Consider the following 60,919-nt stretch of genomic DNA (forward strand, 5'->3'; position numbering starts at 1 on the left):
TTGAGGAAATAGCACAGGTCAGGGAGTTAAGAAACATAGTAAGAAGAGGTGGACATTAATAAAAAGCTGCTGGAAGAGCTGGGTGCTGTAGTACTTCATTATCAGTTTCCCAGGGAGAAATAATTTGTGTGGCAGGTCAGAGTTGAAGGAGAAAGAGAAGGCAGCTGCCATCCCACGAGTATGCATGTGTCATTTCAATTTAAATTTAACATCATTGGGGGATATTAACTTATAACTTACATCGTGCTCTATACTAGTCAAAATACGTGAAGAAAATTAAAACAAAGTCTTTAGTTCTCCTCAAGAGAGACACTTTTTAGTGTTGTTTCCAGGTGATTTAGCTTTTAAATGAGTAAGGTTATAATTGGTAATTAAGTTGGCTGCATTTTGGGCACAGAAATGAAGATGAAAAGTGGACTTGCAGCTTCTGAGAGGAAAATAAGAGTAAGCATATGGGAAGTAAATGAGGCTAATATGACACAATTCACAGCTTCATTAACATCAGCATGCAAGTCAGCCAGGCTCCCCTTGATGTTAACACTGTACTTGCTGAACTGCATAATCAGGTGACAGGTTCTGTAACAAGTCTAAGGAAAAAAAAGAGGTAAATCATAGCTACTGCATGAGAAAATGCCTAAAAATGCAATAGTCACAAGTCTCACTCATTCTCTGAAATGTAAAGACAAGCCACAGTCACACTACTGAGATGTGGAAGAAGATTTGGAGCTCTCTAAAGCTTAGCTAACATATGAATCAGAGTTGTGTCTGCTAAAGTTATAAAGCAGCCTCAGATACCACTACTCCTTCTGTTTCATACAATAAAACATTCTAGTTTTCTTACTTTAGTCAAATTTTCTGTATTAGCTCACTGATTGAGAAGCCAGGTGACTGGCAGCAAGAAACAGGAAATTTCCATATATCCAAGTAGGACAGCATACAGAAGATTGATAAAGATAACAACTGAACAGCCTGCTACCCTTTGGGCCAAAATCCACTGAAATTAATAGGAGTCTTCCATTGAATTCATGAGGTATTTTGTGAGCGGGCTCTATGAGTACCTGGCAGCACCAAAATTTGGGATTCTCGCAATAGTCTAAATAGTTGACTGTGGTCTTCATTTTCTTTCAGCCATATCTTACTAGTTCTTCCAACTACGTTCTTATAATTTTGGTTCCTACTACCTCTATACATTCCTCTCCATATTTTGGCATTAATGTCCCTTGGGTGTCTTTCCCAACACGAGCAGTCAAGAATAGCCGTATTCTGGATCCCGCTGTATGCAAAACCTGTAGCAATTTAGAAGAAAATCACAGTCCTTTGGCCTCTCCTACACTCAGTAATAATTTGATTTTACTTACAAAACAGATTTCTAAATGTTAAAGCGAGAAAATCTCCAGGTCAACAATCTTTTTCCACTAGGTTTTCCATAGCTTGTATAAAAACATAACCTAAATAAATCAGGAAGAACAGTGAATGAGTGAACTAGATTTTTAAAAGAGATCTAACCAGAAATATTAAAACTTGTCAGAGCATCTGACAGATTTGTGAAATGTTAGGTCTGAATCCTGCATGTCTTTCGAATATAAACAACAGATAAATAAACCTGCTCCAAAAAGTAAGAGAAAATTTTCATTCAGATATTGTTTAGTCCTCAAGATTTCATCATTTGTCACCTTTCCATGTTAAATAGCAGTTCTATTTAGCACATCTGCTTACTAGTTTCCTTTGCCAAGAAACATCCTAAGGAATAAATTCCAGTTTCTCATAGTAAAGCTAGTTATATGACCAGCATATATCGTTCCACATTTTTTTCCGTCTGCCAATAAAATGATACTTTAAGGTTTTTTGCTTCTCTCCACCAAGTAGGTGGGAGAGATAGAGAGAAAGAATAGCAAAGAGAGATGGCAGGTAGAGAAAGGCAGACAGAGTAAAAAATAATGAAAATGTCTTCCCCCTGGACGTGTTTTTGTCTGCTTTTTGCAGCCAGTGTCCTTGGCTGGCACAAAATTGACTTTCAATTAGTAGATGTTGCATCACTGTGATGTAAGAGGTGGCCTTGTGGGTTGCAGATAAAGTTAACAAGTTAATAGCTGCTTTGCCAAAAGATATGTCTGGTCATTTTATGTTTCAAATTACATGCTGATCTGGGAGGTCACACACTGTTTTACTGAATAAGAGCCCGAGCTGCAAACTAGTTATCGTATAGCTTGCTCAAGTAGGTCAGCACTACTGTGCTGTTACTGTGGCACGTCTATCCTTTTGGTCGCTCTAGTCCATAGAGTATAGCTTTTGTTAACTGAAATATTTCTTTATGCGTGCCATACATTTACATTACATTACAGCCAGAAATCTCCTGTATTTCCACTTATGCTTAAGTCTTCTGATAGTCTTGACAACCAAGCATTTGCAAACTTTTATTCTTTTTTGAATATTAGTAACACAGAAACATGGAGAATTTTCACACTTCTGATTCATCCAACCAAAATGATTTGCCTTTTAAGCTGTTGCACAGAAGAAGGAAGAAGCATTCAAATTACATGGAAAATTAGCAATGATTTAGGATGATGATAAATATCTTTATCAGATCAGCCACATATGCGAGTCACTGATCACAATGTGCACAGTCTGAAATGCATTAAAAATTGGTTTGCTGTCCATTATGTGAGGTGACTGAATGCATTAGCCTGTTCAACTGATCTTTAACAGAGAAGGCATAAGTTTCCTATTCATGATATCAGGTGTTATTAGGACATCATGTATTTTGCAGATATGCTACTGCAAATATTCTGCTGCTGAGTGGACTCTTTTGGCTGCTTGTATACATGAACAGACTCCCCTGGCCTGAAGATTAAACAAATAAACCAAGAGTAGATGCTGAGGATGTCTAGGCTGAAGAGGATGTTGAACTAATAGTTACTGCAGGCATTGCCATACATAGACAGCTGTATATGTAGGTTTGTTTCTTTTTAATTAAGTCTCTAGCTGTTTTAACGCATTCTATATTATTTTAACATATTTCTAGATGACATCTAAGACACTTTGGGCCATGAGGATAATTTATTTTCCCAGGAATTCTGAAATGGGCAGAAAATTTAAAAAAATAATGATGATATAGTAGAATAAGTAGTACTAGGATGACAGCTAATGCCTGAGAAAAAATTCAGACCACTGTCTTAAAATGCAGAGACAGGGAGCTTTGTGGTGTGGCAGTTTTGTGAAGGAACTTGGAGTACATTATGTCCCTTCCCTGGCAATTGGTGAGATGGCCCTTGGAGAAACATGGCTGTCAGCTGGCTGCTGCCTGGCCAGGAAGACTAAAACAGAAAATCCCATCCTAGCATAGAGGCAGTCATGCTTACTTTATTTAAGGAGCTTTGCGGCTAATAGAAGCAGAGCTGTGTGGCAAACATTAAAGAGACAGCTTGGTGAAGCTGTGTCACAGCAGAAGTTTGATCAGTTTAAGAACAGTCTTTAGATGAAAGCTTTCCTCAGCATTAAAATGCTTACAACTCTGTTTAGACAACTAATGGCCTAGTTCTAGAAAACTTATCTTTGTTAATACATAAATATAATTTTTATATACATTAATATTATATGCTTTACACATTACACAATAATATACTTCACAGAAATATATTTCTATTTCCCCTACCATCAACATATAGCTATCAGACTACTATCAAGCTAATACCAATAATCAATAGAATTGGATCATGTAAACCTAATTCATCATTGTTCTGGACTCCGTGTGAGCATTGATATCAAAGAATGTAAACATTGCCAATTAAAATGGCACATTAGGTGCTCGTTCATTCTGCTGACATTGCCTTTGGCACAGGGTAATGAAAAACACCTCCCCAGTGTTGTTAAAGTTAAGTTTTGTAGGTTACCTACTATTTATTATTTTCTGTTAACATTTATAAGACAGCAAGTATGTTATGATGACTAGACAAGCAGCACCTGAATGCTATCCCTGTTAAAGTCACAGAGATTTTGTAGTTTAAGCCCTTTGCTGTGGTTTCATGTACAAGTGAGTGAAAATATCATAATTTTTGATACACTGAATCTACCCAACAATATCCAGAAGCTAAAAATAGGCATTATAGACTAGAAATAATTTGTACCTTGTTAACAGTGACAACAGTTAACCATTGGTCCATTTACTAAGTGATACTTCTCTACCGTTGGAATGGGTCCAGAGGAGGGCTACAAAGATGATCAGAGGGCTGGAGCACCTCTCATACAAGGACTGGCTGAGAGAGTTGGGCTTGCTGAGCCTGGAGAAGAGAAGGCTCCAAGGAGACCTTATAGTGACCTTCCAGTACCTGAAGGGGGCTACAAGAAAGCTAGGGAGGGACTTCTTACAAAGGCTTGGAGTGATACGATAAGGAGCAACGGCTATAAACAGGAGAGGGGCAGATATAGACTAGGCATAAGGAGGATCTTCTTCACAATGAAGGTGGTGAGACACTTACACAGGCTTCCCAGGGAAGCTGTGGATGCCCCATCCTTGGAAGTGTTCAAGGCCAGCTTGGATGGGCCCTTGGGCAGCCTGATCTAATGGGACATGTCCCTGCCCATGGCAGGGGGTTTGGAACGGGATGATCTTTAAGGTCCCTTCCAACTCAAACTATTCTATGGTTCTACAGTGATGTGAAAACAGCCATCTTAATAAAAACTGATGGTCATTCTAAAGTCCACTGCTCTAGCAACTAACCAATCCCTATGCTTGAGACTTTAGATTTCATTCCTCAGCCTGCACTATGTATGATAACAAGCTGGACTACGGCAAACATCTTTCTTAGCACTGAAGGTGTTACAGAGAATGGATCAGTGGGAGTGACCTATTGCTGATATTTCTCCAGTTATCTGGGTGTTTTTCTCCATATTCTGGATAGTTTGTGCCTTAATGCATTATCTTCCAAAATCACTTCATATACAAGAATATTAAGGTTGTTAATTGGTTAACTAGACACACGTTATTTGCTTTGTTTTTTTAAAAAAATTCTCTTCTAAAAAAATTGAGACAGATGTTATCTGGAAATCAATCAGTCCTAATGGGTGTGGTATCAGTGATGATAGCATGTGAGCAGTGCTATAGCTTCTAAGGATGACTAAGGCAACTGAGCACTAATTAAGACAAGCAAAAGTTATAGATCTGAAAAAATCTGGGTGCAAGACAGATGTGATCTTAGGCTTCCCACAGGCACAAAACAGATTAGAAGCAACAGTCTGAAGGCCAAGTAGCAAAAACTTGGAGCCAGTTTGGAATGAGCGAATTTACCTTACACTATGTTAAGGTAATATAAGCATATCTGTTTACTTTATATAAATAAAGATATTTTTATACTATTAAGGCAATATAAGGACACGTAAAGTACCTCAAGCTTTCCTCTGTCCTTAAGCTTAAGAGTTCACAACTGTAAGAACCTCCATGCAGAGGTTCCCAACTGCAGATGCCAAATTCTTCCTGACATGTGGTCATGGAACTTAGATAAATTATATCAGATTTCTGCCCCAATAGGTAATTCTTTTATCAATATTTTGCTGGAATAAAAATTTTTATTTTACTAAATAATACAGCCTTTATTTTACTCTTGATACACTGTTTTATTTTATTTTGTGATTTCATTTTAATTCTAATTTGATATAGTCTTCATTTGTTTACATTTCAAAGTATGGAAACTCATTCATTTGTGAAATCATATGTGTAATACACAATTGTTTATTTTCAGTATATTGCATAATTGTTAAGGGAAAAAAATAATCACCTGTTATCACGAGAGCCAGAAGTCTTCAGGGAAAGGTTCCAGAATACATTTGATTTGCTGGTTAATTCCTGGGGACCACAAAACCAGAGTGCCTCACCATGTGCTTGGGAATAAATATGGTGGTCTGTTCACAGAGCGTATCTGTAGTTATCCTCCTTAACCACTATTAATAAATTTTAGATTCGTCTCCAGTTTCAGCCATATTTGCAGAGACACGAAAGTCTCAACACTTTATTGCAAATTTAATGAAAGTGTACCCATAGGGTGGGGATTTCTTAAAAGCACCTAATAGAGGAAAAGAGTGCAGTATGAGAGTATGAAACACTTCTTAAGTACTAGAGACTTGCAAGAAGAGAGCTGTTTTGAATGCCCCAACCCTAAGACAATTTTCTATATGACTTTAGTCCTTCCTACACACCGGAGTTTACTCACAAGGTTCAAATATGTAGGAAATTTCATCAGTACCAGTGCTCACAGAACTCTGTGCTAATTCCATTTTCTGGGTATTTCCATATGAATGAAGTTTGGCATGCAGTTTGGCAGTAGAGATGGTAGTTAGCAGTCCATCTTTGGTCCAGTTTTAGAAGGAAGTAGCATATCCAAATATATCAAAAAAAGTACAATGCAAAAAAAAAAAATCAGAATGCTGTTTCAAGCATTAAGATATTTTAGGGTTAACAAAGAAAGAGACATAACGCTCATTAAATAGAACCAGCAGGCATCTGATTTGAAATGAGATTAGTTCCTCAATCCTGCTGTGCTGTTTCATGTACATGGATGGATTAACAAAACAGGTTGGGTATGAGCTTTTTCTTTTTTTCCCTCATTTCAGTTCAGGACCATCAGTCACTACTTTTTCCTGACTTTGCTGACTAAAACTTTTAATGACTCCATCAATGGAAACTAGGGCACTGTCAACAATGAGCCTAATACTAACTGACACTCTTCGGAGATTAAGGCTCAGCCTGTACGTACAGTGATGTGCCATTATAATTGTAATTAAGTAAAAAGACACAACTGAACACAGCCTTTGCTTCTCATTAAGTTTAATAGAGACAACATGTATACTGGGCAGCTGCATGGGGCATCACTTGCATTTTTCAAAGGCTGATAAATTGAATCAATAAAATAGGGACGGGGTTAGGAAACCTAACAACCAACTGGAGTTGAATCTGGTGAGGGATATACAGACGAGCTTCTACAGGTACATCAAGCAACAAAAAGAAGACCAAGCAAAATGTGTGCCCACTACTGAATAGGGCAGAGGATCTGATGATAAAAGACATGGAAAAGGCCACTGTATGTAATGACTTTGACTACCAGCAAAGACCAGCTTGCAGGAATCCCAGGCATGTGAGACTAGTGGCAAAGTCTGGAGCAAGAGAATCACTGGAGGAGAATCAGGGTAGGGAGCATATAAACAACCTGGACATACCCAAGGCCCTGTAACTTAATGGAATCTACCCATGACTACTGAGGGAGCTGGCCAATGCCACTGTGAGGCCACTCTCAGTCATCTTTGAAAGGCTGTGGCAATGAGGAGAGGTTTCTCAGGACTGCAAGAAAGTAAATGTCTCCTGACTTCAAGAAGGGCCAGAAGGAGTGCAAAGTGAATTACAGGTTGGTCAGACTCGCCTTGATCCCGAGAAAGGTAATGGGACAAATAATCCTGGAAATTATTTCCAAACACATGAAGGACAAGAAGATGACTAGGACCAGCAAGTATTTATAAAGGGAAAATCATACCTCACCAACCTGAGAGGCTTCTTCAATAAAAAAACGAGTTCAGTGGATGAGGAAAAAACAGTGATTTCTTTATCTTGACTTTAATAAGGCTTCCAACACTGCCTTTGATCACATCCTTAAAGAGAAACTGATGAAATATGGACTTGATAAAAGTATGTGAGATAGATTAGAAACTGGCTGAACTGTGCTCAAAAAGTTGTGATCAGCAGCATGAAGTTCATCTGGAAACCAGTCCCTAACGGCGTACCCCAGGGACTGATGCAGAGCCAGTACTGTTTAACACCTTCATTAGCCACCTGGATGATGGGACAGAGTGCATCTCCAGCCAGTTTGCAGTTCACACCAGACCCAGAGGTGTGGCTGAGAAACACGAGGGTTGTGTTGCCTTCCAGATGCTTCTCAACAGGCTGGCAAAATGGAGTGATGGGAATCTTATGAAGTTCAACAAAGAGAAGCACCTCAGGAGAAATAAACCCATGCACCAGGACAAGGTGGAAGCTGACTGTCTGGAAAGCAGCTTTGCAGAAAAAGAACGGAGGTTTCTGGTAGGCAAGAAGTGGAATATAATCCAGCAATATGCCTTTGCAGTAGAGAAGGCCAACAGCCTCCTGAGCTGGATTAGAAACTGTTGCCAGCAGGTCAAGTGAAGCAGTCCTCCCCCTCTGCTCAGTCCTGGTGAGACACACCTGGAGTGCTGCATCCAGTGCTCTTCAGTACAGGAGAGATATAGAGTCACTGGAGACAGACTGATGGACTGCCACAATGACTGAAGGCATCTGTCCTATGGAGACACTAAGGGAGCTGTGACTCTTCAGCCTCGAGCAGAGAAGGCTCAGAGGGATCTTATAAACCTCCTGTTAAAAAGCAGTGTCAGGACTGAAAAAAAAACAAAGCAACAGAGTGGACAGTAGCACGAAGATGCTGTTGTCCTTGCATTTGCTGCTACAGAAGACTGTAGTATGAAGACAGCATACTCAGTATTCTGATAACACAACTAATGCTATTTTTCCTTCAGGTAAGTATAGAGCATTTACTAAGATACTGAAACACACAATTACTTCAGGAGCCACACCCTAATCTCTATAGTAAATAGTGATTATACACCTTTGTGCTCTCTAAGATACATAACTATCTTGTTTGTATACTTTTCAGGTTGATATTGCAACATGTGGAAAGCCATTTAAGACCAGAAACATTTCCTAATGCTGTAGGTATGTATATAGGTTCCATAATGCTGCAAGGATGTTGTTATAATATATTACTACAAAAACTGCCCTTATCAACAATCATTGCTTTCTGGGCTACTCACTGGTCCTCACATTTGGGCAGCTAGTGGCACTCTGGCACTTTGAAAAATTTCTCAGGTAATATTACATACCAGTAAGCCAAAACTTTAATGGGAGTTTTACTCAAAAAAAAAAAAAAAAAAGAGAGACTACAGACTGCTTAAGATCACAGTTTGGCACCTCTAAGGTTTTCATAACAACAACATAACTATTTGTAAGAAAATGAAGACTAGGTTTTATAGGTTTGCAAAAATACAAGGTGTAGAACAACTGGATAAATGGTGAAAAGAATGGTGAAAAGAATGGTGAAAAGAATGAAGAGCACAGAGCACAATGACTGCATTTTATGTGTTCACCTCTGAGCAACAGCTCTAGGCAACAGCGCATAAGTCCTGGGTGAGATAGCAGTATAGAATTAATTCCTTTAAAGCTGGTAAGGAACTTCAAGCAAAGGAGAAGGTATTCTGCAAAAAGGCCAAAGGTGATTATGAGTGAGACATACTAATGAGACAGTGAAGGCTAGTATTACTGACAGAGACTACAGGAGGGCTGATGCTCAATTTGTTAAAAAAGCTGATTTAGTACAGAATTGATTATCAGAAACTTTGAAGAGGACAATAAGTTTGCCTTTGATGCTGACGAAACAGAAAGCCACAAGAGAGACATAGACATTATGTCAGCAAGGAAGATAATCCTCACAGTGCAATTCTGAATGAGCTTTTGGAGGACACAGTGGAAGTCACAGGCGTCAGAGAGAGAAGCTGATAATAGCTGAGGTGTGAAGTGACAGGGGAGCTGAGACAATCAACAAGGCTGAATCTTGTAATTGACACACAGGAAGAAACAAGATGCTACAGACATAGTCTTCATGTATAGATCTGGATGGACTGCAAGCACTATTCAAATTAAAGGTCTAAATGTCTGCAAGGGCAGCACAGCATTCACAGTCAAAAGAGGAAGAAAGAGATATTTTTGAGAGAAAAGCCAGGACTTGAATGTACTGTGCTGAGCTGCAGTAACTGCTCTCAAGGAGGTGGCAAAAAAGGTACTGATTTGGACTTGGTGTGGAAAGACAGGGCAGGAAGGAGATGAAGAACCATGAATCACCAGAGTAAGACGTGAGACAATGTCAAGTTCACCGGTAAGAGAATTAGAGAAAGGGCTCACAGCTGTCAGACTTTCAGGGGAAGTTTTACAGATCCTGATTAAAAGCTGATTAATAAGAGAAATAGCCAAGAATGAGAAGGCACATCAGACAAAACCCAAAAGCCAATATGAAGTCTTGATTTAAGAAACGGTGGAAATATTTACACTGACAGCTCATACTAAGAGGTCACAGAGGATTAAGGTGGAAGAGAGAGGCTGGGATTTGGACAGAAGGAAGGTGTGCTGTTTTTGGGACAGCACTTTCAGTGACTGGTGGACATCCACAAATTTGTAGATTGTTGTGACAATCAAAGAGAAAAATGAGGCAGTGCTAGAAACAGGGCTGTGGCACTAGACAACACATTCAGTTACCCTTGAAAGAAAAAACATAGAGCTTTAAGGAGCATTGTTGATCGTTAAAAGGGCAAGAGGCATTGTAAAAGATATTTAAATCCACAGTTGAAAAAGAAATGCATAAATATCATTTAAAAATAAAGTACTATTTTATCATTATAATTAATCAATGAGATCTTGTAAGGATTAGGAAATGTTGTCTGCATTTCTAAATAGAAAATCAAGATAAACTAGTTGCTAAGAAGTCTTTTACCAGCATATGAAGGCAGAGAAGTAACCCCTCTCCTCTGTCTCCCATTCATGACTTCTTTAAATACCCACATACCAATTCATCATGTCTCTGGTCCACTGTAGCCAACAAGCTGGTATAAGCTTTTGTTTATAAGACATGAATTGTTATTGCTCTGCCCTTGCGTGTTGTGACTCAGGAGTAATTTTAGGCTGGCTCAGCTTCCTGCATTTTGTGGCCTATAAGATAGACGCAGTGATTGACTTGTTTTTATAACCTCAGAAAATACAGGACAGGACTTTGCAAGGAATAATTTTTCACACTAGCCACATATTTCATTTCAGGGGCCAATCATGAAGCAAAATCTTAACAATTAATAACCTCTAATTTTCTAGCTGGTGTACTGAGATGACATCCACGAATTAGGCCAGTGGTATCATGGTTAGCTTTTAAAATTTCCTTAGAAGTGTCTCTTCATGTTCAGTGCTGAGTCTACCAACTGTCCAGAACAGGCCTACATCTTCTGTCACTGATTAAGGAACAAAATTGAATTTCCACAGGAGAACTAAGTTGAACAAAAACATGCAGTTCAGCAAGTACAAGAGGAAGAAGAAGAAGAAGATAAAAGTGATAAAGACTGGTAGTGTGCCATAGTATAGGAAGGAATGCTCTACAGAACAAGCAGTGGAGAATCTGGGTGGTTTCATATGGTACAACAGAATGTACATGGAGGAAAGAGACTGAGGAAAATGGTCATAAGAGGAAGAAGAGAAAAAACCAGAAAAGATAGAAGGAAGACTTAGGCTGTCTTTATCCATGTATTCACACAATTGGCTTCCATAGTCTCTACTAGTGCTTTACACTGCTTCTACTACCTTGACACAACCCCTCTTGTACCATAATAATGTCTGGGCAATCATGCAGTGAACTGGATAGGAATTTGACTGGCATTGGTAACTTTTCAGCACATAAAACAAAAATTAAAATAACAGGAGAAAAAAAGTGACAGCAGCAGGGAATACTTCACCTGGCACTGCTATCAAAAGTAGGATCATGGGATCATGGCCTGGACAAAAGATATAGCAAAGGGACAGTATAAATTAAGAGAAAGCAACAGCAACAGGCAAGACTGGTCATGTTACACCAAGTTTGACACAATTTCAAACTGCTGGAAAGTCACATTCCTATCCTTGAAAACCCTTACACTAGCAATAACATAGCTGAAGATATTTTAATGAGCTGATCAATGAATGGTTGGGGTTTTTTTTAGGTTTTTTTTTAAATTTTAGATTGCTTCACTGACTCTGTTGACCTTCAGGCAGCCATAAGAGCATCAGTTCCAACAAAAATGAAATGCCAGGGTGAAGGAAAGTGGAACTACCTCTTTTCAGTTAGAGTTTGTACCACATACTAAGGGGACTAGTTAACAACATTTAAAACAATATGTTATAGGAAAGGCTGCACACTAAATGAAGTCAAAAGAATACTGGAAAAATAAGAAGAGATAATAGATTATGAAATAGAGGAGTAAAGATGGGTGGTCGAGTAAAGTATTCGTATCTGTATTTGTTCAGTCTTCCTGGGGTCAATGATAAATTAGAGTAGGAAAGGTTAGAGAACACAGAAACAAGAGATTTGTAAAAGAAAGAGAGGAACAAGTAAAGGAAAGCAGGGGGAAAAAAACCAGCAGAATGCAAAAAAGTTTGGAGAAAACACATGTTTATTAGCTGTAGACAGAGAACTGCCTGAAGAACATGAAGATCTGCCAGAGTGCCTGGAAAAGCCCCAGTGACCTGATTCACAGAGGGGGGAAAAAATCCCTAAGCCCAGAGGAGAGCAGAGAAAAAACAGCTGAGAAGGAAGTGAAAGAAGCCGGGCTGATTTTGAAATGTTACATTTTAGGTGTTTTCAAGGGGACAAATGTACCTCATCTAGACTGTGAGCTTCAAATTCAACTTATTTAGAAACTTTTCTCCTTTACTGAGTCTCTTTTAATATACACACAGAAAACTAAACAGATACTTTCATTTGAGTAGTACCACTGCTATTCATTATCTCTGCTGGGGATTTGCTGCTGTATTTTCTATAGTTCCCAATCAATTCCACCTCTCCTAGGACTCTTGTTTTCAGTAAAAATGTCTTTTAGCTTTAGAACTTCTAAACCTTCACTCAGGAAGTTGAAATGAAGTATTCCTGTAAAACACTGTTACAGGCTTTCATTTATAATTTGTAGCTATTCAGACAGCACATCTGAATGAAGCTCAAGCCACTATTTTATGATACAGGGGCCAGAGTATTCATCTGTGCATCACCCATTTAGCTGCCTTCCCACCAGTCCTTGTTGGGCTGTAGCTTGAAGCAAAGTAGTAAATCGATTCAAGTTAGAATTAATTTTAAATCAGTGATCCGGTCCCTTGTGTCACTTCATGAACACTGAAACATAGTGGGAAAACAGTGTGGGAACACAACCAAACAGCTGGAGGAAGGTGAAGCAGTGAGAATAATTAAAAAGTGATCACTGCCAAAGCCTCCCTATAATAAAAATGCAATCTCAATAGGAGAAAAAAAATATAAAAACATGTAACAGCTTTGTTTGCTACTAAAATAATTTCCCAGTGCAAGCAAACTCTTAGCTAGAATAATGTGCACTGATGAACCAAGGGTTTTGGTGGGAAAGTATGAGTATGTATACATATAAACCATATCATGGGCAGTAATTAAGACTCTATAGACAGTCTTCACCTTGGCATTTCCTAGGGTTTTTTTCCAAAATATTAGTTTTCTTTCACTATTTTTAATGGAATCACCTCTATGTTTTAGAGCAACTTTTTATGAGAAAAGCAGCACAGTTACCAGGACCCATGCTGTCTCTCATGTGTCATCTATTAACAAGATTAATGATGTTTTCTGCTGGTTTTCACAGCTGCTGCTGCACTGTGGTCATGAACTGTTGAGACTCAAGAGATTCTGATCTACATTAGGTTCTGTAGGGGAAAATATTTGAATATTTTGAGATTTTATAATCCTCTACTATCATCTGTCCAGTCCCTTCCTTCTGTTTTTAAACCCTCTGCCCTGGGCTCATGTTGGTTTTTCTGCTTTGCAATGAAGTCCAGATGCTGCTTCTTTGCCCTTTTTCATGTATACCAAAAGAAGCAGATGACGAGGGGACAAGGAAATGCAACCCCCTCCGAGTCCGATCTCAGCCCAAGGAAGAAACAGTTTGAGGAAGATTTTGGGAAGCTCTGGAATGAAATAAGCTCTGTCACCCTCCAAAAAAATCAAACGTAAATCTACTCGCTGCTTAAAAGAAATGGACTCTACCACAGCATGGGATTTCTTTTTTTCTGGTTTTTTTTTTTTTTTTTTAATAAAATTGAAGAAAATGCCACAAGAAAATACAGTGAAATAAACAACAAAAGCTGCAGAGAGATGTGTTTTGATGGAGGAGATTCTGGAAGATTGCTTAGCTCTTTCATAAATAATCCTGCTTTGACATGTAGGAACATCTTGTACGTAAGTTCCGTCAGTTGTGGAAATTCTCAAGACAATACAATCTGCCAGCCATAGCTTCATCTACGAAGTGCAAGCACGAACCTGGCATGGTTTTACTTCCCATTCAGATCATACTCCCAGTACTTGGTATTTTCCATCATGTCAAATATGCACACTTGTGACTTCACAACTGTTTCTGTCCCAGGCACATTCTCCTTCCTCCCCCTTCCCCTCTTTTTCCTTCCTGCCACTTGAGCTTTTAATCTTGCAGTAACTTTTCTCTTTCCTTCCTCCATAAGCACACAAAGCAAAAAGTAACAACAGTCCCTGGAGGATAAAACGGTAAACATTGCTATTTCATTATATCTGGACATCATTAATAAGCTCCTTTTATACAGTGTACTCATTGTTAGACTGTGTTCTCATGCTGAGAAAGCATTATTGGGAATGGAGTGGTTTTAATACCCACGATTGGTTTACACTGGTGCTGGTACCGGGGGCACTGTGGGTTTGCAAAAAAAGTTTCAGAACTACTATATCTTTCATTTCTTTTTACAAAAAAAAAAAGAAACCTTTTCTGTTCGCAATTAACAGTGTGTTTTGTGATTGTTCCTCACAAAAATAAGTATTCCACGTAAGTATAATATGTCATATAATATAGACTTTCATATAAATACCTATTCTTCACAGTACAAATGAATTTTCTATGTTTTCACGTGCTTTTTTCCCCATGTTTTTTCCATTTTTCTGGGAACATTGTGGAAACTGAGCAATTTCTATTTCCTGGAAAGCTCAGGTTAAGAGTAATCCCCCCCGAGGTGTGAAAGGACACCAGTTACACCTCGGCAGGGATGGCAGCGAAACTCGACTGTTTCTCCCCTGCCACTCAGCAAACCCTGAAACAATTCAGCAGGGAGCCCTCAATTCCTACACGCAAATGGATTTTGCGCTTCTAACAAAACCTAATCAACAGGGATCCCAAGCGTGCTCTGCATTACACACCACCAGCTAATTCAATGCCAGTGCACGCTGTCTAACGCCAGCACAAGACCCCAAAGCAGGAACACCACGACGTCCACCCTCTCCGCTCCGCCCCCAGGTGCGGAGCCCGGCACGGGGTGCGTGGGTGGGGCTAGGGAATATGGGCGGGGCTGCGGTGTGGGCGGGGCTATGGGATGTGGGCAGGGCTGTGGTGGGGCTCTATGATGTGGGTGGGGCATTCCCCCTCCCAACCCTCCCCCCAGTTCCTCCACGCGGGGGCGGTGCGGCCCCCTCGGTCTGGGCGAGCCCAAGCAGCTCCGTGGAGAAGGGGGGGGATGCTCCTGTTCTTTGCGGCCGCACGGAGCAGCGGTGAGGCGGCAGCCGCCGTAGCACGCTCCGCCTCACCCCCCTTCACCGCACGGTTCTGAGCTGGCGCTGACCCGCCGAGGGGAACAGCGGAGCGCGCGGGTGTGTCTCGTGTGTGTGTGCATCCCCCGTCCAGCAGGAGCCGTGGTTCGGCCCGGAAGGGGCGGGCGGCGCCCAGCGCGCGGCTCCCGCGGCGGAGGTGGCGGACAATAGCGACGAGCGGAGTTGGGTGAGCGGCATGTGGCGGGGTGCGAGGGGGAGCCCCGGGGGATAGAGCCGGCGGGGACCGGGACAAGGGAGGAAGGGGAGTGAGGGCGGGGGGCTCGGTGCCAGCCGCCCCCGCGCTCCGAGGGGGGAACTTCGCCGGGAGCGGCGAGGTGTTGAGCCTCCATCCCCAGAGGCGTTTAGAAGTCTGGGAGATGAGGAGCTCGGGGATGTGGTTTAGCAGTGGGCAGTTGGACTGGATGGTCCCAAGGGTCTTCTCCGATCTGGGGATTCTGTGGCGCTCCCTCCCTCCCTCTCGGCCCTCGTTGTCGTGAAGGGCTGGGGACGGGGCTGAATTTAACTTGTCCCTTGTCGGTTTGTCCCTTATCGTCCTGCCCCCTCCCCCCAAGGCACTATGAACGAGGAGCAGTTTGTGAGCATCGACCTGGACGATGACAACGTCTGCAGCGTCTGCAAGCTGGGCACCGAGAAGGAAACGCTCTCCTTCTGCCACGTTTGTTTCGAGCTGAATATCGAAGGTAAACGCTTTGACACAAATCGCCCTCTGCAAACTTCGCTCGGAGGCTGCTTAGCTTAGAGCTGAACGCAAGCTGAGCTTATCTTGCTGCTCTCGTAGTGGCTTAGGTTTGTAAACGTGTATATTTAGAAAGTTTTGCTGGCCGAACCAGTTTATTGGGTTCCCAAGTAGCTCATTTCCAGGAAAAGTGGGTGCTGCGGGTGCCTGCTTCTTAGACAGAAAGATCACCCACCCCCACCCCGCCCTTTCAAGAGCTTCTGAAATGCCCTGGTGTTAATTTCACCTAATTAGACCACTGGTGTTGCAAGAGGGTTTTATTCTCTTTTATTCAGGGGATGTGGTCGACAGTTAGAGGGGTCTACATATAAAAATTAGTTAAATAGCATGTTTTAAAGTGTAGTAGGATTTTTTGGAAGCAGATTGATGTTTCACTTTCACTACAGATAATCAGAGGACTCTTTATTTTTTATTTCATGAGGTGGTAATACACGTAATATGATAAAACTGGCTTTGCGAATTATAAAGCAGGGATTCTGTCCATCTCTTAAAGATTAATCTTACAAGCATCATCTTTGGCCTTCAAAATTGTATTTTTAGAATTTCAAACCTTGTTTTGCTGAAGAATTTACTCATCTTTTTGCTCTTCTCCATGTATTAATCAAGTGTTGGGTGTGGATGAGCTATAGAAAAGTTACTTTCTTTTTGTTAAGTTAGATAAGGGGTTTTAAAGTATAAATATTTTTGCTTGATCTTGGGGGCAACGGGTAATTGGTAGTGTTATTTGCCAGTTTTACAGGTATGTGAGTACCTCGAGTTATTCTGTGTTGCTTTGGGGCAGTTGGATATGAAGATCATTACACTGTTATGTGACCAGTCCCATTTCTTGATGACAGTAAGATTTGCTGTCTCTCAGATACTTATTAAAGCACACTATAGGTCTTAAGATGAAGTCTCTCTGAGGGTAAAGTGCTATGAGATTAGAGCACTGCACCCAGTGATCTAGTTGCTTATTCAGAACCCTAGAAGCGTAAAACTGGCTGGAATGTGGGGGGCTGTAAAAAAGATAGCTATTCTGTACACTGTTTCTGTTGTTCATCTGACTTTAATGCCTATATAGATGACTAAATTCTGTTCTCGCCTTACAGATATCTGAAAAATGCATTAGCAAATTGGAATCGCTTTTAAATACTTAGTACTGTGTTCTGATTTAGAAAAAAAAAATTAAGGTCTTTGCTACTAGAGGCAATAAATTTTATTCTGAAAACAATTTTCATACTTTAGTAGTAATTTGCATGCAAAGCTCTTGTTTAGATGAGACATGCTTGTGTATTTGCACTTTTTGATAAAACTGAGAGCGACAGTGTAACCTAAGACAACCTGTCAGTCTGCTTGAGTTTTCTTACTGCTCTAAAATGATAGGCTTATAGTTCTCAATATGAAGTGGAGTCAAGATGTTTCTCTAGCCTTTAAAATGAGGAAAAAAGACCCCAAACGTATTAATGTAATGAGAATTAAGTAATTTGGTTACATTCAGAATCTAGTTTCGTTTAGGAAGTGTTGAAACAAAACTGCTGGGTGGTTTCTATGCTTTATTTGAGATAAGCTGTGGATTTGTCACTTAAAAATGATGCATTTTTGCTGGAACAGCTTTTTTTTTTTTTTTTTTCCCCTCCTTCTCTCCCCCCCCCCCGGGCCCCTGGAACTTTTAAGTAGACTTGATAATAGTAAAGACTTAATCTTCACAGCAGACTAATTTGAATAATCTTCTAAATTTTCAGCTAATTTTAAAAGGCTATTTGAACTGAATACTGATGAAAGTCACCTGAAATGGCATGAATCATTCTTAATTTTTTATTTTGCATAGGAAAAGAAAACTATTAATAACTTTAATCATTCTGACAGCAAAATATCTTGATTTCTGATATTCTGTCTTTTGTGTACCACTTTGAAAAGATGTACTGTTACTGCTTTTGTAGGAAGACAAGGCTTAAGAGCAGTAGAGGCTGTGTAAGTGACTTCATTGTAAAGAATCATTTTAAGACCCTTTTAGGTAAACCACTGTGTGAGCCAGCCCTTTACCATATCTATGGCCTTCCTTCTTTTGATGTGTCTATTGCATTCTTGTATTTTCCTGTGGCAAAGATTGTTTTATGTACATCTAAAAGAACAGTAATTTGGCAGCCCTGGGTAGGGAATGAAACGGATAATTCCCTAACTTAGAGAGTTATGCTAGATGTTTTCTTACAAACTTCCTGCTTATATTTTAATGAAGTTCTGATGCATTATAGCATAGGCATTTGCTGAACAGAATCAACTGTAAGTTGTATCAGGTCTGTAGATGTATTGTCTCACACTTATTTATAAATGTAATTATCACTAATAGTGCCTTTTTACTTAATAACACATTTAAACATCCAAGCAATTAAAACATCTCCATATATTTTTAAGTAATTCAGGAAGTGAAATAGGCTATTCTAAAAAGATACTCTTGCAACAGCTAGGACACTGCTTAAGGCTTGCTCATTTTTATTGTTGATATGCATGTGTAACTTCTCCCTCAGCCAAGAAGGAAATAGCTGCTCTTCAAGAACAGGCAGGCTGTTAGTCATGGCTCAGCATCTTGCAGGGTGTTAAAGTACTCCCACTGTTTGCAGCACCCTGTTAACTCCCATGTGTTAAGTGCTGTCTGACTTAAGGGAATGTGCAGTGTCTACTCCATCTTTCCTGAATATCCTGTCCTCATAAGGTGAGTCAAGATAGAAGGATGCATTGCAGATGCATGTGGAATGGCAAGTGGGGGACTTGGCAATGTTAGGTTTGCAGTTGGACTGAATGATCTGAAAGGTCTTTTCCAACCTGAATGATACTTTAAGTCTACTTATAAAATTCTGGAAGTAACTTTTACAATTTCCTTCTCTGAAAAGGTGTGATATTTTAGTGCTTTGCTCTGTTTAATTTTGTGCCAGTATCTGATTGGTTAAAGCTGCATATGAAAAATCCCTCAACTTGAAACTGATGTAGCCCCAGGTTTAGCCACCTGCACCCGCTCTGAAACTGACTTTCTTTAATGTCTATAAATAGAACACTACAGAAGTATAATTTACTTAGCTGCACTTAATTACATTATAGTTTAGTATTTGTGAATCTTTGTGTCTTCTGTCCTCTGAGTTCAACAGGTGTACAAGTTTGCCTGTGTGTAGATGGTAACGTTGATCATCTTGGTTAAGTAAGATGAGTAATTAGAAATGAGCAAATCAGAGGCCACCCCATCTGTAATATACTCGACAGACTTCTTCCTGGATCAGTATTGTGATATGTTTCAGCCTTAACCTTCCTGACACTGGGCTGTTTTTTTGTAACCTTTATTATGTTTGAACAACAGCTTTGTAATAATACTTTTTTTTTTGGGAGGGAAAAAAATCAAGTTATACTTTTAGTCCTTTATAAAGAAGGCTGCTCTACAGAAAGCTTAATCTATGGTCTGCCTTAGTTAATTAACTGCTGAGTTTCTGAATAAGAGAGTTAGTTACTGTGTCACAAAACCTTTATGGTTTTTGTCAGAAATCAGGTCTCAGGTCTCCATCATAATTGGTTTTGATAATGGATTTTTTTGTCTTTTAATGAAATAAAATGATAGCTTAACCTAAAATGTGATTATGCTTCTTGCTAAGTTCAGTTAATTCACAGAAACTACTGTTTTGAGTGCAGTTTGGAGTTCAGCTGTGGTGTCTGTCACAGAATTTATTCAGGAATGATGTATATGGATTATCGGATCTGTTCCTCTGAAATAGACTGAAAAAGTGATGGCAATGGGGAGAAAAGGAGAAAAGGGTGTGCAGAACAAACTGAAACCAAGATGCAGGTTTAAGCTTTGTTATATGTCATCAACCTTCTTAAAAGGGTAAGAGGGAGAGTAATGTTCTTAGAGTTTAGGTATGCTTATCTTCAGCCTAAACAGAGGTGTGAGGGAGAAGTGGTAGCCTAAACAGAGGTGTGAGGGAGAAGTGGTGTGTCTTGAAAGAGTAGTATTTTTGTCCCTGTTGCGTTTCTTTCAACCCGTTTTGAGGATTCACATGCAGGAAAGCTGAGTGGACTAAGCTACACAAATACTTTTATTGCAAAACTGGCTTTTGTGTCTTAAGGGTCTTTGTTGGGTTACAGTGCAACAGAATATTAACATGATTCTTCAACTTAAAAATCTGCAAAGTACTAACATATGTAATACTAAACTAACATTTCGAGAAACAAAACTGTTTCTGTGCAGTGGTTTTAAAGTTCTAGATGGGGTTTAGAATATCCTGGTGGTGTCAGTCTGCTGGCATTAGCTTTTGTTTGCTTTGTGCAGGGGAACTAAACATTAGAGATTGTTGTGTACTGTTTTGTTTTTTCTGAGTAGGTGTCACAGTAGTAATCTGTGGATTGAAACAGGAAATGTTTCAAATACATATGTAACTACACTGCGTAAGCCAGGATATCATGTGTTTGTTTGTTTGAGACAAACTTCTCCTTTTTTACTTTGTTATAATATGGGAAAATGATTAAATTAATTTTGGTAGCAAATACATAATACTAACAAATCTGCAGTTATAACTGGAGGGTGAGAGGAAGATGTATGAAGGCACAAAAATGTGTGTGAGTATGTATAATAGCTATCTATATGGGTATATACAACAAAACAAACCCGTCTGGCTGAGTATAGTGTCCCTACTAAGTGCTTTGAAACTCCAGTTGTAGGGTGTCCACTTAAGAATGCCATGCAGTGCAGACCTCACTATGCTCTGGTTCTCCCACTAGGAGGCTGTGACCATCTTGCCTTTGTTTCACAAAGCCGGCAGAGGCAGCTGGACAGCTGAGCAGTTGTGCTGCCTGTGGTGTTGTTTAGATATCTTCACATGGGAATGCATTGTTCAGTGCAGATGTGTCCTTCATTAATGCATGCTTTGTGATCCTCTGGACAATGCCTGTGCAAATCCCAGCTTCAGGAATTGACTACTTGAATGTGTTTGATCAAACATTAGATTTGTCTTTGACGGTTTCTCGATTGAAATCCTGGCATAATTTTGGTTTACCTTTATATTATTTATACAGATATATAGATAATTTATCTGTCTTAACCTTGGTTTGTGCTGGTCTGTCTTAATGCAGAATTATTTTAAAAGGTGTGAGTTTCCTGAAATTTAAGGTTTTGTAAAGGAGTCGAAATCATAAGAGAGGGGGGAAATCTGATTGTTAGATTATTTTTACTCACTCTTCCTTATCTGATGTTGCTAATTACTCTAACATCTTGGAGAATGATAGCTGTCAAGCAAACTGGCTTGCTTGTGTTTCTGTTTAGAGTTGAACAATGGCAGAATAGCAAATAACAGTCCACATGCCAGGTCTTGTAATATATTATAAAAGAGGAGATAGTGAAAGTACTTGTGTCAGTTCCCCCTATTTGTGTGCAGGTAGTCACACTTCCACGGTCCTTTAAAGTGCTGGTAGGCTTATAGTGTTTGAGGAAGTTTCAGCATCAGGTTGATGCATCCAGTCTCCAGATTGAGATAAAGATGCTATAAATAAATAAGTCTTATTGCATAGCTTCTTTTTTCCTGTTGAGGTCTGAAAAATCCTGTGTAATATCTGCATTCTGCATTCTTTGTGTTCATAAAAAAGAAAAACAAAACTGCTTCGGTTGATGTTTTTGTGGCAGGCACTCAAATTTCACTTTTGTCCTTGTTAGACCCTACAGAAGAGTATCTTGCTGAAATAAAATGGGTTGTAAGGTATAGCTGAAAAGATTGAAAACTGCTGTTTTAATTTCATCCTGTTCCAAAATATTACACACCTGAATTTTTTCAACTTTAATGAAATAATAACCAACACAATCTATTATTCTGGCAACAAAAGTTAAAAATTTTCATCATTGCCCTTTAGGCTAGACAGATGAGAATTTGTTTCAAGGTAGCGTTTGCAGTCCAGGGGTATGACTCATTTCTGCAAACTTGAAAGGACTTGTGGAATAGCTAGCAGCAGTTTCCAGTAAACGACTTAACTAAATTTGAGTCCAAACATAGTTGGAGATGTTATTCCTAATCTAAGCGTCATATAAGTACCACTGAGTAATAGTAGAGCTGTGTGGCTAGTTCTAAAAGGACATTTTCGAACTCTGTGTGTGTAGATGTGGGAGGTTCGTACATGCAAACAAGTAAATTGAGCAGTTAAGTTACTTACCTGGCATCATCCTGAATACAGAAATAGTGTCTCATGGCTTCCATTCTCTTCTAAGTCAGTTTAATTGATTTCTCTTATGTGGTATGAGACATCTTTACCATAGTAGTTCTCATAGTAAAGTTTTCATCAGAAATGTATTGTCTAATACAGTAGTAAACACTCTTCCTAGATAGTTTATGGGCAACATTAATTTTGAAAATGCATTTAAAGGGTCAATTGGATCTCAGTTCTGTCTTATATAGGAGGTCTTTGCTGTGTGCTAAAATAGAAATGAGCTAATAGAAGTGCAGTGGGAGATGATTTGTGTGCACACCTAACGTATGCAATGCACTGGCTTTATCATACAAAAGTAAGGAGAGAACTTTATGAACAAGATGATGTCTAGTCTTTACCAGGTGTCTCTTTCTGGAAGTTAATGAATTGCACTGGCATTTTCCTTCAAGGCAGTCTAATAAATCGTAAGATTTAACTCTCAAATGAAATTGCAAGCATACTCTTAAAAATAGCAGTTGGCTTTAAGTCATGTCAGGCAGATGTATTGAAGCTATATGTCTCTAACAATCCCATTTTTCAGTGTTGGCAGAATCGTGCAGCTGAAGAATATCATTTTTTCCCACTCGTCATTTAGATGTGTGGATGACTTGCTGTCTTAGGTCATCGTGGGTTGATTTTATTTAATGTGCTTTGAACAAGTCTTGGAATCTGTTTTTCTATCATACAAATACTCCCACTTTCACTAGTTTTGATGAGCACACTAATATGCAGCAACAGCTTAAAATAGTGGGTGCCTTCCAACTCAGGACATTCTGTGATGTCTTGTGAAGCATTTCCTGGTCTGTTGCTGATCTTAGCCTTTTACACTAGGTAAACCCAACTTGAACTCATCTGATCTTCATGTGGACACTAACAGTTGTTCAGGACCTGTTTCATGAGCTGGCTAAAATATCCCTGTTTCAAGAGCAGTACTGTGTGTCTGTGAGGTGGACAGCTGAGGAAAGCAGCACCTGGAACATGTGGTGAAAGCCGGGGCTCTTAAAGTAGGCAGCCACAGAATGGCACTTTTCTCAAGGGTTCTTGCTTACTTATAGGATTAAAGGAAAAAACGTAGGTGCCTATCGCAAATCTTTCTAGAGATAACTATTTAGAATGAGGTAAATTGTGCCTGAGAAGTGGTTCTTACCTGGCTCTGAAGGCAGTCTCCCCAACTAGCTAAAAGTAGAGGTGGAACTTTTCTAATTGTTCTTACTAAAACAGCTAATTTCACTACACAGATTTGTATTATGGAGTGTATCCACTCCCCTTTGACTGTCCTTAATAACCACATGTACTTCACACATTTATGGAAGCTATATGTACAGTAGACTGTAGGATGATACTGAGAAAGGAGCTTTTCTATACTTTTCCCTATGGTCAGGTACAGATCTGTCCCACAAGTATTTGTAAATTCTTTAAAGGAACTTTTAACATGGTTTTAATTAATGAATGTCATGGTAAAAACTTCTAGTTTATCGTTTATACGCCTAGAAGTAATCTGATTGATTTTAGTTCATTCAGTCTTAAATTCTAGGGGGGGTTGCCTCTTCAGCTGCTCAAGCTGCAGTTTGTTTACTACTGCAGAAACAATTAGTTTCCAGCATTGCATTATAAATTGCTAAGTAGAGAAATCTAGGCTTTCTTTAACATTATTTTCAACTGATGGATCTGAAAGATTAAGTAAGGTTTAAAAAAAAAAAAAAAAGAAAAACACACAAATGAAAAAAGAAGAAAACCACTGTAAAAGATAAGCATGCTAATGATCACCGATGGGTTTTTTAATGAAAAACATCTGTTTGTGAAGGGATGTGAAGTAGTTCTGGCATTGGAGAGAATTCCTTTTGAATTGAACTTGTTCATTATTGTAATCTCCAAATAAGACAATTATTCTAGCCAACTTTATATATAAATGTCAGCAAACATTTTGACTTAGTTATGTATCTCTTTCATGAAGAAGAGGTATACATAGTTCTCAAAGAATTGGCTGCAGAGGCAGAAATAAAGTCTTTGTAAGACTTCTTCCTTTCAAAAAAAACCAAACCAGAACAACAGAACTTTAATAGATGGAAACCAATTTACTTTCAGGTACACATGCTTTAAAATGGGGTAGGATTTATTGAGATGTGATTACACACCTGGTTATATGGTGAATATTCCCCCTGCTCTCTGCTGCTTTGCATTTATGAATAACTAAAAGTTACAAAGAGTTTTTACTACTTTATAAATTACCTGATTGCTAATCATACCTTTACAAAATTATTTTGCCGGAGCAGATTAGAACTTGTTATATTGAGAACTACCAGAATAGAGGAAGAGTTTTTCTGCCTTGTGTAGCTTTCAAATTGGAGTATTCAAAAACTTTATTTTCCCCCAAATTCTAGGCACTTAAATAAGCAGTCCTCTTCTTAGAGTTCAACATACAAAGATATTGCTGAGTAAAATGATAACCATTCATATTTCATCTAGGACACGTGAGGTGCCAGAATCGATCAAATAATGGATTGTAAATACTTACATTCTTTTATTATTTCACTTGAGATTTGGCATTATCTTGTGAATCTTGTTCACTTGAGGAATAATCTCTGGTGTGAGTTTGTTTCCTAGTAGCATTTGCTTTCTTAAGTTAGTTAGGTATAATCTTCTAGATGTTATTGTATTTTGGTGGATTTGTTTTTTCCTCACAGATGAAACTTTTTTCTACAGTGGGTTGTCGTGGGGTTTTTGCTGCTCTTTTAGGTTCCTTTTTCTCTGAAAAAAAATAAGTATGAAGGGTAGAATATACTCAGACATAGTCTGCAATCCTACTCTTAAAAGTAAGAAAAGGGGAAAATGTATGCATACTTACAAATGTGAGGAGAAAAAAAAGTTGATGCTTGTATGATTGCTGACTTCAAGAACCAACCGAAAAATAAAACGGTTGAGATGCATATTAGCAAGCAGGAATATTGAGACAGAACTGAAACCCGGTGAAAGTTACCGAAACTGATGGTTTATGTTGTACTGTACAGAAGTCTTACCATGCTTTATTCTTTTGTGTGCAGTGCTGAGTAAAGTAATGTGTCTTCTGAAACAGAATCATCTTTAAATAATCATTTGTTTGATCTGTGCCAGTTTACCAGCTGGTGGATTTTCTGCAGTTGTGATGATGTGAAAAATATGAAGTAATCTGATTAAAGTATTAAGTCTTACCAAAAAGAAATAGGTGCCTTTTCCATCTCATAAAGCTGATGTTGCCCACAACAGAAGGATTTGTGTCAAAGAAATGTGCTCTAACTTGCTGTACTACTAGTAAGTCAGTATTAGTTTGTGCTGGCACAGCAGCTGTTGTGAGTGCGTGCTAGGTTCTTGGGATGCAATTCCAGAAGGTTAGCAGCTGATGTTATCCACATCCTCTGTATAGAAAAGGGCTAATTGTCACCTTAGTACAAAAGAAAGATTGAGGGTTATTTTCGAGTTTTGGAATGGATTTTTTTTTTTTTTTGCATGTGTATGTTACAGTAGAAACCCAAACCTGTTATGTGAAAGCTGAAGCAATTCTGCACAAAACCAGTTTGGTTTTGTACATTTTCTGTTCTTTGCTATACTGAGGAGTAGATAGATGCTTTTTCCTTTTTTTTTTTTTTTTTTTTCAATGAGGTAAGAGGTGAGGGAAGGCTGTAAATTCAGGCAGGATGGGGAGGTGTTAAATTGTATAATGGAAGTGTTTTGTAATAACTTGTTCTGTGTTCAGAAATAGTGACATGGCTAAGACAACATATAACTATCAGAGCTCAGACTTGTGCAGTAACATTTTTTTTTTCCATAATAGTTGCTAATTTCAGGCATACTCAATATTACAGGGTTCTGATAAAATATTTTTCTTTGAGCAGCCTGTCTCTGTAGTGGGTAAGTTAACAATATTGAGAACTCTTTCAGAAGATAAATTTGGCAGAAGGAAAGACTTGAGTGACGTTGAGCTTCTTGCTTAGACATAAAAATCAGATGGGGCTTCATAAAGTCATGCTGCACTTGTTCTTTTTCTGTATGACTGAAATTGTGTGCTGTGTACTTTGTGTGGTCTCACGCCCTTGTTCTACTGGACAAGTAACATGTTAATTCTCATGGAAAAAATGAAGCAGAAATCCTCAAAGGAATTAAAATGAGACCAGAGTGTTTTATCATTTGTTGTGCAGATGTTTCTTTTGTGATTGCCCTGGAAGTAGTATTGTGTGTATGTAAGGAAACAGTCTGACCTGCTTCTTCAAATGTGCCAGGCAGAGTACCTAACTGCATGAGGCTATGCCTCCAGAACAGACACTGGAAATGTTAGTCTTGCAGGATTTGTTTTTTCTGTTCTTAATTGAAACTGTGCAGTAGTTCTTCCCATAGTTTTGGGGAAGGAGATGATGCAGGGGGGAGAATAAGTAGTACTAAAAATTTGGTGGGTATGTTTGGGGGTTTTTTGAGTTGTGAAGGGTGGTATTCTGAAACCAATGCAGACATCAGTGCCTATTAACAGCTGTTAACTAGAAACTGCAAAACCATGCTTGTCTGAAACTCACTGACTGTGCTTCCTGCAGTTCTCTTCCCTCTTCCTCACCGAATCTTCAAGTATTTGCCTTAGACATGATTACTCTGTCCTGTGATCAGAAGGCACTGGCTTCATTCATTCATCTTATGGTCAAATTGTTAGGTGGTTTCCTGAGTGTTATTGTATAGGAAAATGTGTGGAATTTGTTTTTCAGCCAATCTGATGACATCTTCTGTAAGTAAAAGAAAGTGGTGTTAGCATAAGCCGTGAAGCATGTTGAAGAATGACTTGAGTAAAGCAAATAATGCTAAACAAATTGGTCTGGTTTTGTAGGGTTTGCAACATTGTGAATAAATATGCCTTTAACTTCAATTGATGGTATTTGCTCTTCCTTGATAGCTTTAAAGATTTAAGGGTTTACATTATGCCACCTGAGTTAAGCAGCCTTGCTATATTTAAACTGTACCGATAAGTCATGAAAACAAATTACTTGTCTGTCCTTGTTTTCACTAGAAATATTTATTTTGGGTTTTTAAAGTCTCTGTGGAGATAGAGAGAGGGAAAATAGCCTTGCAAGTAGGCACTAGATCATGCAGAGCTTAAGGAAAGTTTGTCAATGTCTATTTGCTGGAAGAAATTGAAAGATATTTTGAGATGTAGAGTGAGAATCTTGATTCTGTATCCATGAAGACAGCATCTGTCTTTGTGCTTTGCTCAGAAACGTCCTGTTTAAAAAGTGCCTCTGATTAGGATGTTGGTTTTTTGTTCTAATACGTAGTTCGTGAACAGGAGGAGTATCTGTTTTCATGGCCTTGTCTTTCCCCCATGCTGCTAAGAACAAAATTAATTCCACTCCTGTGCTCTTTCATTTTGCATTCCTTTTGTCATTTTGCCCCATAAATTTTGTGTATGCTCTTATAAACTTGACCAGACCAGTAATGCTTTTGAGTTTCGATGTTGCCCGAAGAGTGGGAAATTGAAAAGTTGTAATGGCTACACTCTGTTTCGACTCCCCAACTTGAAATACTAGTTAACAGCAAGTGGGATAATCAAAATTAAAGTGCTTGGATTTGTTTTCAGTAGTCTCATGTTAAGAATTCTGCCTTCGTAGCTTGGTTTTGAGAGTAGTTTGGGATTTTGCAGGATTAATCATTTAAAAACAGCTTATTAATTGTTTGGGGTGGGGATCTTAAAAGAATTTAAGAGGATAAGTCAAGTATAACTGAGAACTGTGGTAACATGTAACTTTCTACTAATTGGTCATTAAAGTATCTTTTGTCAGATTCTATTAGCTGTTGCATTTCCTGTTTTTTCTTTTATTTTAATCAGTTTTATCTTCTTCCTTCTGTGCTAAAAGGTAAAATGGCTTCAGCTTGGTTCATGTCACCTAGTTTCAAAGATCAGATTACATTATCATATGTTGATTTAAATATTCTGACTTTAGTAAGCATTGAGCACTTTCAACCAGTGGTTCACAAATATATTGTGTTTTAATTGCAATGAGAAACTTGCTTGACAGAACTATTTTTCATTATTTGGGAACTTCCCAAGTAGCATATTGGATGTTGAGATAAATGTTGAACTATTTGAAGTTCTAGGCTTGGATTCTGAATCTACCACAGAGGTGAATCTGAAGAAAAATAAATATCTACTGAAGTTGCAGAAAGTCATTTTGTACTGGACTGCTATTAAGTTTCTGAAATAGGCATTTCTTATACCATCTGTGTTGACTCACCAAGTGTAGAACTTCACAGATTGTGTTCCTTTTTAACAAGTCAATCACTATCAATTACTTTGAGGTTTGAGTAAGCTACCTGCTGTAGCCATATGAATAGTTTTTGAAGGAGGACAAGCAAAGAGGAGAATAAACACCCGTCTCACATGGAATTAATTTTGGGACTGTTTAATGTTGGCAGATGTCTACAGTAATAGAACTTCTCTAGCTGGGCTAGAGGCTTGTACCAGTGCAAAATAATAAACTAAGACTGAAGTCTGAATTATGTTTGGATCGGATGACACAAGCCTGCCCACTGCAGTATTTCTTGAGCAGATGGCTCATAAGATTATCCATAGAAGATGGAAGCATGAATGGCTCTCTCGAGATGCTCTTCAGTATTTTTCTATAGAGCTTTCCAATATGTAGTTGAGATTATTTTACTTCTACAGCTTATACACTTCTTTATAGGTGTGATACAACATGTAGAGAGTTAGCAGTTTGCTTCATATGTGAAATCGTTCAAGAGGCACATGCATGTTATCTAGAAATCCTCCACTAGAGATTGTGTGCAAAATGCTTTGTATGCTAAGGGCTAAAGGCTGAGTGGAATTTTAAAACGTTTTAGAGTGCCTCGTATCTTGCTTTACTTCAGTGATTAGGCTGTTGGTAGTAATGCATCAGTTAATTTTTTTTTCTTGGTTGTTTGTCAGTAAAGATTTTGACAAGTAATATGAGTATACAGTAAGAGAACATTTCTTTTTTTCTATTGTGTCTTTACAGGAGTACCAAAGTCAGATCTTCTGCATACAAGATCTTTAAGGGGGCACAGAGACTGCTTTGAAAAATTCCACTTAATAGCAAATCAGGACTGTCCACGATCAAAGCTCTCTAAAAGTCCATATGCAGAAGTAAAAAATATCTTGAGTAGAAAAATTAACTGGATCATACAGTATGCACAAAACAAGGAGTTAGACTCTGATCCTGAAAACTCAAAACCATCCCAACACCAGCTTTTTAACTTCAGACATCAGACGGACAGAAAATTACTCCCTCAGTGTGACTCTCCAGTACCTAGATACTCTGCAAAGTGGATAGATGGGAATTCTGGAAGCATCTCGAGCTGTTCAGAAACTCTTTTGGAACAAAGAGAATCTGCTGATTTCAGACTTGGTGTGTTACAAGAAACAGGTGCTACCTTCTGCTGCAGCAGTGTTTTGTGGTCTGATCGCAACCAAGCCCAGAAAGCTGAAAAAGCTGAAGGTGATTCACTTAACAGTCTTCGTAGAAGGCAACATCAATACAGCAGGGAAGAACGTGAGTATATCTCTATTTACACGCAACCTGGCAAGCTGAGGACATTCTTTGAAATATCTCTTGACTGCTTAATCACAAAATGGAAGGGACATCCGAAGGCCTAGTCCAACCCCCCTGCTAAAGCAGGTTCACTTAGAAGAGGTTGCACAGGAGCATGTCCAGGCAGATTCTGAGTATCTTCAGAGAAGGAGGCTCTACAGCCTTGCTGGGCAGACTGTTGCAGTGCTCTGTCACCCTCACAGTAAAGAAGCTTTTCTTGATGTTTGGGTGGAACTTCCTGTGTTCCAATTGGTGCTCATTCCCCCTTGCCCTGTCACTGGGCACTACTGAAAAGAGTCTGGCTTCATCGTCCTGACACCAGCCCTATAGATATTTACAAGCCTGATAACATCCCCTCTCAGTCTTCTCTTCTCTGGGCTAAAAAGGACTAGGTCTCAGCCTTCTTCATAAGGGAGATGTTCCAGTACCCTAATCATCTCTGTAGCCCTCTGTTAGACTCTCTCCAGTAATTCCTTGTCTTTCTTTAGCTTGAGCTGAGAGCTGGACACACTACTTCCCAATGGGGCCTCACTAGTAGAGGGAGAGGGTAACCTCCCTGAGCCTGCTGGCCACACTCTTCATATATCACAGGATAGCATTTCCACAAGGTCACGTTGCTGACTCATGGTTAGCTTGTCACACAGGACTTCTCTGCAGAGCTACTTTCTAGTTGCTGAACCGCTAACATGTACCGGTGCAGGGGGTTATTCCTCCTGAAGTGCAGAACGCTACACTTGCCTCTGTTGAACTTCATTAGGTTCCTCTCCAGCCTGCCCAGGTTTCACGGAATGGCAGCACAGCCTTCTGATGTATCAGCCACTGCTCCCAGTTTTGTATCATCAGTACATTTACTGAGGATACAGTGTCCCTTCATCCAGGTCATTAATAAATATGTTGAACGAGATTGGACCTAGTTCTGACTGCTGGGGAACACTGCTAGTTACAGGCTTCCAACTAGACTCTGCGCTACTGGTGACAACTCTCTGGGCTCCATATAGTTCTCAATCCATTTCACTGCCCACTCTTTTAACCCCTTCTTCCTAAGCTTACCTGTGAGAATGCTACAGGAGACAGTGCCAAATGCCTTCCTGCAGCTGAGGTAGACACCATACGCTTCTCTTTCCTGATCTGCACATCCGGTCATGCCATCATAGAAGGCTATCAGATTGGTCAAGCATGATTTCCCCTTGGTGAACCTATTTTAACCACTCCTGAAAAATACATTTCCTCCACATGCTTGGAGATGATGTACAGAGTGAGCTGTTCCATCACATTTCCAGGGGCAGAGGTGAGGCTGACTGGTCTGTAGTTTCCTGGGTCCTCCTTGCCCTTTTTGAAGACTGGAGTGACACTGGCTTTCCTCCAGTCCTTAGGCACCATTTCTGTTCTTTATGACCTTTCAAAGATGATAGAGAGTGACTTGGCAATAACATCTCCCTCCACACTCTGATCTCTAATCCAGTCCTCCTTGACCTAGGGAGAGTCTTTCTCCAGACTTCCTCTCTTCCTTCCAGGGTCTGGGATTCTTGAGGGCTGGCCTTGGCAGTAAAGACTGAAGCAAAGAAGGTATTCAGTACTCTGCCTTCTCTGTGTCCTCTATCACCAGGGTCACCCACCTCATTCAACAATGGGCCCACATTTTCCCTAGTCTTCCTTTTGCTGCTAGTGTACTTGAAGAAGCCCTTCCTGTTGCTCTTGACATCCCTTGTGAGATTCCAAGTGAGCCATAGCCTTCATTATTGTATCCCTGTGTGCTTCTACAATGTTCCTATATTCCTCCCAAGTGACCAGTCCGTTTTTCTCTGTAAACTTCCTTTTTCCATTTGAATTTCTCCAGAAGCACCTTGCTCATCCACGCAGGCCTCCTGCCTCCTTTGCTTGATTTCATACTCTTGGGCATCTGCTGAGTTAGAGCTTGGAGGAAGTAGTGTTTTAATATTAACCAGCTCTCGTGAACCCTCCCTACCTTCTAGAGCCCTAACGCATGGTATTCATCCAGTGAGGTCTTTGAAGAAGCCAAAACTGGCTCTCCTGAAGTCCTGGGTTGTAATCGTACTTATTGTCCTGCTTCTACCCTGCAGGCTTCTAAACTCCATCTGGTGGTCATTGCAGCACACCTCTCCTCATTGGTTCCTCCACTACCTGTGTCAAAAGTTACCCTCTGTGCTTCACAGGAATCTCCTGGGCTGTGTCTCTCTAGGGCGGTTGAAGTCCCCCATGGAAACTAGGGCTTGTGATTGTGAGGCTACTTACAGCTGTCTGCAGAAGGCTTCATTAGCTCCCTCTTCCCCATCGGGAATACCCAAACAGTGTCACCCATATTAGCCAGCCCTTTAATTCTTGCCCATAAGCTCTTGACTTGTTCTTCATCCACCCCTAGGCAGAGCTCAATACATTCCAGTTGCTCCCTTACATAAAGAGCAACACCTCAACCTCACCTCACTGACCTGTCTGTCCTAAAAAGTACGTAGCCATCCCTGAGAGCATTCCAGCTGTGCGAGCTATCCCACCATGTCCCTGTAATTGAAATGAGATCATGGCCCTTCGACAGCAGTTCTTCCTGTTTATTCCCCATGCTGCATGTGTCTCCACAGAGCATTAATTCACAGCTTGAAAGGCAGTTTTTTAACAGTTTGGAATTACTTCAAAACCTGTGAAGAAAAAGGCCACGTGGCTAAACAAATAGTCTGGAAGGTTTTGTGGTTATGGAGGGTTGGTTTGGTGGGTGGGTGGGTGGTTGATTTTTATTTTTTTTTTTTTAATTTTCCTATTAGTTATACTCCAGTGTGACACAGGGCACGTCTGATTTATTAAAAAAAAAAAAAAAAAAAAGTTGATATGGTTGATTCCAGTGAGTTTATATGTCAGTCCTGGCAGTTGCACAGTCCTGCCTGTGGACATTACTAAGCTCCTGAAAACAACTGTCTTGCTGAACTTGTGCAGTGCCTTGAGTTATGTTTTATAGAAAGTTGCCCTCAGCAACAGGAAAAATTGTGAAGCAGAGCGAATTTGTGAAACAACATAAAATTAAGCATTCTTAATAGTAGCAAACTCCATCTTATAGACAAGGAAAGTAATTGGAGAGAATTTAAGGATTTCAAAAGACCTGAGAAAGAAGACAAAAAAGCTGGTAAAATACTTGGTGGAAAATTAAGTAATGAAAAAGAGGGTAATAATGGAATTCAGAATATGGGAAGAGTGTGTGAGAGAAAGAGGTACTGTAAAAAGTTGAAACCAGTTTCTTTAGACTCCTTTTGTTTTTAAGAAATTGACAAACCTGTCCTTAAAACATTCCATCATTTCACATTCTTTAGATTTTAGGCTGCTATATGACGCTTCAAATTGTATTTGTAGTGAAGTAGGAATCTTAAAGCCATAAATCAAAACAGATATGCTGTGCTGTTTGACCACCTGTCCTCTAGAGTCATAAATTGGGATTACATAAATCAGGGCAGCAGTTAACAGAGGAATTATGAAAGCTTGACCTGGTTTATGGAGTTATCTAACTGAAGTTAGTAACTTGGAATTTATCTCTCGATCTCTGATTGCAGGACAGAATAACATAAAGCTATTTTGAGCACGATAACAGTTTTTATTTTTGTCTGTTGCGACGGCATAATGCACTTTTGAGGCATTTTTGCTTTGTGTTATGTTTTTGTTTAATATTTTCGTAGTATTTAGCTTTAAAAGACATATATTTGGAGACTATGATTCCATAAAGTTTGCATTTTAGAGGAAAACTTAGTTGGACTTTCTCTGCTAAAATTAGGTACCTTCTTAATGCAGTACCTCCCCTGTAACAGCACAGGAATCTACAAAAAAACAACTACTGTTAATGTAACTGCAAATATCTTGGTCAATGTTTCTTAATGATGTATCTCAGCCGTGGATAGAATAATCTTTTAAATTCAGTGTTCTGTTTTTACTCTCTTTCACTTCTGTATCAGAATTACGTGACAGGACACAGTCCAGCCCTGACAGACACTCTCACACACACACAGGGTATAAAAATGAAACTAAGTTTTTGAGATTTTTGTAATGGTCAACTAGTAGATTAAATTCAATCAGAATTTTCGTGGAGCTTAGAAAGTTTTAACTAAAAGAATGATAAGATGCATGAAAGGAATTGTCAGTTTTATTGATAGTCAGAGGTAGGGAAGGAGCACTGCTGTACCTGGCATTTGAAGGAAAAAGGTGAATGTGTTTCATTTTTGAGTGGCTTTAGGCCTTGAGTAACAAGTACATAATCTTGGCTATTGCTAACTTCTTTAGTTTTGCAGTACTGACAGGAAGTTAATATCCCCCAACTGCAAGATGTGAATGAGAAAGGTTGAAATAAGCAGCTTAGGATAATTGAACAGCCATGTGGGTAGGTGGAAAAAAAAAAAAACGTCCTTTTCAGAACTTACACTTTAAATTTACAATATAGAAACTTCTTGCACTGTTGAAAGAAATCTGAACAAAAGCTGTGTTACTGCAGCATAGTTTTTTCTCAAGTATGCAGTGAGAGCTTTGTTAAGTCGAAACATTGTTTAAAAGCAATGTTAAAATTACAAGGTTTTAAAGTTTCTTTCAGTGCCCTGTACCTTCCTGTGGTGATCAGGATTGTCACTTTTCACCATGCTGCCTGGGGTATCTCAGTAGAAGGCATGGGTGGCACCAAGCCCAGCACTGCTGTGTTGAGGAGTTTCTAGGAAGCAGGCCCGTGCTCGCTACTTTGGATCCAGGGCTGAATAGAATACTTTCACAAGTCCCTCCTCTGAGGTTTTAATATGTATTTTCTATAAGGTTGATCAATGTATACATAACCTGAGATACAAAAGGACTTTTGGATGATGTAGAGGGTCTTTTAATTCTCACTAGGTACGTAGCAAAAAAAAAAAAGTTAGAAGTAAATCTACTTTTATTTGCAGGTCTTAGTATCAAACTAAGATTTTTCTTCATTGTTTGTCACTGAGGTACTCAGTGGAAACATTATTCTTATATGCATAAAGTGCAGGACTTCATAGCCGAAACAGGTTGCTGCATGCTGAAAATTCTGTTCAGAAGCAGTTACCTCTAGGCTCACAAGCATAGCAGGACCTACCTCAGGATTGTCTGTTTGCCCACCACTTAACAGAAGTACTTGCAGGGTTTGCACTGTGGAAACTGTGTTTTGCATCAGAGGAAGGTAAAGTATTTAAAGATGTCATGCAATTTACAAGCAGTTCTAATTCTGGATACATCTGTTTTGAGGGTCTGAGTTTCCAGCTTTTTGACGTTGAAGAAGGGGCTTTCCTGTGGAGTGGATTCTTTTCTGGCAACATAAAAGAATTTTCAAGCTTTCAACAAATGACTGATAAATAATGTTGCCTCTGACACGCTGCCATGCGTCTGTTGCTTATTAGGATGCAAATGACAATCTGAGAAAACAAAGTCTGCTTAGGTGTGCTTATGTGACTTTTGTATTAGTAATAACAGCTTCTCTTTTTACAGTGACTGTAATGACTCCTGGAGAGTTAAAGCAACTTAATGAAAAACTGTTGAAGCAAATCCAGGGTGAGAATTTATTAATACTCTCTGAGTTTTTTTTGCTTTGTAATGAAGAAAATCTTGAAAATCTTATTGGTTCTTTTTTAAAAAAAAAATAAAAAGAAATTGTGATGGCTTTATCAGCTAAGTTTTGAACCGAAATCTCTGTATATCATGTTTCCATGTAAAACAAGAAGCTTCTAGGCGCTTTTATTACATAAGCTGCTTAGGCATTGCAAGCTGGCACTTGAATATAATTTCTTCTGTAAGTTTGGTTTTGTCTGGAATAAACTTTATTTAGCATTATAGGCTGACTCATCTTGTCTCAGGTCACCCAAAACTGTAAATTCAACAACATTATCAGTTTAGAAGTGCATACACCAAGCTGTTCCACAACTAGAGAAGGTGGTGTTCTCCTGCATGAGCCCACTTTAATATCCATGCCTCTTGTAGTAATATTCAGCACTGCTTTTTAACTCCGTGAAAGTACAGGGACCAAGTGCATTAACCTGATAATGTTCTTGCAGATGTGTTTGAAGAGCTAACTCAACAAGTCCAAGAAAAGGACTCTTTGGCTTCAGAGCTCAACGTCCGTCATATTGCTATTGAGCAGCTGCTGAAGAACTACTCCAAACTGCCATGTCTACAGATGGGACGAACAGGGATGAGATCAAATGTCCCCATATAATGGGGATACAGCATCTATTCCCCATAGAGCTAATTTTCCCAAACAGCTTTGATAAACATTCAGTACAGCTGCAGAGATAGTTAGAAGCTTTTGAGGGGTCTTGGGCAGCTTTCTCTTTGCATTAATAATCCCTAAGAAGTCTTACTGTACTTCAGTTTTAACAAAAAAGGCAAATATTTTAGGTATTCATATCTACTGTAATAAAGTTTATTCATACTTGAGGGAATATCTTTTTTTTTTGCCCGTAACTAGCCATGAGCCATGAAATTAAATCTGTGGTTTATTGATAATAATTTTTTTTTCTAGCAAAGAATGACCTGAACCCTGTTACCTGCCTCCTTCATACAAAGGAAAATTAAGAATTGTGAGTTTTGATCAGATCTGATCATGTTACATGCGAGAGAGCTTTAAGGGGAGAACAGTATTAATGAAACTCATGTTTTCATATTTATTATAAGCAATATTTTATTATTGAAATTTTATACTAAATGAATATCACTATTTTAGGTACTTTTCCAGATCTCTTTATAAAATGTCTGAAATACTCTGTGTAATGTTTATGCCTTGTGTATGACTGTTTATCCTTTTTCAGGTCTGTATCTTTCATGATACAATTCAGAAGAAAAGTTTCCCAAAGAGATGAATTTCACATGTTAAATAAAAAAACATGGTGGTGCATCACTTATTTTTGTCAGCTTTATAACTAAAGAATTTGGTTCATCAGAGATGTATAAAAAAAAAAAGCACAGCACTTCTAAATTCAAAAAAAATCCATACTTTGGTTTTAATGCATAAAAGTTGTTTTATATGTGTGAAATTTTCAATGCTGAAAAATTACTTTGAAGCTAAATAAATTTGTAATACTACATTACTTTGTTTTGAGTTTTTTATGAAGTTGGATCACCATGTGATAAAGTGTTTTGATTTTGAAATGCAAATAGTAATGTTACATTATAAAAAAAGCAGAGGCTGTTCTGTTTAAAACCTTGCATCAATCTACTATACTGAGAAATCCTAGCTAATCTTTGCTAGAAAGACTATTTTGTAGAGCAGCATTTGTGTGACTGAAAGTTGCTGAGTTGCACTGAAAAAGACGGGTTGGGGGAGAAACTTTCCCCACGCTCGCTAAAATTGAAGTCTGTAGTTTCTGATTTTTATCACTTTATGTGAAAACAGGTGGTAATTTATATAGCTGAGCTGAAAGACTGACTAGCATGAAGAAAGGATTAGATTGGATTTTAAAATTGAACTGAGAAGTAAGCTGACGTTCAGACTAGATTTATTGATTGCTTTCCCTGTAGTGATATCTGGACTACATGGGGCAGGTTGGTTAATTTTATTATTTTTCCATAATGCATTTCTGGAAGGGCCCTGAAAGAGATTTGGAACAGCTTGAGAGGATGCATGAGTGGGGGCCTTGAACTTGTCTGTCTTTGAGTGTTTTGTGATTTAGTAGGGGGAGAAATCAGTACCATCGTTGGTTGCCTATGGAAGTGGGTCTATAACTAAACATGCATCAGCTAATCCTTAATTATAGTTGTCAGAAGATGAGTTAATCTCCGTGTGCAAGTCTACAAACCTTATTAATACAGTACTAAGAGAACTGTTAATGTAAGGTGGGAGGAGAAATTCTGTTGGTTCTCATATCTGTGAAAATGACCATCATACTTTATAGGTGAGACTGAATTTCCCAGGTGTCTGAGACTGATTAGGGTCTCAATTTCACTTCATTAGATTAAGAAGACAGTTTTGTTGTTTACTCTTGTGGGTACTAAAAGCATACCATCTGCAATTTAAGTCCTTCCTGCTACGTTTGTGTATTTTATTCTTGTTATATTAGGGTTTCGATCCAAACAAGGTCATAGGAGCTTTATTAGATTTAAGATGGATTATAATAGGAAGGGTAACTTTTGTGGCACATATGCTATGAAAGCATGAATTCTTCATTATCATTTGCCTTCAATACAGTTGTGAGCTAGGGAAAAAGGAAACTGTACACCTAGCGTATGTGCTTAAGAGAACATAACTATAGAGCTGTTTACTTCTTAAGTTTAAGATGTGTCGAGGATCAGCATGTACCCCAGCTGTCTAGCAGCTCTGATCTGGAGTTGCTGCTGCACATCTCTAGCCTAGAGGAGTTGAAGAAGATAGACGTGGCTGTTCTTGTGTACTTTGTTTTAAAAAACGTGTTATGAAGAAATGCTTATATGGTCACATGCATGAGATTTCCTCATTGCTTTCCTAATTTTCACCGATATATCTATCTGGTAGATATCTGGTAACAAATTGTTTCTTTATGTGAAATGCTGATCCTTCAGATAACGAGATGCTTGTATTTTGATTGACTATAGTGAACAAGCTTTGTACAAGATGGGGGAAAGACTTGCATTTGTGAAAGTGGTGTTTGAGGTTATGAACACTTATCAAATGAAATACAGTTTGAGACTGAACAGCCTAAAACATGTTTTCATTTGCATTATGAGCTATCACTTATTTAAAATGATAATAAGAACTGGCTAGAAAGTGGCATACTTGAACAGAAGGATCTTAATGAAAGGTTTCTGAAAACATATATAAATTGCTACAGGTCTGGGAGGGGTGGAGGTGCCATTACTAGCGATAGAGGGCAGAAACTGATTTTTATTTATTTTTTTTTAAAGGAACGATATTTCCAATAAAATTTTCACCTAAACTGAATCCTGAAACCTCTTGTTGCTTCAGTTGTATTTCAGTGCCTGGAAACTCCATTAGTGAGAATGAAGCTGGATCTAAGGCTTGATTAGACAGTAGTACAATTCAGAAGGAGGAGTCTTGCTTGATCAAAATGAGATCCATGAGTACGAAAGCATAGCACAAAATTAGATCCATTTAAGAGCTTAATCTATTATTTTCACGCAGATTCTTTCTCTTTACATGGGATCTCAAGTTTGGCAGGGTTATTCTGTTAGCTGTCCTCAATGATAATGCATGTGCTGGTTCCCATGCGAAAACTATTTCCAGAAAGTGGGTAGGGGACTTGGGGATTCCTGCTGCTTTTTAATTAATGGAACTCTAGGAACAGAATTATTATTTTTTTTTTAAATTGTTTTATGAGTAATATTTCTGCCGCATAATACTTCCTAGATAATGCAACTATTTATGTCAAAATTGAAAGTGCTAATTACATGTAGCAGATACATAATAGATTTCTAGGGCAGTTAATTTTTTTTTGCATTACAAGGTTTAGAGTGACTTATACATATTTAAATACTGAGATTTAATTTTGAGGAAAAAGTCATAAAGCGATCTGTTAATTTCTTTTTCAGGTTAACAGATTGTTTATGTTGTTCATTTTTCCCCCAGGATTTCTTTAAGTATGAATAAAATGTTTCTGGTTTTTACTGGATATAAAATTAGTGGTGTGTAACCAAAACAGCATGAAGGAAACTGTCTAAGCATTGAAGCTATTAAAGTCATGTGTTAAGAAAACTCACAGACCAACTGTGGTTCTAAAACATCTCAAAACATGATGTTTCTGGCTAAAAGAAGGAAGATTTAAATTCATAAAGACTGCAAGTAAATTTTTTTTAAGTCCTTTATTGTGTTGCATGAAGCAGCCCTCTGCTCACTTTTGGTTTGCAATGATTAAATGTGTTAACATTTCTTGGCTTTAAGTTTTTAAAACATAATATCATTAGGATGTTGTGTTAAGATGGTGTATTGGAATAAAGGGAGGTAGGAATGCCAGTGGCTGTAGGTTGATTAAATTCTGCAGTAGGGTGGAAAAAAATAAAGATGCTACTAAATTACTGTTGTTTTGTAGTGTGATAATAACACAAGTCAATGATGGATCCCACTGTGAAATGAAAGGCAGAACTTTATTGGGTTTTTCACCTCCATTCAGTTTGTATCCCATATAGTTCCCATTGCCATGGAGTCCTGAAACCTGCAGTAAATGCCTTGCAATCACTTGTGTATCTCCCATCTGCTTAAATGTTTAAAGGGCCATTTTCCTTAATTACTGAGAATAAATTAATTTTAAAAATTAATTTATTATTAATAAAAAAATTAAATTATTTATCTGTTAGCAAAAACAACACCAACAAAAAATCAGTTACCTCCTCAGTACTTGTAATACCCAAAGACTGCCTCTCTGCCTCTCCAACACTGAGCTTGTGCACTTGGTAACCTGCTGGTACCTTCCCTGCTCACCCACTCGCCATTTGGCTGCTGGCTTTGCCCAGGTCCTGGGCGCAGCTGCCAAAGCACCACTTGGGATTTTGGAAGCAGTGCTGCCATGTGAGACAGCACCATGAGAAAGAGGAGAGGTACAATTACAGGCTGAAGTCACAATGTTGACAGAGCGATTTACTGTTAGCTAAGGGTTCAAGAGTAAAGCATGAACTTGAAAAGATATAAAATCGAGAAGAAATGAAGGGTGTCAAGCCCGCAGCTGGCTGGCAGTCAGGTTAGCTGTGTTGACATGAGTCAATTTGGTGTGTGAGTACAGTTGAGCTGTTCCTGAGGTCTGTGGCTCTGTCCTTATGCACCCCCCCTCCCCAAACGGTGCCTGACTGCTCAGCAGCAGCTCCTCAGGCATCTTGCCGTGCTGGTGCTTAGCTGAGCAGCTCAGTATGTCCTCCTTATCTTGTGTATGTGTGTAAGAAACAATAGATACTTGCTTTGTGCTTTTTAAGTTGTATATGTTTTGCTTGCAGAGCCTCTGTGTGTGGCTGTGGGTGGCCAAAGAGAGTGACTCAAGCAGTAAATGATATCTATGCTTGTATGGCAAATACATTCTCTAGGTAGATGCACGTATGTTCTTGTATGCTGGCTGAACCTGGGAGAAGCAAACATTCTCGATGTTATCTATGTGTATGGATGCTACAGGTCAAGTGTGTCAGGGAGCAAAAAACCTGACTGCTCTGTAGAGGTCTTAGATTTGCAGTGAAGATGATTATTTATAGAGCTAAGAAATTTTTTTTGTGAACAAATGGAGGCAAAAGCATTCTAACTGAAATTTAAATGTACACCAGATATGCTGCTACTGATACATCCGAAAGAAAAGGAAAAAAAACCCTTAATGTTTCATTTGCCATAGTATACCTGTGTGCCCCTATCCTAGCAGAAAGAATAAAGAGGTGCATTGGGTTTCTATTTGTCATCTTTTGAAGTAATGCAGTTAAACTTTAACTTTTTATATTAGAAAGGACAAAAAAGGCAATACTCCTTCATGTATAGTCTTTGCCTAATGCAGGTTCTTGAGGATAGTTCAGGTCAGGTAACATGCTGCCTTTCAATTAACTGCAGTTGATCATAAGGTGAAAAAGGGCCTACTTGCCTACTGAAGAAACCGTTAAAAATTTGTTATTTTGGGGAAGATGCTACTTAACATTGATGAAAAATGTGTGTGATTCTGAACAATCACTTAATACCTAAAAGAAAAAGGGTTCTACGGTGCCTCTCTCCTATTCTCTCACTCTACCCCAGTAACTCGGGAATCTGTTAATTTTAATTAAACTTGGTAAAAAGCTAAAAATGTGATAGAAAGCTAAAAATCTCAATGAGATGGTGTGTCTTAAGGAGGTTCTATGAAGCTCTCCACAAGTGATACACTTACAAGGAAAGAAAGAAAGAAATTTGCAGGCTAGGGTTTCTATGAAACCCTATCATATCAACTATGTAGAATGGCAGAGAAACTGCCAAAGCTTCAGCAGAGGAAAAGCGACGTGTGCGTGTGTGTCTGGGAATGTTCCAACCACAGTGAAAGTTTTGCTGGGGACTTAGGAACGAGGAGACATCACGAGGCTGTGCGCAAAAGTGCTTAGGGACATGGTTTAAGGGAGTGTTAGGAATGGTTGGACTCTATGATCCGGTGGATCCTTTCCAACCTGGTGATTCTATGATTCTATAATAATATATATCTAAAATAAGAATTCGGCTAAGAATTTTTTCTATGTCATCTCCTATTTGAAAGTATCTAAACATTTTTTTTTGTGCTTTTCTGTGTATTTTGAATGTATGCAAATGTTTGCTATGTGGTCACTCAAGCACATAGCAGACTTCACTGACTTCTGGTAAGGATACACAACAGCTCTGTATATAGCATGTACGTATAAAGTATATATAACAGTGCATGTTACAAAGCATGAATCATTGTATCCCATAAATGAAGAAACATGGCTAAAGATTGTGTTTATTAACCAATGATAACCTTACTTCTTGGTTTTTAATAGCACCAGTTTGATACAGGTTCCTGAGCAGAATAGTTTCAGCAATTCCTCTTTAAAATATTTTTTTCTTCCTGATGTAGCAGAAAAAATAAGTACTCTGTAAAGTCAAATGCCAGCTTTAAATGATATCTTTAATCCGCCTAAAGAAAGATGAAATTATTGGAAAACAGCTTCATGGTTTTTGCATTTTCAATGATTTTTGTTAATCTGCTGAAGCTAAAAAATACTGTGGAAAGTCAGTTTTCAGGGGGTTGGTAGCAGTTTGTGGCTTCCAGTAAATAAATTAATTAGAATTCAAAATCCAAGGCAGCCAGACTTCAAAATGAGAAAATCATAGACTGCAAATTATTCTGTATAGAGCTGTGCACTGAAATAAACAATAAGGGACTTCTTTCCCAAGATGGTTTTAAAATGTGATCCTGAATAAATATCTGTGTAGGCTGCACATTTGATGAATAGTTGTGATCCTGTCTAACTAGATTGCAGTGCCACTGCTTTAAGTTCTTTGCATGGTTAATCTTGAATGAGGCTTTTGTACAGGTGACTTTAAGGATAAATGATCTTTCAATGTGGAGATAGATGAAGGAATAATACAGTGTGAATTTGCAATTAACTTTGGAACACACAGTATTTCTACCTCTCAGCGCTCTGTAGGCTTCGGAGTTTGATAAGCAACAGCATCGTCCGTAATGCTGGTACAGCTGCCATTCAGCATAAGCTGGACCATATTCTTTATCCAAAAGCTCCATCACCCGAACACAAGACCATTTGTAACAATCTTTTTGATAACTAGCTGCTGCCAGCAACGTGCCGGGAAAGGCAGTGTGTGAGGCTGTGTCTGCTGGCACCTTAAGTGGCACCACAGCTGCGGATGCAGGATTAGTGGGAGGGAAGGGGATGATTGGGAAGCCAGGCTTCCATGGAGTCGCTAAACAGCAGCTCCTCTTGCCGCTGCTGGAGTCACACTGCTGGGCTAAATGCACCATTGCTCAAACACAGCAGGACATTTCTTATGCGCTTCTCTTTCCAGGCAGATTAGTTGGAGCACACCAACAGCCAAGTCATAGCCCTGTTTGCTGTGGCTGCTCCTATTTCACTTTCCTTGAACCACTCCTCCCCTCACCAATCCCCCTCCACCACAATTGTGGAAATTCTCTCTCCCTTTAAAAACATGCTAAAAAAAAAAATCATCCTTTTGTAGAATCATCGGTATTGGGGAGACAGGAGATGAGAAATAAGCTTTAAAAAGTGCTGAATCCAATCATGAGAATGGTGCAGTCACCTACAACGCTAACCATCAGGCATGTCAAACTGCTCTCCTTTAGCCTGAAATCATCCTATATATTTTTTTTTCCTCAGCAGCAAATAAACATTTTTTTTACTACTGTGTGTACCATTAAAGCATTCCCAAACCACTCAGTTCTCAAAAATTATATTTTCTTTGCATAATCAACTCTTGAGAGGGAAATGAGATGATCTTTGAAGGCACAGTTGTGATATGTATTGACAGGCAAAGTAACGTAAGGAAAAGGCAAGGTTTTTCTTAGCTTTCTGACAAAAGGTATTAGTGAGATTTCTCACTACAGTAATAACAGGTGATCACAACCTCAGAGGAGGTAATCAGTATACATTGCCAAAAGGCACAGGCTGGCCTTCAGCAAGCCTCTGTCAGTTCAGTTACCTTTGTAGTTGGCTCCACTTACACTGTACCTTGAGAAAAGTGAGGAGTGGGAACAAATCTCATCTTTTCCAGCCCCTAGCTCTCCAAATTAAGCTCTGCCTCTGCCTCCTTAAGATAACTCTGTCTGCATCTGTGAGTTAGGTTTGTGAGCAGTATATGTTGGACTGGCTTCTTCAAGCCTCCCTTCCAGGGACAGGGTGGGTGAAGAAGGGCAGCACATACCGAGGGCGTGTTTTTCTGCTGGGTAGGAGTGACTGGATAATGCTCAGAGCCCAGATGCTGCGATGCAGCACAACAGCTTTGACTCAGCCACAGAAACACTCTACAAGTCCACTCTGTTGCTCATGAGCAATTGCACTTGTTTTCTTTCAATTTGACAAAAGGCCAAGGTCATTGCCTTGCACTTATTTTTGTACTTGTTGAAATAACACAGCACTTAAAGAAGAATTTGAGGGTTTGCATATGAGTGAAAGTAAGGCATTGATCCAATGGGAAAAGCATATCAGCTGTTGCTGCCAGTAGTGTGGTAGTGCCCTTCAGTGCCAGAAAAACAGAGCTAGTAGCCAGATGCTTTCATCCATTTTCTTATTTCTGCTCCATTCTAGTCAAGCACAACAAATATGTTAATAACTGCATTGATCAAAATTGGGTTCCTAATGCTTAGATTCAACATTTTAGCATTCAGTGCTGCATCATGGTTAATGCAATCACTTTGCTACCTCGAGTTTTGTACTCATTTTCTTACACTGTCATGTACCAGATGAGATTTTCTACACAGGAAGAATCAGATGACAGAAATATTCTTCTAAAAGCAGATAATTTATATTGAGTAGTAGTTAGCATTTATGTGTAAATAAAACACCGATATGTCTGCAAATCTCAATCACAAGTATATTTGTTGTTTTATCTGGCCAAAGTGCTTTAAACCAGTTCCAGTAGTGACAGCAGGGTGGCTGGTTCATGTCATCTCCCACAAGACATGAGGAGGTGCTGCTAAGGAAGTCACTGTGGGGATGTGTTATTTCACACTGAAGGTCAGCTCAAGGCTTCGCAAATTTAGCTTTGATAGTCTTCATGTTGTTGTGGGAGAGGCAAATCCTAGACACTGCATAACTAAATGTGAAATGCAGGTTTTTGCCCTGCTAAAGACACAGAGCTTAGTCATTATTTATATTACTTATGTTAATCTTCAGCTTCAGTGCATCAGCTCTGCAGCACACAGTGCCATTTCTATAGGATTTTGTGAGGATTTCAGTTTCGTTCACTGATCACAGACTTTTTTTAAGGTGTGGCTGGGGTAAGACTAATCTTTTTTAAAAACTTTTTGGTAGCTGGGTATTATCTTTTGAAAAAAAATACGTTTTTACATACCTGATATGAGCAGGGAAAATAGCACTGCCTAGTATTACAGTTTTCAGACTCATCTGACTGTAATATGCTGCCTCGGTTGCTAGTTTGGTCGCTGAACACCACCACTCTTGGTGTACACTCCTCGACATAAAATGTCCGCTTCAGAGGCTTTTTTACCTCCAAATGCCAGTAGCCATAGTTCTGACGAGCTCCAGTGCAGTCGTTTATGCAGTGGCATGAGGACACGAAACTGTCCCTGGCACCAAGCCTTTACTCAAAGGATGCCTTCTGCTGCCCTCGTGAGGCTGTGCCCAAAGACGACCAACCTATGCACTTGGAGAAACCCCTCACGCTGCATCCCCTGACTCTTAGGTTACTGCTTTGAGTGTGGCTGGCAGGGCTGCCCAGGCCAGGTGGGTCCTGCCCAAACCTGAGCAGGATGTGCTTTGGGATTTTAGCTGCTGAATATGTCAGCTCCACCTCCTGATGGCCTAGTGCCTGGTCTAGTGAGGTGAGCGTGGTCTTCAGCCACCAATGGGGCCAGCGAGGAACATCTGTTCCTGTCCCATTTGTACCCATGCTGCAACCAGAAACAACAATCATAATTCATGGCGTTAAACAAGGTCAAAACCAACCTGGCATGACATGTTGAAAGAAAATGAGTCAGAGATCAATTGAGGTAAACATTTGCCCAGCAACGCTGAGAAGGTAGGAAAGACTTGACAGTGCTGGATGTGACGTGGGACCAACAGCTGCTTCTTGCTGTAGTAAAGCCTTCCTAACTGTTCTCAGCTCACTGTACATTCATACCTGAAGCAATTGCAGACAAGCAACAAACAATGCGTGGTATGAGTGGGAGTCTTCGGCACTGGCTTTCCAGCACACAGATCTCACTTCCCTTGGCCGCCGGCCAGTGCCAGGGGGTCACAGAGCCCAGAGAGGCACCGGCTGGCAGAATCTTTCCCCTCTGCAGTTGAGCGTGACAGGCATTAGGCAGAGGGGGAGTCATCCATAAGAGGTCAGAAGTAGTCAGGGCAAACAGAGCCCACTGGCACATGCCAAGCCCCCAGGCAGTCCATGTTTTTTTCTCAGTACATGAATGCATAGACCAGTCAATTGCTGACTGAGGTTAAAAGAGGTTGCTTGTTCAGTGAGTCCTTTCTATCGTGGGAACGAGACGGAGGAGGAAAGCACAGGAAAAAAGCCCATATGTCATCATCTGAGCAAAGACTGGTTCATCATGACTAATCACAAATAGACAAACTACCTTGTCCTGCTAACTTTAACTCTGTCATGGCAAACTGGAACACTTCGTTTTGCAAACTTAGTGGCACGCACCATGTTTTTTACAGTGCCTTATTGCTGTTTTTAAGACAGGAAAGAAAGGAACTGTATTCCTTTCTTGCATCATATTCAGACACAAGATCAGATCTGTCCAGAAACACTTATCACACCAACATCCTTGCTGACGCTTGAGGAAAAGGCAAATTGCTGCTGCTCCAACAGAGCCCTAACCCGCATGCCAGGCTTGAGGTTCAGCAAGCAAGCAGGGACCAAATTATAACCTGGAAATGAGTATCATGCACTGGCTGTAGGCCACTGCACAGCTCTTGTGCTCACTGTCACTCTCTCTCTCTCACACACACACACACACACACACACACACACATACGCGCGTGCGCGCGTGCCATCACAGAGCAGCTGAAGCAGGGAGGCACCTTTGGAGATCACCTGGTTCAATCCCTGTCCGGAGCAAGGTCAGCAGGAAATAGGCTGCTCAGGGCCATATGCAGCCTGATTTTGAATTTCTCTCAGGATGGAGACTCCACAGCCTCTCTAGGCATCCTCTTCCAGAAGCTGAATAGCCTCAGAGAAGACAAGTGTATTATTACATGAAATGAAATTTCATGTATTTCAGTTTGTGTGCATTGCCTCCTATTGTCCTGTCGCTAGGCACCACTGGACAAGACCCTGGCTCCCTCTTCTTTACTCCCCGTCAGGTACTGTGGGAGATGGCAGTGTGAGGTTAACAGTTGGACTCAATTATGTTAAGGATCTTTTCCAACTTCAATAATTCTAGCATTCTATGATTTATAGGTGTAGAACAGACCCCCTTGAACCTTTCTTGCTCCAGGCTTCTACCTTTCTCAGCCTCTCCTCAAAGGACAGGTGCTCTGGTCCTTCAATCACTTTTGTGGCACTTGATTTGACTCTCTCCAGTACATCCCTCGTACTGGGGAGCACAGCACTGGACTCTCAGGCTACAATTCCTTCAAAGCAATGAAGCCACTCACTTCATGACTGCTGACCACCATCAGCCTGCCAGGAGGCTAGGAGCACACTCAGTGTTTTCACTGTCACCTTCTGTCCAGTTGCACAGCCTTGCATCATCCTTTTGCTCATTTGAGCCAAAGCCGATCCGAACAAGGCTGTGAAACTGTCTGTAACTATCAGCTCTCTTTCCAGCTATGTTACTGTATTTCTTGGGACGACCGTGTTCAAATCCATCACAAGTAACCTATCTGTGCTTGTGTCTTCAACTACAAAATGTGACAATCACACACAGAATCACACAGAATTATGTGTCAATACTTAATTTGATTGCAAAGCTTTATCTGTTTATGTCTGAGAGCCTCTACAGCCGTGTGCTATGCACTAGTACCATTATACACTACTTCTCAGCCTCTTGGGAAGATTAATCCTTCTGGAAAGTCTTTGAAATGAGCTGCAGCATTCTTCCAGTTTATCTGCAAAATGTGGAGCCCAAAACGCAAAGAGAAGTTGTTTTGTGTAGTAGAGCCCTTGCTTTGGTAAATTCAAAATTGCCTGAATCCTAGTGGCAACTTCTTTCACTGTCCACAGTTGAAAGCAGTCTTGCTGGACAAAATATCAGTAAGCAGTGTAGTGCCTTGGTCACCCATTACAGGATGGGGTTTGCTGCTTTAAATCTGCTTGTTTTGCTCTGCAGTTTGAATCAGATGATTTTCTACTCCCACAACTGCTTCATGAAATTAGCTGTAAAAACTTGTATTATTTTCTCTCTGATATGAATCAGCTATTTTGTATCACAAGACTGTATGCCACTTCTATTTTGAACTGCCGCTCCTTGAAGCCAGTTTTTACTTCATGTTATGTCTCGAGCTAGAAAACACACTGCAATGGAAAGCCCCAGGCTAAAACAGTGATAGAAGAGGAAGTAAAGTGCTTTTGCAGTCCTCTGCTTCAAAAACTCAGTGTAAACTCTCAACCTGGCACTGGTATTTATGAAAGCGGCACAGAGCAGCTTATCTAGTATGTCACTTTCCATTTATAAATTCTGTGAAGGTACAGTTGGAAAGGATGGAGGAGTTATTTGCAGGGAAAAGAAGTGTTGAAATCTATCAAGACAAATCAGACACAGGGGTATGGCAGTGTAATTGAAAAGACATCCTGACCACTGGAGTCAGGGTTTGTCTTTTCCACTATTAAATGAAAGATGCTTTCTCACCCAGGTTCAGAAGCCCTCAGCCAGCAAGCATGTAACACCACCAATACCTCACTCATTTGGCAAACTGAGAGCCTCCAGGCCTGGAATCTATTGAAACAGGCTACCTCATGCCGGCACAGTGCTTTCCTGGCCAGCTGAGCCAAGCAAAGTCATCTGCACTGCCCCGTTTCCCCTTCATCAGCCTTGGAGCACCTTGATTCCCCACTGCCACTGCTGAGCCAGCCCTGGCATTTGCCCACTTCTTCTGGGAGCCACTTGTTAAAAAGGCAGAAAACTCAGCTGCAGGCTTTGCTGCGGTCCCGCTGGCTCACAGAGGAGCAGAGGTGGAGGGAGGTCAGGCAGGCAATAGGGTGCACTGGTGCAGGTTGTTGGCCAATGCTGTGTGCCTGCCCAAGGCACAAGGTGGGCTTGAGGAAGTGTGTGCTGCCAGGACACAACCTGCTTGCTGTGGTAGTTACTCTGCTAACTTTACAACATGAAGGCAGACAGAGGTACATTGCTATTCACATCGAGGCACATTTTAACCAGTGGGTTGGTGTGCATTCACTCTATATCTTCGCGTAGCCTTCTCCGCTCTTGCAGGTGGGCAGGCATGGCTCCTTGTGACACTGTTTTGCTGGTTTATTTTTCAACCCAATCAGTTCCTTGGGCTGATTCACAGTGCAGTCTGACAAACAGTTGAGTTTATGATGCTTCAGAGGACAGCAACACAAAGCCCTAGGAGTGTGCTGGGCAGAGGGAGGTTCCACGCCCCAGGCAATACCGCAGTCCGTATTGCACCTTTCCCTTCGTGTACAGGAGTAGGTTGTAGAGCAAACAGGAGTAGGTTGTAGAGCAATTGCAAAAGAGCTGAACTGCATCCACAGACGTAGCTAGACAGTCAGCCTGCTGAGGCTTTAAAATGCTTTATTTCACACCCTTTCATCCCAGCTGAAGAACCAGGAGCCCTCAGGAGACATCGGAACTTACGCGCCTCGAACTATGTGCCCAAGTTTCGTGAAGACAGCTGTGTGTTGACAGATCCAAGGGTATCCTGGAGATTTTCTTACCAAGGGATTCACTAGGATATGTGCTTTCTCAGCTGCAAACTCAGTGACCTAAGAGAAGGAAAGGCTTGTGTTTTGCCCATATGCTGAGCCCTTCAGGAAATTATCGGAAAAACTAGAAGACTGCAGAGACAGACTGATGACAGGAGTAAAAATTGCTTCAATTATCATTAACTCTGAATGAATAAAGTGGCTAAGAGGAGAATTTCACATATTATCAAAGATGGTCAATATCTTGTGGGGTCAAATCCTACATTAAGACAACTTTTCATCTTTTCTCTAAGGCATAGTCTTGAATTGTAACCACTGTAAAACCTCACTTGGAGGTCATGAGTTTTTTAAACGATCTGTCCTGATTGCATCAAGTGGTGCACCAACGTGTCCGTCCTTGTTGATGCTAAGGGCTGGAATTCCACAGGATTCACAGGTAGCACTTAATGAAATGCTCAGGAATACAGAGCCCGTTCTGAGGTGAAAACTGGAGTGGAATGAGTTTAGGAAGCACATTTCCTGTTAAAATAAATTTATAAAAAATATATTGGAATACACTACTGCCACTGTTTGGGTTTTTTGAGTGAGAAAAACAAATTAGAGCCTGCTTCTATAGTAGGACAGCTGAGCACAGTCACCCATTCCTAGGAAGAACTGCTGAAGTTGAATCTTTGTTTAAATGAATCCCAAGCCAAAATTAATAGCTTAGATGTTTTAGGAATTCACAAAAGTTGTTGGCTGTCAGTGTTGTTATTGCTTTAGTGACACAGACACAGAAAGTAAAACCCTAGAACACAGAATGGAAGACAACCTATAATTAAGTTGGCTTGATAGAACCTGCCAAAATAATTCATGTGACCTATAACATAGTCTTTTTCTTCAGGTGTCCTTGGATGTCCACATGTAGGTGTGGTAGCGTTGGGCTGACAGTTGGACCTGATGATCTTAGAAGTCTTCTACAGCCTTAATGATTCTATGGTTCATAGATTGTGTGGACTTTTGGAATGTATTTGGCTTACTTCAAGATTATGTGTTGCTTTGGTGGCTACTTAATATGTTGTTTTATCTATCAGAGAAAAAAAGAAAAAAAAAAAAAAGGTATTGAATACACTGGGTGTTTACGATGAAGGGTATTTAAAAGACACTAAGAAATACCCAGGTCAGGCCTTCCTAGGAAAAGACAATTCCTGGAATAGCACAGAGGTAGCTCCAGTTATTCTTCCTGCAGTGGGAAGTATTTCTTTGCAGGTCTGCACATGCCGATTCCCAGAAGTCACTCTAGTTTTAATGTGGGAAGGACTGGTGAGGGCCAGTTAAGTGAAATAACTGAACAATAACAATCTTCCTACGAGAACAAAGGACAGTGTTTCTTTGTTAAAGGTCTCTATCCACATCCACATAGATCTCAGGGGGATCACACAAAGATGGTATCATTTACCTTCAAAATTACAAATACTTTTTTGCAATGTAAGCTGAGAAGGGATAATGGGCATGGGGACAGTGAAGTCGATGGAGGTGCTGGACCACAGCTGCAGTCCATTTTGCCCAGTATCCTCTTTGCTACGCTAAACACTCAGGAAAGAAGCCAGGAAGCCTGCAACTGTGTTGTGATATTCCCAAGAAATAGCTTCAGAGCTTTGACCTTCCTACTGCTTTTCCTGAGTGAAAGTTGATGTCTTTGCCATGAACAATATGAGCCATCAGATGAAATATATTCCAAACACTATTTAGCAAATAAATGAAAAATGAAAAATTGTGTCCATTTCATGGAGGTGGGTTTTCAACATAAGAAATCCAGAGTGATTGACAAGAGTATGTAAAATCTGAAGAAAGATGTGATCGCATATATTTAAGAAATCGCTGTTGTGTTACACGTCAATGGTGGAAACCGAAAGCTATATTCCCAGGCCAAGATTACACCTGTGGTTTCATGCCAAAGGAGAAATGTGCAGTGTAAGACCCCACACAGACTGCTCAACTCTGAGTTCACTTCCACCCTTCACAAAATGCTCCTCAATATCTTGGTCATTCCAGGACACCAAGCTAAAGTCAAAGGAACTGTTATCAGTTCATGAACTTTGTATATACTGGTCATTCAGTTCATATCAGCTTCCTCCCAGCTGTCATTACCTTTAGTATTTGCTAAGCTGTCGTGACAATTGTCACAGGACTAAGAGTGCAATAAAATTGACTCATATTTATGTGTACACTCACACACACTTGGAGCAGTTATGTTTTTCCGTTTGGTGCTGTGAATTTTGATTCTTTGCTTCTGATACCTAAAGAGGAATAATTTAATACGTATAAAACCTTCCTTACAAGATCAGAGATGAAGCAGGGCGCTGTACAGTGTGCCCATCAATGTTAGCAAGACAAAAGCTCTCTCTGGTGGCAGATTTCAGAAACTGCACTTTTCATCCGCTCGATTATCTCGCTAACCCCAAGGTGTACAAGTGACAGCCCTGTAGGAAACAAAACACAGGGCATTGTCCTGTTGAGCAGAGCAGCATACGCTTGGGATATGATAGGGTATAGATGAGGACCGCGAAAGTAGATGTAAAGCCGTGGAGTCAAAAAACTGCTATGTACTGACATTTATGACTGCTTCACATGTATCATTAAGCCCAAAGACGTTTAGGAGATCAGGAAGCAGAAACTATCTTGAGTTTTGTTGCTATACTTATTCTTATGGGTACAATTTCTTACCACAGCAAAATATAAGCAGGTCACATTTTCAGCCACGGGAGGAAGGTTGGAGCAGAAAACATGCTTACATTCAAATCAAATTTCTACACATATTACTGACCACCAAGCAGCTATCACTAAATTAATTTGCTGCTTCCAATATGTGAAACATAACAAGTAAGCGAATGCTTTAGGAAGGAAGAGGGACAAAGCCGTAGCTTGTATATTTTGCTATATATGAACTTCTCTGAGTTCAGTTCATACCAGCAGCAGATATATATGTCTTCCTATCCTTTCACATAATATCATTACGAATCTTCCTTTGGGGAATATGTTCTACACAAAACAAGCCCTCATCTACCAGATCAAAAAATACTTGACAGCATGAAATCCTTTTCTCTCCAAGTCAAAAGCTAAACTTCAGACTGTTGTTTCTTTGCACGTATAGAATATTCACTTCTCTGCCCACTACAGCCCAGTGACCTCTGAACACTGCAAAAAATCAGCTGTCACATGAACAGGCATACTATGGCTGTCTCCTTATTAGGTATTTATTTGTGTTCACTACAGGTTTGTCATTCATCATATCATATGAATAATGGATTTCACGGAATTGCCTTCTCATTTCACTGACCTATTTCTACATTTTGGTGCATGTATCTAAAGAAGCTGGGAGAGACTGGAGTCCAGTGCAATTGGGTGATGCTCAAAAATTCAAAAATTCACCTAATTGCTAGTATGTTGCCAGTATCTTTTTTTTGGGTGAGGTGGGGGGATGGGAGTGTATGCACAAACTCATATACATGCTTATATAGAGATTTGATTTTTACTGTTTGTATAGTGATTTAACACATGCTTGGAAAAATTACACACAATCTTTAAACATATGATTTCAGTAAAACTGTTCATATGTACAATTCAAACATTGGCTTAGGTATGTGGCTATACTGGTACCCAGGCAGCTTGGAATGATTTGCAGGGACAAGAAGTTTTTATAACCAGATCTATTTACTATTATAATGACAAAAAATGATTGCACATGCCAAGTTCCAGGTGCTATTAGCACCTTGCCATGTCCTAGAATAATTTTAAAAGAAGTAAATACATTTTATAAGAATGTGGTGTAGTCTCTTTCTTTGTCACCTACACATCTACAGGTTTCCAATCTGTCACAAGAGGGAAAGTCACTAAGTCTTATTTCTTATTCTTCTAAAGTTTGTCTTTAATGTTTAGTAACGATGTATTCTAAATACAGGTGGGCTTACAACACTTCTAAAGGAAGGAAGGAACTTGGGTCCTGTATCATATTCTTCTATCGTTTTGCAAGTCCGCATTTCCATGTCTTGGAATGAGTATTTGTTGTATTAAAAAGAGAGATTCTGATGTTTCCTTTATGGCAGAAGATTGTTGGTATGTTTCAGCAGCAGCATGCTGTTGATGAATGAGAGTGTACAAAGTTGCATTACAAATATACATAAAAGACATTTATTATATTATAATATTATACTACTTATTGCAGAAACATAACTGAACATCTTTGTCACAGCCCTGGTGTATATAAAGAGGTTCTCAGTAGGTTTTGACCAGGAAAGGGTAGAATACATAGACAGTATGGCCAGCAAATGTCTTATTTTAAAGGAAGATTTCTCCAGCTGATGTAATGCATTTTGCCAAACTCGACCTCATTCCATCCCAGCAGTTTAGAGGTGAAAGTCTCCCTGTCACTTTTCATGTTACTTTGTTCATTGCTGAAACTGGTGTCTCACCTAGAACAGTAGGCACCAGGGACACAACCCTTTCGCTCGTTGCAAAATTACCTTCAAGAGCGACTGCAATCTTCTTTTCTTCTCACTTACTTCTAGTCTGTTGATGAGTCTGAAGCAGAAATCAAACTCGTGATGCAGGTGAGGAAACCGGTGACAGAATGATAGTTTGGGACTGAATCAGAAGCAAGCAGCTGACCTTTAACTGGAGCAAGCAGCGAGCTCCAGTGTCTGTTCTAGCTTGCTCTAAACACAGAAGCAACAGTGCAAATTCACTTTTATTCCACGAATCCTGAAGTCTTAGCTTCCTTGCACTTCCCCATGGTGCCTCAGAGCACAGGGTTATGGCCAGGACAATGGTCTGGAGCTGTTGCTGCCTAAGCAGAGGAGACAATAGTACTGCTGGTTCTGGTCTGGCTTTAACCTAAAACCGCCTGGATCTAGAGCTTCAGCACGTTTATTTCCATCATAACAGCTGGCTACTTCTGCTCTTGTTCCACAGATATTTTATACTACCCAGAAAAGTTAAGCTTTCCTTCAAAACGTGGCTTCCTTCCATACCAAAACAGATACCATTTAATCCACAGAATATGCACAATTTCCCTCCTTTTAGTACATAATTTCCAAGTGAGTTCTAGTCCTCCATTTCTCTTCCTACCCTTTCACAGCCCACCCCCCAGAGCCTGGGTCTGGATAGATGATGCTCCTTAAGCCAGAAAGTCAACTTTCTGAGGTGTGGAACACAGTGAGTAATGGTCATATCTCTGTTAATAAATGGCCAGAGCTTAGGTCAAGAGGGAGGCAGCCCACCAATTTATTGTGTAAAGTAATGACCTCACAGCTATAGGCATGATGGAGTAAAACACTAACTGACAGAAACAGGACATTGCTTTTCATACATGGATAGACAATGTTTCTGAGCACCTTGTTGATTATATCATGACAGCTCTACTAAGCTGAAAACCAGATTAATTTAGTTACATACACTATCAGTAAAATGTAATAAAGTTCTTCAAGCATCATTAAAACATGCATTACTTAAACTAGAGAAGCAGTGGGACTGAACCCTGGCCAGATAGAGTTGTCTTCTTCCTGTCTCACAAATCAAGCTCTAAGCTGCAATGGATGATCACTACAGAACCTTCAAAGCAGCATTTAAACCTACACATAACTGCTGTCAACCAAAATGCAGCTTAGGCTGCCATGAGTTTCCAGTTGCTTAGTAGTATGTCACATAATCTGTCTCCTAGACACATACACTGCCAAAATACTTTTAATTAGTGCATGAGAATCCATTTGATAAAATAACACTCTTATTAAAAAAAAAAAACAAAAACGCACAAAGCAAGCAATGAATTGGCTCACACGGGAGCTGTCTGCTGCATTATACAAAGTGCCTGCTTCACTAGACAACTAATCCAAAGTAATCCTCTTTGGAGATCACTGATTCACCATTTGATTTGCACCCTGATATGCAATGGGAACGCCTGCTGTTGCAAATTATTCCAAAGTGGCAGATTACTTTATTTTTCGCTGCCTACACTTTGATCTCTGGAAACTGAGAGACAGTACAGTCTTTCCAGCAGCACATGAAATAAAACAGATCCACATTTTTTTTTTATAAAGTCGTCTCCTGGAAATAAACCTACCACAAACCTGTTTTGGCAGCCATACCTCAAATATATATGAAGAAAAAGTTCATAGGTTAAAAGCTTTGCTTTTAGCTTTTCCATAATCTTATCCTCTGGCTTCCAATTTCACGTTTTTACCTGATGACTTACAATTCTGTCAGTCATTTCAACTGCTACCTAGGTATATTTTCTCTTCTTTTACTGATAAAGCTGTCGTTGCCGAAAGACTGCTGGAGAGGTGAACACATTGGACTTTAATACAGGAAATGTGGTTTGGGGTTATCTTTCTGTTGCAGGGCTCCTTTTCAACCTGTTGTATGTCACTTAACCAACCTCTGGCTTGATGCCCCCTGTGTGAAATAAAGACAACCATCTGCCCACTCCTGCTTTGCTCAGCATTTTGTTGTCTTTACTGTTTAGACTATAAGGTCTTATAAGCTCTATGTGCTAGGATGGGTTCCTTGCTGTTTGCTGGTACTGTCTAACACAGTGAGGCCAGTCTGGGTTATAACAGTTAAACTCAACTCTATCTAATTATAGCAATTGCACATTATTTGCCAGTGATAAGAGTAAGGATGTCTAACAATTTAACCAAATTAGCATCTGAAATAAGAACAGCAGTAGGCTTCTGTTCTCACTACATTCCTCTTCTTAACTACATCATAAAGGATAACAATATTGCACATGTGAATATATGTGTGAGGTTTTTCGTATATAAAATGTTGTGGGGGTTTGATAGCTTTCATACTAGTTCCATATTTTTAATCAAATATCCCCCAACAATTTGCCCTTTCATTAAGTACTTCCAGCAGTTAAAGACTAAAGCGGAAAAAATGTCAAATACCATGCAATAAGACTGCAGAATGTAGCACTTTCTTCACATTTGTATGTGCCATTTCATAATCAGGAATGTCTAACATAAAAATAAATCATTGAGGAAAGTTTTGCCATGTGTTTTCTTTTCTCTTCAGTTACATTGATTAAGTTAACATTAACTAAATCACTAAGACAAATTAGGATTACAAACTGAGAACAGAGGAGTACAGAGGCAATAAAAGGTCAGAAATATTTTCAAGTTTCACAAAGTTTTTAATTCATGGCTATGACACTTTGTCACATCTAGTGAATACACAGGGTGCTGGTCCTCACTTGAGTTTCTAGATGACATACAGCAACAATATTAACAGTCATTAAAAAAACATTGACTTTACTAATTTGTTTGAGCCTAATTTCATGAAGCCTGTCAAATTTTTCAGATGACTGTATGATGTACCCAGAAGAACTGAATATTGGTAAGAGGCTATTAACCACAGTTCTCTGTTTGTCTACTAAAATATATTGAAGAGTCAATGGATATTCCCTACAGTAACTTCCAAGAGCAACACAGACTTCCAGAGTCAGCTACAGCACATCCGTTGCATCACTTCTACTGAAGCTGCAGTTTTCATTCTTAGCTACATCTTGTTGCCTCAGCAACAATCACTGGGATTTGGCTTTCTTTGTTTTTCAATTCTACTTATTAAATGAAAAAATAATCATCATGAAATTCAGCAAAAAGCACGATCCTTTTCTAGACCCATCTCCCTTTGATTCAACACCTGTCCACAAGCCATGCCCCACGAGAATTCAAAAAGAAACTAAATTGGTAAGCATTGCACAAGTTTACAGGCATCGAGCTTCATTAGCTGCATCCATAACTTATGGCATACATTGACTCTAAAGAAAATTATTTAACAGGGAAAACATCAAAAAAAAGGAGAAACAGAGGAAGGTAAAGAAGGGAAAGGGAAAGTGGATAGGATGGAGACCCACAGCAAGGTCCAGGAGACCTAGGAGGTTCTTTCTCATGCAGCAGTTGGCAGTGATGAAGACGATAATGCCTTTTTTTTTCTGTACTTTTCTTACATAGCAAGAACTGCTATATAGGACCAAAGCACTAGTGACCAAAAGTCACGTTAACGGATCTGCAGTAGCTGGAAGAAGGGGCCTCTCTGGTGAGGCTACTTGGCAAGTGGAAACAGAAATGAGAGGCACACACAAGAAGTCTTCTGTGGCATGAGCGCTTGCCTTTCATCTGTTTCAACAGGAGTCAAACTGATAAGCCTAAGACAACCACAGCCTTTGTGGTTTTTCTTTGTAAATCTTATTTTTCAGGGTTTGTATATCAGAATCACGTTGTCATGCCTGGGTAGCTCACAATGAAGACATGAGATGAAATCTTAGCAAAATAACCGTTTCTAGTTTTATTGTGTACTGACAATTTTTTCTCTCTCTCTCTTTTTTTTATTTTTTTATTTTTCCAGAGGAGAGAGTTCAAATGCAGCTTTTCTAAAAGTGTCTCTTTAAGATGAACATAACTTTCTACTTGGAAATTAGGCACTTATTTCCAAATGAAAATGTTTCAGAGAAGACTTTCCACAGAAAAAACACATTAAGCTTGATGTTTCCTTTCCCTTCAGAATAAATTAATTGTGCAGAAGCCATACTCAGATGCACTGCATGTTTGTTATATCCTGTGAATTTCCACTATGCCTTAAAAACAAGTAACAAACATAAAATGCATTTCCTACAGTGCTCATTGCTAGATAGAATTCATGTCAATTACAAGGTTATGTTAACATCTCTGGGAAAGCATGACTAATGTCAGAGTTGGGAAATAGTTTTATTTTGCTAAATATTAGCTCATATCTTAGACCTTTTTAGATAAAAGAAATAACAGTTTGACATCTAGTTGCTGTTATATAAACTTTAAATATCCAGCCCAATTCTGGTATTATGCAAGTGTCGATACTGTACTAAGGCAAAAATCATATAATAAAATTGGAAAACCACCTCAAGGACTGCATATAATAAAAATATTTTGAGTATATATTTAATAGAAATATACGTACATATGTCTATATTACCCAAAATCAGAGAACACGCTGTAGATCTAAAAAACATATTTTTTAAAAAAGAGTGAAGAACAACAGCTTTAGCAGAAATGGTCAGACAAGCAATCATAATTGCTTAAGGTTTCAACTTTAGTTTTAATTCCTTTTATTAAACACACATTTCCCTGCTCAGCTATCAGCTTATTATTAATTCTTATCAGAAGCCCCTCTTCAGTGATGTATTCATGAAATTTCTTTTTCTCTGAATGCGCACATTCCCCATACATGAATCATCCCACAGCAGGATAAAACTAATCCTCATTCTTCTGCATGAAAGCGCAATGCCAAGCCAGTACATTCAGGGGACACAATGGAAGAGAAGCTGCCGCCGATATCGATGCGCAATGTAACATTTATGTTCTTCCATACATTTTCTTGCTTGAGGCAACACACTGACATGCCAAAATCTGGCTTTTTAGCGGCATACAATGAGAGAATTTACTTATGTACAATGCATTTTATGAATAATAACAGCACTACTTCAGGTTAGATAACAGTTTAGCTAACTCTCCAACTGAAGAGATCAGTGGAGCTAGTCCTAGGAGTGCGGGAAAGTGTCTTTGAAAGCCCACATTTTCTCCTTGGTCCTCTGGAGCTCTGTGCCATGCGAGCACCTTTCTGCTAAAAGGAATAAAAAAGCAAAACAGGACTTTTCCATCCACCACAGCAGCACTCACGGAGTCTGGGAAAGATTTGTAAATAAGCACACTGTTACAGGAGACTCTGCCAGCAGAGGGCATTCAAAACCCTCTGGTTCGTGCCATGTCCCCAGCAGCCCATCATGGGTGGCACAGAGGCTCAGGACACATGACACCTTCTTGCTGCTCCAGGCATGCCCAAAAATCTCACCACCATCAAGCCAGAAGGAAGCTGAGATTGCCAGGTCCCAGGGTATGTGTGCACTGCTAAGAAAGACCAAGGGACCTGGACTACAGCTTGTCTACCTTGATTCCTTTTTATAGCAGAGCTGTCTTGGAGACACCAGATGGAGCATCCAAAATAGCACTAGGGAGTACGCTTCCCCCAACCCCTAGGAATCAGAGGCCCAATGCTCAAGTTCATTTCTTTTTTCCTTAGGAATACGCACCCTTGAGCTACATTGGGGAACCTTTCATCCTTCCTTCCGGTCCCACATTGATTCCTTGTAGATGACCACTTGGCTTCTTTCCACAAATAAAAATAACGTACTACAGGAGACAAGAAGGCAGCTTTAGTTGGAAAGAGCTCTTGGTAGTGTGGGTTTACAATTACGTTTTGCCGGGGACATAGGCTATCCATAAGGAGCCATATCGCACCAGAAAGATACAGGGGTATTAGTTGCATACATGCTGCCTTAGTCCTTCGCGTGCAATAAGTATTGCTGCTGCATCCTTGAACACGGTGCTCTGAATGTAAGTCAGTGTTACTCTGAGTGTCTGAGCCGAAGTGTCCACTACGAGAGATCACAGAGCATCCAAGTACCTGTCAGTGGTACAGTCAAGCCGCTCAGCTGTGACCAAGCCTTGAACTACGAACTGCTTGGCACACAAGAGTCAACAGGATTCCGAAATTAGGGGACTGTCATTGCAAGCATATTCACAATCAAATAAGCTGATAAAACCTTACTGAAAGAACTACAAAATTTCTTTCTTACAAGTGTCAAAACTTTAAATTATTGCAATTTTCTCCGCTGACCAGCTACGTAGAAAAACATGTGCAGGTCTTTGTACTACAAATATGGATTTTTATGTTAACAAATCCATTGCTACCATATGAACTAGGGCAACAGCAGTTTTGCAAAGATTCTGCACAGTCAGTAGAATTTGTACCATGACATCAAGTCAGACCTGTTGTTTACCACATCTTGCTCTACACAGGTGCTTCCTGACAACATCTCATCACCTATATCTAGATGGAGCAGGTGAAGATACTATTATAACTACCCACTAGCTCCTTTTTACTGCCAAACAGTTCTGCTGGCACAGTAGAAATTTTACACACAGCCCAAATGTACTCCAGT

General features: G+C 39.6%; 1 protein-coding gene across 1 annotated transcript; it reads left to right on the forward strand.

Annotated features, from left to right (window-relative positions):
• The first annotated feature begins 15,374 nt into the window (after positions 1-15,374).
• On the forward strand, positions 15,375-37,007 carry C1H21orf91 (chromosome 1 C21orf91 homolog). The gene is made up of 5 exons (XM_054055311.1): positions 15,375-15,603; positions 15,989-16,117; positions 29,370-29,903; positions 35,418-35,480; positions 35,981-37,007. Exons 2-5 carry the CDS (start codon positions 15,994-15,996, stop codon positions 36,139-36,141), a joined length of 882 nt encoding a protein of 293 aa, XP_053911286.1. The 5' UTR covers positions 15,375-15,603; positions 15,989-15,993; the 3' UTR covers positions 36,142-37,007.
• Positions 37,008-60,919: the final 23,912 nt, after the last annotated feature.

The sequence above is a fragment of the Cuculus canorus genome, chromosome 1 (genome assembly GCF_017976375.1).
Source record: "Cuculus canorus isolate bCucCan1 chromosome 1, bCucCan1.pri, whole genome shotgun sequence".
NCBI lineage: Eukaryota > Metazoa > Chordata > Aves > Cuculiformes > Cuculidae > Cuculus > Cuculus canorus.

Excerpts from the sequence above, each read along its gene's own strand:
- C1H21orf91 (XM_054055311.1), top strand. The coding sequence starts at position 15,994 with ATGAACGAGGAGCAGTTTGTGAGCATCGACCTGGACGATGACAACGTC. Across the intron at positions 29,904-35,417 it reads TCAATACAGCAGGGAAGAAC|TGACTGTAATGACTCCTGGA; the intron begins GTGAGTATATCT and ends CTCTTTTTACAG. Across the intron at positions 35,481-35,980 it reads ACTGTTGAAGCAAATCCAGG|ATGTGTTTGAAGAGCTAACT; the intron begins GTGAGAATTTAT and ends ATGTTCTTGCAG.